At 30.3% G+C, this 72,089-nt stretch overlaps 3 long non-coding RNA genes and 1 pseudogene across 3 annotated transcripts; all 4 read right to left on the bottom strand.

Moving 5' to 3' along the window:
- Positions 1-22,847: 22,847 nt before the first annotated feature.
- LOC137828866 (uncharacterized) lies at positions 22,848-24,623 on the bottom strand. Its single transcript, XR_011083988.2, has 2 exons — positions 24,483-24,623; positions 22,848-23,266 (listed from the first exon to the last, which is right to left on the bottom strand). It is a non-coding gene; the product is annotated as an uncharacterized LOC137828866 (long non-coding RNA).
- A 2,037-nt stretch (positions 24,624-26,660) lies between these two features.
- On the bottom strand, positions 26,661-27,677 carry LOC137828865 (uncharacterized). The gene is made up of 2 exons (XR_011083987.2): positions 27,473-27,677; positions 26,661-27,377 (listed from the first exon to the last, which is right to left on the bottom strand). It is a non-coding gene; the product is annotated as an uncharacterized LOC137828865 (long non-coding RNA).
- A 2,823-nt stretch (positions 27,678-30,500) lies between these two features.
- On the bottom strand, positions 30,501-39,668 carry LOC137828576 (uncharacterized). Its single transcript, XR_011083912.2, has 3 exons — positions 38,891-39,668; positions 37,289-37,757; positions 30,501-30,960 (listed from the first exon to the last, which is right to left on the bottom strand). It is a non-coding gene; the product is annotated as an uncharacterized LOC137828576 (long non-coding RNA).
- A 9,524-nt stretch (positions 39,669-49,192) lies between these two features.
- LOC137828097 (uncharacterized) lies at positions 49,193-58,061 on the bottom strand (annotated as a pseudogene).
- Positions 58,062-72,089: the final 14,028 nt, after the last annotated feature.

The following is a 72,089-nucleotide window of genomic DNA, read 5'->3' as shown; positions in this document are numbered from 1 at the left end:
ATTTCATAATATATAAATGGTTATGAATCTTATTAAGATTGAGTTAGACTTAAAATTTATTTTTTAATATTACGCATGTCGTATGGAGGGTGTTTAATAGTAGATACATGTTTAATAGTAGATACATGTTCTACAACAATGCATATATGAAAAACACGTTTTCATCATCGTGGCTCTTTCTATATTTTTAATTGAAGCACTGAAAGGTGGAAAGGTAAAGGTTTAAAGAAGCAAAGGCGAAAGGAATAATAATTGTAAAGTGTGGTCACGATGAGCATGAGTGTGGCTTATCTTTTTGGTTTCTTCTTGGCGACTCAATTGATAAACCTTTGTTTTTGAAGGAAGTTCTGAAGCATGGGAGTATGTCATCACACAGAGCAAGTTTCCGCTGAAAGCCAAGACTGATCCAGTTGTTGGATCTCCAGAATTATAATCATTTGTAAACCCTTCATGTTCAATTTAATAATAATCTACTTTTAATTGAAGAACAAAAACCATCAAAGGGTACTGCACTAGTTACCATCTTCTTCTTATGAATCATCAATACTTAGTTATGGTCATGCACATGCACTCACTCTCAACCTATCAAGTTGCAAGTGTAGGTCAGATTATTAGGTTTAATTTTACACAATGATGAATGGCTAATTGAACAATTGGCCTCACCTAATAAAGGAAACATAAATTGTGACAATTTTAGAACAGAATCATACTCATTCTGGTACCCTCATTATGCTATTGTCCACGTGGCTAGCATCATATGGTAATCTTGTGTTCTAGGGTTGGTCCTAAGTAAGTAATCTACCTTGTTTTTCAAAAATCGAATCAAAGAACCAATTGCCTTCAAGGCTTTTGCTAAGATACATTCATACACCTGGAACTAACCTAATTCATCTCAGAGGTTTTTTTTTTGTATTGTTACTATTTATTACAGTTAACTAATTTATTCCTTTTATTTCATATTTGATTGTATAGGTTATTTTATTTCATATTTGATGGTACAGTGTAACTTTGTATTTGAGAAAATTAAAAAGAAAATATTGAGAGTAGAAAGTTAAATTGTTTGAATTAAGGGAAAGATAGTGAAAAGTGTAAAGAAATGAAGAGAAAATTTATTAAAGTTTGTGACGATGTGATTGATATATTATTATATTTGGAAAATAATTTAATATAAAAAATAACTTCTTAAAAATGTAAATTCAAGTTAAAATCAAATTTAAATTATGATAAAATTGTGATAAATAAAAATTATAGTTCATAATTAAATATATTAAAATAAAATTATCAAATTTTAAATAAATGTATTTTATTTTATTCATTGTTTTAATTTTTAATATTAATTATTTAATTTGGTTATAATGACTGAATTTTAACACTTTTTCACACGTTAACAGAGAAAGAATTACAACAAGTGAATTCCTTTATTTTAGTTCCTTCATAGGACCTTGGTGTATTATGGGTGATTTTAATGTTGTGCTCTCGACGGATGATTGTAAAGGAGGGGTGACTCCTAATCAAGTTCCTTGCAATGAATTCCTTGATTGGATTAATATTAATGACCTTTCTTGTATGCCTTTTATTGGAACTTGCTATACTTGGTGTAATGGAAGGAGAGGGCTCCATAGAATTCATAGAAGATTGGATAGGGCGTTATGTAACGGAGTGTGTTTGGATGAATGGGATTCTTGTACTTATCATGTTCTTGTTAAAAATTGTTCTGATCATTCCCCTATTCTAACTAGTCTTGCTAGTAATTCTTTGAGGAAGGTTAACAATTTTTGTTTCTTTTCTATGTGGCTTCAAGACGCTTCATGTATGAAGCTTATTCATGATTCTTGGGCTAATAAGGTTGTTGGTTGTCTTATGTTTATTTTACATCATAAGTTAAAAAGGTTGAAAGTTGAGCTACGTGACTGGAATAAAAATTCTTTTGGTAATGTTCACAATGCAGTTCTTCTTAAACAGGGTCTTCTCCTTGGTATTCAACAAACCTTAGAGACTGCTAGTATGTCTGATATTGATGGGCTTCTCTGTCAAGAAAGGATCGCTAAGGAGGAGCTTGATCAGGCTCATCACTGTCAATATTTGTTTTGGAAAGAAAGGGCTAAAATGCTTTGGTTTAAAGATGGGGATATAAATACTGCTTTTTTCCATGTTGTGGTCAAGAGGAGGAATAATTCTAGTGGGATTCATCGTCTACGAATTGATAATGTTGTTACTGAGGATCCTACACTCATTGAGGAACATATTTTGGACTTTTATAAAACTCTTTATGCTGAGTCTATTTCTCATGATCAGGATACAGACAATATGGAAGATTTTATTGGTACTTATATTCCTGAGTTGGTTTCCTCTGAGGAGAATATGATGTTGATTAAGTGTCCTGATTTTTTGGAAATCAAGAATGTTGTTTTTAACCTTAATGGTAATAGTGCTCTTGGTCCTGATGGCTTTGGTGGTGTTTTTTATCATTCTTGTTGGGATATTATTGAGACAGATGTTTGTAAGTCAGTCCAACAGTTTTTTAAACAAAATTGGGTTCTCCCTGGAATGAACAGTAATGTGGTATCTCTTATTCCTAAGATTCAGGGTGTTGAATCTATTAAAGATTATAGGCTGATTGCTGTTGTTAATTTTAAATTTAAGATTATTTCCAAGATTTTGGTAGATCGGCTTGCTCTTGTGGCTGCCAGAATTATTTCTCCTAATCAGTATGGGTTTGTGCAGGGCAGACAAATTCAAGATTGTATTAGTATTGCTTCTGAAGCTATTAACTTACTTTCTAAAAAGGTTCACAGAGGCAATGTGGCTTACAAAGTTGATATTCACAAAGCCTTTGACACTCTAAGTTGGAAGTTTTTACTATTAGTTTTGTCACGCTTTGGTTTTCACCCCTCGTTTGTCGGTTGGATTAGTACTATTCTCCGTTCAGCTATGCTTTCTATTAGAATAAATGGTAGTTTGGTGGGTTTTTTTCCTTGTAGTAGAGGTGTTAGACAAGGTGATCCTTTGTCTCCTATACTTCTTTGTCTTGCAGAGGAAGTTCTTAGTAGAGGTCTCTCAAAGCTTGTGAATGATAAGAAGATTCTACATATGGCTAGTCCACAAGGTTTTCTCACTCCCTCTCATATTTTATATGCGGATGACATTTTTATTTTCTGTAGGGCGGATAATAAGTCTCTTAGAAATTTGAGTAATTTTCTTAAAACATATGGTGATTTCTCTGGTCAATATGTTAATAATTCTAAGAGTAGTTTTTTTTACCATGGATAATTCTACAAGGTTTGTCACCAAAATTCAGCGTATTCTTTCATGTAGTCATGGTCGTTTGCCTTTCACTTATTTAGGAGTGCCTATCTTTGTTGGTGCTCCAAGGGATCGTTTTCTTCAACCTTTGGCTGATAAAGTCAAATTGAAGCTAGCTTCTTGGAAAGGTAAATCTCTTAGCATGATGGGTCGGGTTCAGTTGGTCAATACGGTGATTACAGGTCTTCTAGCTTATAGTTTTAATTTGTATAAATGGCATGTTTCTCTTCTTAAGCAAGTTGAGCAGTGGTGTCGAAATTTTATCTGGACTGGTGATATTCTGAAAAAAGGTATAGCTACTGTTAATTGGGATACGATTTGTTCTCCCCTTGAGAATGGAGGTTTGAAAATTATTAACCTTCACCATGAAAATAATGCATATCTTCTTAAGCTTGCTTGGAACTTTGCTTATAGCAACAAGCCTTGGTCTTTGCTCTTGAAAGCTAGGGTCCTTAAATCAAAATACGAGTTTCGAATGGTTTATAGATCGTCATCTCTTTGGCCTGGAATTAAGCAGTTTTATTCTACTATACTTGATTATACTTCTTGGATTGTTGGTACAGGTTCTCTTATTAATTTATGGAATGATAAATGGTGTGCTACTATTTCTTTAGCAAATATTGCAGGATTATCTTATGGTGCTAGTAGTCCGGATACAATCTCTCAATTTTGGACAGGTGGTGATTGGAATATTCCATTGTCTTTACAACATATGCCTCATCTTTTTAGTCATATCATGGTTAGGACAGTACAGGATATTCCTAATTGGATTCTAGATGAGTCTGGTCGTCTCACTCTTAAATCAACTAAGACTTTTTTCTTGGATCCGGGGGTTTCCTGTGGTTGGGGTAAATTTATTTGGTCTTCATATATTCCGCCTTCCAAAACTCTTGTCCTTTGGAAAGTTTTTCATGGGCGACTTCCTACAGATCAGCATATTCAAAATAAAGGTTTGCATATTTGTTCTATGTGTACGCGTTGTGAAAAACACGAGGAATCTATTCAACATTTATTTTTTGAATGTGCTAATGCTTTGCGTATTTGGAGTTGGGTTCAACACATTTTTCCTACTTATCATTTCTCTAATAAGGATGATCTTCTTTCTTTTATTAAGAGTGATGGTAATCCATTGGTTAAATTGATTAAGCTAGCTGTGATAACTTTTTTTATTTGGATGATATGGCGTATGAGGAATTATGCTCGTTTTCAGGATAAGATTGAGGTTTCTAGGGTTATTTTGGTTATTAAAGATTTAACTTGTCTAGTGGGTAATTCGTCTAAAGCTTCAATGAAGAATGATATGTTCGATTTCAATGTGCTCAAGTTTTTTGGTATTAACACTCGTACTGGTAAAATTCTACGTCCTCTTTCTGTTAGATGGGAGTTTCCTTCACTAGGCTGGGTTAAAATTAACGCTGATGGGGCTGCTAGGGGATATCCTGGTCTTGCTACTTGCGGAGGTATTTTTCGTGGGAGTATGAGGGAATTTATTGGAACTTTTTATGTGTTTCTTGAAGTTCAGATTGCTCTGGTTGCTGAGTTTTATGGGGTTATACATGCTATGGAGGAAGCTCAAAAGATGGGGCTTACTAATGTCTGGTTGGAATGTGATTCTGCTTTGGTTTGTGCTGCGTTTACTACTAAGACAAATGTTCCTTGGATGTTTCGTAATTGATGGAATGCTTGTCTTAATTACTATGGGAAAATTAGGTTTACGGTTACTCATATTTTTCGTGAAGGAAATGCGTGTGCTGATAAGTTGGCTAATTTATAGTTTTTTTCATAGAGAACCTTTTCTTTGGTATAATAGGCTTCCACCTTGTCTGTTCTTAGAATTCTTTATGAATAGGTATAGTCTACCTATGTATATCGTTTTTGTTAACATATGAGTTTTGATCTAGTCCTCCGTATTTTTGTATTTTCTTTCTTTTTTCTTTTGTTTAATAATACTTTTTTCATGTGATGGTGAATGATTGTTGTTACTTGAGGTGTCAGCCTAGCTGAGATCTTAAGTTACATAATGATACCTAACATGAAAACTTTTATTTAAAAAAAAAACAGAGAAAGAATTAATCAAATTTGTATCTCTTTTCATGCTTTTATACATTAATTACACTTGTGCACATTCTAAGTATCTTAAGTTTCCGTCGTTGGAAACAAACAGGACAATAAGGAATTATATAGTTTTTCATGATGAAATAATTTTATTTAGTATAAATATCTTTATTCTATAAATGATCAAACTATGATATTTATCGTTATAACTAAAGTATACATTTATTGATGTATTTATTTATTGAGAGTATTACTGAAGAAAACATGATACATTATGAGTATTTTTTTAAAATGATAAATAAGACAATACTATTTCAAAAATAAAATAAATCATAAAATTCAGGGCCCATAGATTTGAGACACCTGCCACGTACCACGTGGCTTGAATGAAAGAAGTTAAAACAGTGTTGACTGTGAGCATTATATTCTTTTTACGGCAAGAGTATTGGCATGATGATTAATTAATAGGATTAAATAATAGTAATTAGTTAAAAAGATAATGATGATAATTATGAGCATTATTTAGTCAGATATAGACACGTAACTGGCGGTGGGTCCAGTTAGAACTCCGAAGTGCAGTGATGTTATATGACATTCTTATTAACGTGCCATGTTATTTTTAAAATCTTTTACAAGTTCTGTTTTAAAGGTGAAATATTATAAATTTCACAATGTTTTAATTACTTTCACGATTCAGAAATTTATATCGTATTCAGATCTTAAATATTAATTTCAGTCTTACATGATTTTCAGTGAAAATTTGTATTTAAATTTAAACTTAAGATTTTATCTAGGTCAATTCCTCGTTACCGATTTATAAAAAAGGGATGACTCGTCCGTAACTTTTTAATTATTTTTCAATTATTTTTTATTTATTTTGTTTTATTTTTATTTATTTAATTATAGTAATTAATATCACTTAATAAAAGTATAAGAAAAATAATAAAAATTGAATTAAACTCTAATCTTCTAATCAAATAAAGTTTAATGTCTAAGTAAATAAAAAAAAAATATAAACAATATTTTAATAAATTAAATAATGTATAAATAAATTAATGTAAATAAAATTTTATATAAAATATTAACTATTATTAATTTTGATTTCATAAACATGATATTTCTCTTTAAGGTACTGTTTGGATCCGGGTGAACACTGTTCACCCGGATTGAAAAGTGAGCAAATATTGTGTTTGTATATAGTGATTTGCGAAGAATAGAGGGAGGAGAAACACAGAGAAAGTGAAAAAAGAATCTTGGCTGAGTAGTGAAGATTTGGAGAAAAAGTTTTATATTTGACCTTATTATCCTTCACCATAACAGTTGTTGCATGTAGCTCTGCAAATATTCGTTCTGCACTCATGCATGAGATTCCATTTGAAAAATTTAGTTTCGTACAAAGTTCTTCAAGAGTGGTGGGTGGTGAGTTAAAGAGTAATAAATATGAGAGGATGATAAATATGGAAGGGGAGAGGGAGGTGAGTTATGTGTTTTGAGTTGAGGAAGTATCTTAGAAGTGGTCGGAGGAGCGCAGTGGTAGGAGGTGTGCGGTCGGTGGAAGTTCGGAAGTGTTGGAGGTGCGCGGTTGTGGAAGGTTGAAGGTGTGGGTGGGGTTACAAAAAAAATTAGTTTTAGTGATATACATATTCATCATTAAATGTTATAAATATGTCACTATTAATGTCTTGTGACAATAATTAAATTGTCACTAGTACTCTTATCACTATTATACTTGTGACAATAATTTTAAATGTCACTAAAACTAAGTTCTATTGTGACAAAAATAATTATCACTAATAACTTTATGTAATAGTGACAATAATACAATATCACAAATACATAAGACAATAGTGATACATTAGTTGTCACTATTAATATCTTGTGACAATAATTAAATTGTCACTAGTACTCTTGTCACTATAATCCTATGTAATAGTACTACAACCGCTCTTTCGGAAAAACTCCTTTAATATTATTTTCAATTATTATTCACAATATATTATTCACAAATATTAACCATTACACCAGTCAAGTTTTGTTGTCATGTTAAAATTATTGTTATACTTATTAGTATGATTCCCAATATTAATATAATTAATAATATAAAAATTATTAATAATATTCATATATTTAATATCATTTATATTATTAATTTCATTAATATTATTATTATTATTATTCATATTTGACATCTCATGAAAACAACTATTTTAGTTTTAGATATTCACAAACATACAAACATGAGTTTTGAGTAATATTGAGAAGAAGTGTAATTATTTACATATGTGATGGATCATATAAGAAGTCCAAAATAACAATAGTTTATCTTCAAGTTTACTGCCTTTTTTATAATTTAATTAAAAAAAATAATTATCTCATTATAAATCATTTTACATGTTACTCAAACTTTTATATTCTTAAAAAATATTTATTTTTCATAATATTTTAATAAAATTATATATTTTTTATTTTCTAAATAAATTTATAATTTTTTATTTTAATAAATGAGGTTACATTTTTATATATTTTTAATAATGTAATACTTAATTATCTTATTTTATTTAACAATAAGCGTTGATTATATCTTAATTTAAATATAATTATATTTATATTTGATTATTTATTTAAATATATTATAAGGTCCACAATAAAATAATAATTACAATTAAATAATTGTATATTATATATTATGATGTTAATGACAAACTTCACTGCATATTTTTGTAAGACAACATTTATAAGACAACATTGACAACATTGATAACCTGATTTCAAAAAGAAGAATTTCATTTTTCTCATAATAAGCCTAAATACTAACATCTTTTATTTGTATCTAAACTTTGAGATATTTAAAGATATACCTTCTTTAAACATATGTGGAGAACAATACATGATAACTGATTTAGTTATAACTGACTAAGTTATAAGTTTCAAACTTATTTTTGAATATTTTAACCAGTTATAACTAAAAGCTTACAAATAGAGATTGATTCATTATCCTCTACATTTATGCATTTGTACATAATAACAAACTTTGAACTTAATCATTTGTATTTTATAATTATATTTATTTTTAGAAAGAGATAAAATTTAATAAATAGTACAAGTCTATATCATTTATAAAGTATGAAGAAAAAAGAAGAACATAGTCAAATTAAAATAGTCTTCAATTGAAAAGAAAAGATAAAAAAAATGTTGATCGATTAATTATGTACTTTTAATTATTTATTCTATAATTTCATGATTTTTGATTATATGTTTTCTTTTCCACTTTAACACATTAGTTGTATAATTTCTTAAATTGTTAATGTACCGGTCGGTACTAAACGAGTCAGTCACTCGGTCTCAGTGCCTAATCGATCGTGTCAAAATAAGTATTGTAATTGTAAAGTGACACAATAAAAGTAAAATTATCTCTTTAATAAAAGATTATGGGTTCAAATTTAAAATAGAAAAAATTTAATATTTTTTTTACAATTACTAGTGATATAATAATAATGAAATTAGTATTATATGATATTTTATATTAAATAATCATTATTAATTTATAAAAAATCAATAATTTTTTTGTTAATTATACTTTTATTGAAAGAGAAATAAATTTATCATATGGTATTTTACATTAATAAATAATTATTTTATAACATGTATATTTTTTATTTTTAATAAAAATTTATGACAACTTAAAAATAGTCACAAGTAATATACAAATAGTGACAACTTCAAATATAGTCACAAGTAATATACAAATAGTGACAACTTCAAATATAGTAATAACTAATATACAAATAGTGACAACTTAAAATATAGTTACAACTAATATACAAAAAGTGACAACTTAAAATATAGTCACAACTAATATACAAAGAGTAACAAATTTTATATATAACACTATTAATTGCATTATCACAAAATAAAAATAATATTGACTTATAAAAAAGAAGATCATACATTTAAATATAAAATAAGATAAATTTAATAGTTTTTTCGTAAAAATTAATTTATGAGATATTATTATTGATACAAACATCATGATAATTCTAAAGTGATATAGTGGAAATAATAAATTTTTTTCATTAAAGGGTTTTGAGTTCAAATCTAAAGTAGAACAATTATTTTTTAACTTTTTGTGACAAATTAAAAAAATATTCATAATTTTTATACTTATCACTGTTAATTATATTATCATAAAATGAAAATAATGTTAGACATATTTTAACAGACTAATAATTAATAATTTATCATTGATAAAAATAACTATTAATTTATAAATATTTAATAAATTTATATTAGTTATATTCTTATTATAAAAAAATATTATATATTTTTTAGTAATTATTTATGATATGTTCTTAACCTTTTAATATAATTATTGTGACATTTCTTAATTTTGTCACTATTATTTATGAATAACATTTGTGACAAATAAAATGAGTAGTCACAAATAATAGATAAATAGTGACAAATTTATCTTTATCACTAATTTTAATATACTTATTGTTATATTTTTTAGTTTTGTCACTATTATTGTTGGAGATCCCACATCGATTAGAGATTAGAGCCTTTCATAGTATATAAATAGGTGCAAACCTCACCTCCTTGAACCCATTTTATGGGGTTTAGTTAGGCCTAAAGTCCACTTTGTAATAATTATAAACAATATTAGTGACAATAAAAAAAATAGTCACAAATCTTTTATTTATCACTAACATTTTGTCACTAAAACTATTTTTTTTTGTAGTGGTTCGTGGTGGTGTTCTCTTGGTGGTGATCGGTTGACGGTTCCGTTGGTGGTGGTCGGTGGTGGTTCAACTGGTGGGGCAGGTGAACGGTTCGTGGTGGTGCTGGGTGGACGGTTCGTGGTGGTCGATGGAGGATTTGTGGTGGTCGTCGGCACTCTGGTTCTCTACCTTTTGTGCAGGTATCAATTTCGTAGATTAGGATTTGGAATGTGAAGAATGAAATAAATTTGTATTGTTTATTTATTTTATTTGTTTATTGATTTTAATAGATGTATACTGGTAACCTTTAGATTTCTTAAAGTTGTTTGCTCAAAATGCATTAATGAGCATTAATGTGAAATTTTGAATGAGTTCTACTATCATCTGTTAGTTAAAAAAAAGAAAAAAATATTAATATGTAATTTATTTTTCAGGTATTTGAAAATATGTAAAGTTGATTTATAATGTTTAATTGTTTTAAGGTATAAGAATTTTATAAATATTATTTTAAATTTATAAAATAATTATAATTATACAATATATTTAAATATTTTAAAATACTAATTTATAGATAGTCTATATATAATATTTGTTTAAAATCAAGTAAAACAAATTTGTAAGTATTATTTTAAATTTATAAAATAATTGTAAGTATACAAAATATAAATATTTTAAAATAATACTTTATAAACATATACATATAATATTCATTTTTTCTAAAATCAAAGTAAAAGAACTTTATAAACACTAGTGGGAACACAGACACTGAATACTAGCAGGAACACAGGCACGCTGTGTATCCGCATTTTTTATTTCTGTTTCTTTAGTATTTTTTTTTTATTTTTCAACAATTTCTCTTAATAACATTAAAATGAGAAGTTAAAGAGTATACAGTTAAAAAGTAGGTTAATAAAATAGTGGAGAGCGGTAATTAAAAGTTACATATGTATATGTATTTGGTAATAGTTAAAATTTATTTAAAAGTACAAACTCAACCGAAAAAATAATTAAATAGAATTTGAGTTTCATATTTTTTTTAATAATTTTTAATATTTGATCAATTATAGGAACTAAACCAATATTTTTCATTAGGTCTATAAACAACCAATAATATATGACAATCATTACAATACATATGACACCATTAAACAATAAACCAAAAATTCATCCTTGTTTGAAAAATATTATATACAAAAGAAGAAAATGCAATGAAATCTGCTTCTCTTTTCTTCACTTTGGACCTGTATAGAGACTCGTTTAAATTGTTCTCATCTTTCGCACCCAAATCTAATGTTCCTTCGTGTTAGAACCTTACGATTGGGGAGTGAGCGCGACAACGAAACTCAGTTTTTCCTTCTCTGATTCCTCTATTTTGCTATGAATATTAACTCTCTACAATTAACAAATAAAAAACAAACAAAATATTAGTATAACATGTAAAACATAGATTTAAGAACACGATGACATACCTTCTCTACATAATGCTCTTTGGTGAGAGAACCTATTTTGAAGGTGGTCTCTAAAATCATAACTTTATGAAAAGTTAAGATGATTTCAAAAATCAAAACCTAAAAGAAGAAAATATAGAGGAAGAGCAAAGATAAAGAAATGGTGATGACAGAAAACTTAAAAATCAAATTGGAAGTAACTTTTCTGTAAAATATGAGGAAATGATAATATAGTTTAGTTAATGCTTTGTATGATTTCATTTAAATCCATAAAATTGTTACCAAAAAGGGTCTTATGATGACTTTCATCATGTACCTCTGTCTCCTCTTGTTGAGTCCTTCTTATCCTCTAGTCACATGTTTCAATCACAATTTCAGAAGACAAATTAGTGTTTTACAAATTGAAATGCATATAAAGAGAATTACCTATTGTTGTGATGAAGCGCGCAACTTTTTTGAGTATTTTCGTTCCCTCTAGTCACAAACTTCAATTACAATTTAATGAAACAAATGTCAAATTAGGGTTTCATAAAGATTAATCAAAGAAATGAAAGTATGATTTTACATGAAAGTGAAAAGGAAAGAGAAAAGAAAGTGAGAAGTATGATAAAAAAAAGAATGTGTTATGTGTAGTGGAGAGAGAAAGTGGGAAGTAGAGAGAGAAAGTGGAAAGTAGGATACGTGGGTTATGTGTAGTGGAGAATCATAAAATCTGTTTCTTGTAGTCCACAAAATATTACAAATATCTTTAATTTTTTTTATTTAATAGAGAAGAAGATCTTTAAAACACAAAAGTAACTAATCAATCTCTCCACTCTCCAAAATAATAACAAATAAAATAAATTTTAAAATTAAAAAATTATTTTATTAATTTTTGAAATTATAAAATGTCCAAATAACCAAAATAAATTAATATAATAAATTATTAAGTAAAGATAAAATGGAAAAAAAAAATTAAGAGCAGTTAAGAGGAGAATAAGAAATGACACAATGACCATAATATAATAATAAAATTAAATATTAATATAAGGATAAAATAGAAAAAAAAATTAAGAGCAGTTAAAAGATGAATCCCCTTTATATATAGGTATAGATTATTTTTAATTTATAAAATAATTATAAGTATACATAATATTTAAATATTTTAAAATACTACTTTATATAGTCTACTTATAATATTTAATATTTTCTAAAACCAATTAAAAAACTTTATAAATATTATTCTGAATTTATAAAATAATTATACGTATTCAGAATATTTAAATATTTTAAAACACTACTTCATAGATAGTTACTTATAATATTTATTTTTTTCTAAAACGAAGTAAAAGAACTTTATAAAATTTATTTTGAATTTGTAAAATAATTATAAGTATACCAATTTAGTGAGTTTACATTTAAATAAAGAAAGTAAAAAAAATTGAGTATAAAGAATATTTTTTTATGAATTATATATATTTATTTTAATTTTACGTACTATTATTTGTCTAAAATGTGGTTGTTTAAACCTAATAGTTAAACTTATATGAATGTTAAGGATTTGTGACCATGAACAACAATAACCATTGGTCTATGTATTTCGACAATGTTGAGATGTTTAGCACGAATGACATGAATCCCGATGTAATTGGTATTGATTTCACACTAATTTCACAAATACAAGAGCAAATACAAGACGCCATGTTGTTGCAGAAGAAGAACGGAACTCCATATTTCGTGAACACACGCGCACACTCCGTCGTACATCGACTTTCCAGTACTCTGAATCTGATATCTGGGAAATGTTAGTGGAGATGAACATACAGGATGGAGATTTGTTGGATAACTGTTACGACTTATGAGAAAGTTGGTGAAGATAATGACTACAAATCCCTAAACTACGTAAGAATTTGGTTGTATTTTATTATGCATGTGTTTTTCTATTCGGATTTGTAATCTTATTTATGACACGAATCCTTAAACAAATTAAGGACTTTCATAAATCTTTTGAATGATACATATTTCAATGTATCATTCATATGATTTTCCGAAACATTATTATTATTATTATTATTCACAAACTTTATTAATGAATTTTGCTTTAATAAACTAAAATAGGGCATTAATATTTATTTCATAATTTTTTTACAAACTCTAACACATTATCATAAATAATTTGTTCTAGTACCGAAAATAATCTTTTAATTGCGTACAATTATAATTCACAATTATAACTTTGTTTGAAATAAATTTTATGACAATCCTATAAATTTGGTTCAGAATTTTATATAATTTATATTTTTTCGAAATTAGCCCGAACACAGTTTAGAAATAATGTTTTCAATTGCAGAAAAAAAATATTTTAATTAAAAAAATTATAATTCACAAATAGTCAATCAAATTAATTTTTTTTATAAATTTTTAAATACAAGGGCAAATGTGTAAAGTTACATTTTTATCAATTAAAAAAAATATCATTTCAATCACATTTATCTCATCACTCACAAACTTTTATAAATTTTTCCTACACTTTCCATTCTATTTACCTTAATCCAAACACCCTAACTTTCTTTACACTTTCTCTTCAAATCATCTCTTTTCCACTCTTTCTTTTCCACTCCCTCATCCAAACATAGCATAAAAGTACAAGAAATAAAGAAAGACAAACAATTTATATTAGTCTTTCCCGTCCCACAAATAACCTTATGAGTTGACGAGTTAGGAGGTTAGACCAATATAAACTAGTGATCCCACTTAAATGATGGTGGATTGGTGGACCGTCCCGTCAATCCGACCTATTCTATCATCTATAATTTTATCTTAGATTTTAAATATCTTACATGACTGTAAATCTAAAATTTCTATTTAAATTTCATCTTTGATTTTAAATATCTTATAACTTTATTTCTAAGGATATATTTCCTTTTAATTATTCTATTGAAACTTCTTGTATAAACATGAGGTGAAGCTTTTAGATTCATTAGTCTGACAAGGTATTTTCTTTTTAGTTCCTCAAATTTTGATAAATTTTTCCTTTTAAATTTAAAGTTTTAAATATTCGCATTAATAACAATTGTGAAAAGGGACTGCAATAATGTAATTTTTAAAATCCAGGGATTAAAAAAAATACAAATCGAGGACAAAAATAAAATTAATTCAAATTTGAAAAAATAAGAATATTTAAATATAAATTATTTAATCAACATAAGTATTTTGATTTCGCCTAGTAATATTATCTTTTCTATCTTAATAGTAGCCACTGAGAAACCTAAGTTTCTTTCACATATTACAAAAATTAAGTGACAAATCTAGATTAAGGTTTATAATGCAGTTGTTCAACATAAGTTTTTAACATTTGAATACACTTTTTTTAGTTTAAATTTTTTTAGAATCTACAAAAGTTATAAGTTTTATTAAAAAAAAATGTCACTCAGTTTTGTAGTTTCCAACAAAATTGATCAATAAAAGAATATTTTTAGGAGTATTTTAAAATTAGAAATTTGGGAATATACAATAAGAGAATTAAATCGTGTTTAATTTTTTTTTTCTCTTAAACGTTTTTTTTACTTTAATAGAAAAATAAGAACACGTAAGAAAACAACCAAAATTAATATTAATTCCTTTTAACCATTAAAATTGTGTCTAAATCTTAAAACTATTTAAGTTTAATTCGATTTCAAACTTGTAAATAAGTATATTCTTATCACTTATAGTTATACCCCAAAATATATTTGACTTGCTTCTAAAAACATTTTTTTTTAATTATTAAGTAATTTTTAAATAATAACCTCTTTAAATATTTATATTTCCTAGATAAGTAAAATATATCGCATAAGAAAATACTCAAGATAATTATATATATATATATATATATATATATATATATATATATATATATAGAGTATGAAACCAGGACCAATTGGGTTGGACTGACTAGACACCATGTTTAGTGAGTGAGCTTAATCATTGTGTCCCCTTTATAATTTTTATTTAAAAAGATCATTGTACTTGTAATTGGTGTGCAACATGATAGAATGAAAACCTAATAGTTGCCTGTGTGGATGTAGGTTGCGGTTGGCGACCGAATCACGTTAGATTCTGTGTTGTTTATTTTTCTGCAATTGATTCGTGATTATGTGTTGCTTCCACGTGTGTTTTTCCCATCAAGTGGTATCAGAACTTGGTTCGTTTACACACTAGAGATCTGATTAGCATAAATTAATCAACGAGACGTGAAAATTGTGGTTGCAGCGACATCCCAATGCTAAGGTTTCGCAGGGGCTGCAATAGCATCCCAAAGCTAGGGTTTCGCAAGGGCTGTAGTACCATCCCAAATCTAGGGTTTTGCATAGGTGACAACAACGTCCTAAATCTAGGGTTTCGCAGGGGTTGCAGTAACATCCCAAAGTTAGGATTTTGCAGAGGCGACAACAACAACCCAAAGCTATGGTTTCATATGGGCTACAACGACATCCCAAAGTTAGGGTTTCACGTTGGCCTAGGATTCACGACAACCCAAACCTGCGACCTGCGGCAGGTGCGCGCAGTAGGTGGTGCGACGTGCAGTGGTGTGGGTTGCGACAGGAGTGGTGTCGGCTCGCGACGTTGTGCAGGTGGCTTGCTCGGAGTAGGGTCGTGTCCAGGCAGTGCGGCGAAGTCAGTAAGGCAGCAGATCGTGTTTCACGACGAACAGGTGCAAGTGCTTGCGGTGAGCGAGACGACACGAAGGTGCAATGCGATGACAGTGACAGAAGACGCAGGGTGGCACGTGCATTTTTCTGCTGGTGCAACAATGACGGTAAGGTGTTAGGCGCGGGGTGTGGCTGCTTTTCGCTGCGGCACGAAGTTAAGACAATTCAGTTACTGAGCACATTAATAAAATGAATTCGATCTTAGCCAGACTTATGTCAGTGGGCATTAAGTTCGATGATGAAGTTCAAGCTTCAATACTGCTATTGTCTTTGCCTGACAGTTGGTCCGAAACAGTTACAGCAATTACCAGTTCAGCGGGATCCGATGGATTCACTTTTGAGAAGATTCGTGATCTCATTCTTGGCAAGGATGTCCGAATAAGAAGTTATGGGGAATTATCTAGTGAATTGATAAGTGCCAATGTGTAGTTTTTATGATTGAGAAAATTGAACACTTTGGAACTTAATTGTTGATTAATGTAAGAAAATTACTCTAATATGAGAATTATTGAATCTGATTATATATTTTGAACAAGAAACAAATGAAGAAATTTAATCTCAATTTTTGTGTAAATTGCAGATGAATATGAAACATTGAAAGAAAGAAAACAAAAACTTAATTGGATCACAAAAAGATTTAGCTCAAGCTAGAGGATTTAACTCAAGCTAAAATTGTCTAGAGTTGATTAAAGGTGCATTACTGATCTAGCTCGGGCAAGAATTGCTAGCTCAAGCTAAAAATGCACCGAAAGATCTAGCTTAAGGTAAATTGGCTAGCTTGAGCTAAAATTCATTATATAAATTTTGAAACACAACTCAAAAGGAAGCGGTGGAAAAAGATTGGATTTTTATAGAGAGAGATTAGTGAGAGAAGAAGAAGGAGAACTCTGTTCTTAGGAGAAGAACTTGCTCAGATCAACCCTTCTTATGCAAACCAGATCAAGAATGAAGATTAGAGGAGCTGTCATGAGCGAATAAGTGCTTTCTAACTTGGGGTTGAATGTAATCTACTTTGATCAAATGTATTCTTGGTGATATATATATATATATATATATATATATATATATAATATTCTCTTTTCTACTTGTTCTTGGTATTTTCGTTTCATGCTTATTGCTTGATTCTATCTGATCAATAGAGTCTTGATTTTGATCCTTAAATTTAACTAGAAAGTACCTTCAAGGATTTGAAATAGACGAAAATACTTGATAACTTGTAATGTTAGGAATAAATTCGAGGTTATTAATTGCATAATAATTTTGTTCATAAAGTTGGATGATTTGTTAGATATCTGAGGAATCAGTATTTGATAAATTATCTTATGAATTTCATCTGTGAGGAATCAAGGTGAATGACTTTAAATTAAGCATCAAGAATAAGTAGTTTTTTAAGTATTATATATTGTATTATTCAAAATACAGATGATTGAGATAGACACAATTCAATGCTAAAGTATCTTTACCTAAATTTGATAAGTTAGTTTTGGTTTTGGTTGAATCAAACCCTAAATCTCTGAGTTACTTGTGAAATCTTTAATTTGGTTATGAACATGTTCTCAAAATTATTTTCTATACTTAATGAGTTTTATAACAGAACATTTTAATTATAATTGTTCCTTGTGGGTTCGACATTCGTACTTTAAAGAGTACTATATTACAGTTGATTCGGTACAATTGCCAAGAAAAATCAACATGAATCACTATATGTCATCAGATGTAAGAAAAATATCAGAGATAGTGAGAGCAAGAACAAAAGAAGGAGTCAGTCAAAGACTCGGGATTGCTCAATTGTAACATGTTGGAACTACAAGGAGGTGGGGCATTTCAAGAATCAATGCCCAAATGATAAACAAGTCAACATTGCAGAAGACTTCGTGAACGAGGACCTTTTAGTCTGTTGCGTGGATAGCAATGTGGATTCCTGGGTCATGGATTCTGCAACAGTGAAGCATTGCAGAATTTAGTTATTGGAGACTTTAGAAAGGTAAGACTAGCAGACAACAAAACTCTTGATGTTACGAGCATGGGTGACATAATGTTGAAGACACCAGTTGGTTTCTGGACTTTGAAGGATGTCAGAGTTGTTCTAAGCTTGACAAAAAGTTTGATTTCTGTTACGCAGTTGGACGATCAGGGACATGAAGTGAAGTTCGGAAATCAGCAATGGAAGGTCGTCAAGGGAAATCTTGTCAGAGCCTGCGGAAGAAGGAGAGGTTCGTTGTATATGGTCGAATTACCGTTTGAGGGAGTGACCATCCCAGTTCAAAAGATAAACAAAGTCCGGTTTACAAAATCTCGTGGGCAGAAGAAGGTTGTCTTTACAAGAGAGAAACCTAGAGCCACAGGTCAGATTCAGGATGAACGAGCATGGAAAGGTTTAGGTAGACCAGTCAGAGGTACTTATGGCAGTGGGAGCACGCGTCATGCTTCAACTTAGGTTCCTAGACGACAATGGGTTAGGAGAATCAGTATTCCAGCTGTTGAAACATCTCCAGAAAATTTCTTGTTGAATATGGAGAGTGTTTGTTCTCAGGTTGTTCTAGGATCCGACAGTTCTTGCAAGTGGGAGCCGGTAGGAATAGAGAACGGGTCAATGGCATTTTCAGTCATGACTGACGTGTTGAAACTCATGAGAGTTTTAACGAAGTCTTCAAAATGATTAAGAAGGCTGGTGGCAACTAGAGGTGAAACATTGAGTTTCGTCAAAGATTACAGAAATACATGTACACAGTTGAAGCGCAGGAGAACATTGTTTCGTGGCTTCAAGTGAGAGATTGTTGGATATGAAGCCAAGACCAATTGGTTTGGGGTGACTAGACACCATGTTTAGTGAATGAGCTTAATCATTGTGTTCCCTTTATAATTTCTATTTAAAAAGATCATTGTACTTGTAATTGGTGTGCAACAGGATAGAATGAAAACCAAATAGTTGTTCGTGTGGATGTAGGTTGCAGTTGACAACCGAACCACGTTAAATCCTATGTTGTTTATTTTTCTACAGTTGATTCGTGATTATGTGTGTTGCTTCCACGTGCGTTTTTCCATATATATATGTGGAGTCATGTATAGAATTATAAAATTAAGACATAAGTCCTAGATCATATGAATAATTTTTTTTAAAAAAATTATTATTAAAATTAAAACAAAATATTAAAGACACGATTCTAGGTTTTGACGTAAAATATAAAGTATATATAATTACACACACATTTAAATATTTAAATATTAATAAGTATTTTAAAATATGGATTCTATGATACTCGTACTCATCCTTTTAAAAATTGAATAGTTAAAATACTTTATGTTTTTCAATATGAATATTCATTAAAGTACATATTTTATATTTATTATGGATTTTATCTAGGTGTGAATTCTTTTTTTCATTGCAAGATATGAAATTTGGTATTTATTTGTGTATCTTGCCTCGCTCAATGATGATAAAAAAGACCTATTCTATTTGCACCTCCTTGGCATCCCCTTTTATCTTTGTGTAAATTTTTTATAAAAAAATAGTGTAAAACCTAATTTTTACACATTGGATATATTGTCTGGAAAAAAATATAATTGATATTAACTCTCATTCTTATTAGAATTTACTTGAAATTCAAGCTGAAAATTTAAGTTTCTTTGAACAGATTAAACGAGTTATATTACATAAATTATTCTTGTAATTTATAACATAAGTACCGTAGGAATATATTTGCGGAAACACAATGGTGTAAATCTCGAGGGTAAGATTAAAAAAGAAGTGAAAAGGGGAAGGGGGTGAATGAAGAGCAAACCGGGGGTTTGAATAGTATTAACCATATAAAAATATAGGAAGAGGTTTCCTTGTTCCAGAGTCCAGCCCATGAATCACTAAAGTCAATGAGTACTTTTAATTATAGAAGTCAACAAATGACTGTTTCTTCCTGCACCTCCATATGTCATTCTCTCACTTTCATAAATTTTCGTATTTCTAAAAATATCTCTTTGTAATATTTTGGATTATATAATCTAGAAGTGTTTTTTCAAATTCATAATTAGCTTCCGGATTACATAATCTGGAAGCCTTTTTTCATATGCATGATTAGTTTTTGGATTACATAATCTGGCAGTCTATTTTAGCTTCTGGATTATGTAATCCAGAAGTCTTTTTTTAAATGCGTGTTCAGATTACATAATTTAGAAGTTAATCTACAAGGTGGTACAAGAAGAATAAAAATGTATTTTCATATTTTGTATGTGGGTGACAGAAGAACATATGGAAGTGCAGGGAAAGAAACAATCTAACAAATAATGATTCCACAGTTTTGTATCCGAGGCAAGAAAAATAAAAATGAAGCTAAACCATGCTGAGATAAATTAGTTAGAAATGAGTTTAGCTTAGTTAATTGGAACGTGACATGAAGTGATAAGTTAATTTGAGGAACTTGGGCTACCCTAATCATGCTCTAACAAGACAATTGCTTACTTCATCCAATCAATTATAATCTGCACCCTGTCAATTTCTGGAATTTCAGAATTGTCCTTGCACTGTATTCCAAAATTAGAAATTCAGATTTTAGAAATATGTTATGAAAAAGGAAATTCATAATAGGTTGTTTTGCATTTCGAAAATATTTTTTTGAATAAAATTGAAACAATAAAATCTTATTTTAGAAAAACAAATCCAAAATACAAATAAAGCATTATGGAAAATGAATTTTGGGAAATATAGAAATATATTCTAAAAAAAAAATTTGAAAAGAAGATGTGAAAAACATATTCTACAAAAGTTTTTCCGTAAAACTGTTCTGGAAGCTGGAAAGCTTAATTGGTGTTCGAAAAACCCAAATGCGAAATTTTATTCTGAAACACTAAATCCAATATATATATATATATATATATATATATATATGTTTACTGTTATTTAAAAATTAAAGAGGATATTTTTGTTATTTCATGAGTGTCAGAGTGAGTTAGAATTGATTGGATGGAGGAAGCAAAATCCATTCAACTAATGACAAGGTTGAATTGAAATTTGAATTTTACGTCATGTTCATTACTCTGTGGCTAAAATCTGTTTCAGATATTGATAAAATCAAACACATTTTGATTAAAATTAAAATTCTAATTATATGTATGAAAGGCTATTTCAAAAGAACAAACCTCACGTTAATAATTAATAATCTCCACGCCCTGCTAAATTAATTTCATTGTGGACAGGGATAAGGGATATGATAACGGAACAATTTGATTTAGCGGTTAAAATGGTAATATTATATTTAATACATTATAAGAAAATTATGAAATAAAAATTAGTTTTAAAAATAAAAAATAATTAATTATTATAGTCATTAAATGATTTTTTTTAATTTTTAAATTAATTTATAGTGTTATTAAATAATTTTTTAAATTGGTATCTAATTAGCTACTAAATTTTTTCTATCAAATTTAAAATTTAAAAAAAAATTTCTATCAAATTTAAAATTTAAAAAATTGGTAGTTAAAATCTTGTTAAATCGATACAAATTTAAAATTAATAAAAATTAATTTTAAAAAAACTTTTTAATCTATAAAATAATCTTTAATTTAAATACTAATTATTTTTATTTTTAAAATTAATTTTTATTTCATGATTTTTTTAGTAATAGTTTTAATAATATATAATATGTTATAACAATTAAAAATAATAATATATATTTTTAATGATAAATAGTATTTTTAACAATATTAATAGTTACCCGTCACCTTTTCGTCGGTAATACGGTTTTACATTAAATATATAAGAAGTATTAAATATTTTTTAGTTAAATAAAAATAACTAGCACAACCCATAATGCCTCTGAAATAGTAATTAATTAACTTTTAAAAGGAAAGGTGAAATAATTTACTATTTCAACTTTTTCTCTTATTTATATATATTTATAACCATCATGCGAGTTTTCATAGTTATTAAGTGTGACTAGTTCTTTATTTTTAATTATTTATATTGCCATTGTGATAAAATAAAAATATTACAAGTAACAAAATAGTATGATAAATAAACCGAGAATAAATATGTAAGAAAATTTCCAGGTTTTCTGGTATGTCACCTTAGTCTTCTTTTTCTTTTACTAATATACTGAGCAAGTTGCGGCTATTCTTGCAAGAGTTACCAAATCTCCAAATAAACCTAAAAAAATATTTCAGATGTTGAAATAAAAAAAATAAAAAATTTAATGATTGTCCATATAATTAATGAAGTATATTTTAACCACAGTATAACATTTTAGTTTTTTATAATTAGTTTGTAATAAATAATTTGTTTCTTCACTAATTGTTTTATTAATATATTATTTTTCTCCTAATTTTCTAAATAAAATATTCTAAAATTAAATTAGTTTTTTAAATAATACAAATTCAAGTAGCGGATTTGTTTCTTTTAAAAAATATTATATATTTAATAATTTTAAGAAAATTAAACACGAGTAACAATATATAAAGAGTTATTTGTAACCAAATAGTGCTTAAGAAACCTAACTTGAAGTGTAGAAGAATAGAATAGTGTTATACTTCATTATGGTTTTCACTCCAACAGACTACAAAATTGCGGCAGAAAAGAATCACACTGACCCTTAATTAATGGAACCAGAAGTGCCCTACGCCGAGACAAAAAAAGTGGTGGAATCAACTCTGGGAGACAACTGTGTGAAAGAAGATTGTTGTGCATTTAAATAATCAAAATACAAATTGGTCCTGCTTCTGGGGGACTACTCAATTATCAAGTTCATCTGAAGTGCCAAAATACAATCAACAATCAACATGAATGAAATATTTCCAAACATTGAGCTTGCTTCAACCCTATTGGCTAATGGCTACTTTGTTTTCCAAAGGGTTATTCAGTCAATAATTGTTTGATAACATTATAGCCTCATCTCAAAGGTTTAACATGCCTCTATCAAATTTCAATGTTTTTGTTTAATCAAGCCTCTTTGATGAGTCTTCAGTTCCACACAAGTTGATGTACAACTACAACTTCCAACTATGATTGTTGAATTGCTGAAGTCCTGTAACCCATTGCCTTCGTTGTTGAACGAGTTTACGACACCGCTTTCAATACTTCGGCTTCCTGTAAGACATCAAATATAAAACCATTAGTTACTCAGGACAATGCCTTCAACATGTACACCAACTTCAATACTTTCACTAAATTTTCTTAATAATATTTTAGCATGTATTATATAAAATGTCATGTTATTAGAATAACCTGTTCTTAAATTACAAGGAGTTAAAGTTAATCACAACACAAATCCCAAATAGACCAAACAAAATGTTCAAAACCATGTATGAAGGATTTGGGCACAATTTAATGGATTAAGCCCATTTGTTGACTCAATTACCGAAACCCAACATCAGGTCTCAAAAGACATGTATTAAGAACCTTCCAGAGGTGGATAAACTACATTACATATACCTTGGCATTGCATTTAGGTCAAGAGTTAGTTAAGGATAGCAATTTGGTAGAGAAAGCATTTTCCATATTACCTCACTTATGATATACTAATCATTAATATACAAATATAATAAAACTAACAAAGTCTTAAGAAGAAGAAAGAGAGTATGGAATAACTCCGTATTTGAAATTTATTAAGGATAATGCAAACTTAACCTTAAAGAATATATGGTATTGTTTAGGATCTGAGAGTAAAAAAGAAAAATATCCATAACCCATAAAATACACTTTTCATCATAAAGCAAAACTACTAAACTCTTCTGAATATTCCTAGTTAGATATTTTAGAAAGTATCTTCTAGATATCAATAATCAAACCAGAACCCACATATATAATGAAACTTTTTACTCCAACTTCGGTCATTCATTTATATCATGCATAAATTGACATAAAGTTGGAATCCTCACAAATGTTGGGAATTTTGTCCTTCATTTTATATCATGTATAAATTGACATAAAGTTGGAATTCTCACAAAGGTTGAGAATCATACAATAAGATAAAAGCACACTTTTAGTTTAGTTACCTCCGGTCATTGACAATAATTAAGAGAAATATTTTGTTACTCTAAAGTAATATTTATCAGGATAAAACTGTTGCAAACTTTCTAATGTAATTTATATAAGAATAAATTTTCATCAATTCTTCATTCTTAGTTTAATACTTTTCTTCCTTTTTATATTCCTCAATGTAGATCTTTAATGTAGATCTTTAATACGTGAAGATTCTGTTGGAATATTTGTTGAGCACAAAAACAAGAACATGCATGTTCATATATATTTTAAATAGAAAAATTTAATAAAAATGAACAGAGTGAGTGAAAGAGGAACATACAAAGCTGTGGCGAAATTGGATCTGGTGGTAGAAGACATAGACATGGTAGGTGAGAAGATTATAGAGAATCATAAATGAATGTTATTGGCGAGTGGAGTGCCCCCTTGAAGGAGAATTGACCTCGACCTTGATCGAGTTGAATCCAGTATTCTTAGATGGAGATGTTGATCTCTAGTTGGGATAAGCAGTAGTGCAACAAGAACTCTAAGGAAGAAGCAGTAAAATATGATACCATGCAAACCAAGTGAGCCACAACAGTTGCCGATGATTATGATTGTGGCATTGCTAAAGTTCTGGATGCCATTGCCCTTGTTGTTGAATGAGCCTGCTATCACACCGACTCTGACTCTACTAGTTGAGGCACAACTACACCTTTCAATTTTGATTGTTGCATTGGAGAAGTCTTGTTTACCTTCACTCTCGTTGTTGAATGAGTATGTTATGGCACTTGGTCCAATACTTTGGCTTCCTGAAACATCAAATTTAAAATATAAAACAATTAGTAAGGGAGTACTTGATGCAGAAAATACATGAACATATAGAGGGAATTCAAAAATGCTCAAAATGATATTTTTTTATATTATTGTATTAAAGTTCTGATCAATCCTAATAATCTTATGGTTTAAGACTAGAAGACTTTGTACTGATAAGTAGGAATCCAATCTATCATGACAGTGTATTACAGAATGAAAATATTTGGTGGATTAAGTTCTATCATAATCAAGTTGTGATAAATATGTTAAATAATAATATGGAAACAAATTTAAAAGTAAATCAATAAACCCTAATTCAAGAAATCATCATCCTATATCATTAAATTAAGATAAAATTAATAAAATCAACAAAATAATAGAAAAAATAAATCGATAGACGTGGAAAATAATATAGAAAAAAATATCAGGATCTTAAACCTTTAGCAAAGGAATTACAAAGTAAAAAAAAGTCATATGTACGAGTTTCAAAACCAAAAGAAAAAATAAAAATGAATGAAGGCCCTCACATTTATTTGTTGGAACAATCACTAAAAACATTTTTAAAATATGTTACCAATTTATCAAATTTTAACCATTTAGAGTAACAATATCAGGTGAGATAAAGTATCAAATTAGGAAAAAATAGATCTCAAAGCTATCTGTGAATATTTTGATGTTAAAAGTGAACACATCTAGAAACTAAGTCCATTCATTTTTTGCATCACGAAGTATTTAAGAATAAATTTTATTTAAAGCAAAATTCAATTTTTAGATTCAGCTGCCACGAGACAGTTTTGTTTTCCCTTGTCGAAATTCACAATACTTAAAAATACAGGGGAAAACAGCAAATACAGGGGAAAACAGAACTATCTTGACCATTACCACGGGAATGGGAGAAAAAATCATAAGGAAACAACCATATCACTTCCCAAACCACTCAAGCATAATGCCGAAATACATAACTGGTTTTCAAGTATATATTAAAACAGACAATAAATAAGTGACATACATAACTAGTTTAAGAACAAGGGTCTAGCCCATACATAAGGACTGTAGGCCCTCTAGCTACTTGGTTACGATTCTGGTGCACTAAAATAGTCTCACAAGAAAGATAACTTTATTGAGTTCACAAGGCCAAGGTTCCAATCAGTTATGTCTGAGATAAGAGATTAAAGATTCTAAAGTGAAAGAAAGCACTTACAGGTAAAATTACTTGATGTAATTAGCATTAAGAACTGAATTCATAGTTACTTGTGGATCAAACTTTAATTGGCACATAAAAGCTCCACAGAGTCTGAGGAGAGTGCAATCCAATTCATAATTAGAAATCCTGTCGAGAACGAGAACCTAGAACTTAAGAGGCCAAATCCTAAAGAACCTGCAACACCATGTCAAACACATTAAATTACTATTCTTTGTCAACAACGGAATGAGTTCTGTTGCATTAAATTTCCTATTAAACCATATTGCATGATGAACATGTGATATTTTGCCATTACTTTGGCTATTAACTCATGCTATATGATGCATGGATACTGTGTATTGAATATGGTACGCTTATTATGAAAATAAGCGGATACCATAAGTGATATATTATTACTTCATAGATTAGATACTTCAATGATAGGTATTGTATTCGAAACAGATTGAAGTATCAGTGTATCATATCTCATGGTTGGTTACTGAAACCCCAATCCCAAGATAATTTAGAAACCAAAAAAGCTAATTCATATTGCCCTGTAACACGCATTTTGTCCTGAGAATTCAAGATCTCATTTATCTATTCTCTTGTTACTCTGAAGGTCCTATGCCTAAGAAAACAACATATAGATATGCATACTCAAGGAAGATAAATCAAATGCAAAGGAGACAGAACAAAGTTCCCAAAAACTTCAAATATATTGTTTTGGACCCTATGAAGAACTTGGGCAACCTCAGTATACATGTGAAGCATTGAATCATAGTCAATAGTTTATTAGAGGTAACAATTCTAGTAAAATTTGGGTGAGAAGTTATCTTTCACGCTTCCTCCTGTATTCAGACCTAAGAAAACTTGGTTTATTTCTCTTTAACTTTTATCCTTAAATTGTTTATATCCTGCGCATAGCTTCAACATAAGAATCCTTGTGAATTACAGCACCAGCTCATGAGAACATACGAAGATTCTGTTTCATCATACATACTTGAGACCTGGTGCTGAACACAAAATAAGGCACAAATCTGCTTGGAAAAATAGTTGATACCCAAAAGGAGAAGATACAAAGGCGTCACCGGAATTGGATCCGGTGGTGGAAGAAGCTTCCATTAATGTCTGTGTCGTCAACAGTGGAAAGTGGCTATGGAGAATCTAAAAATGTTGTTGGCGAATGGTGATTTAGAAATGAAGGGGAATTCGTCGACGTCTGATTGGGAGAACCAGTACCTGAGAAAGACCAAAAACAGAAAAGAAATTAAAAAAAATAAACAAACTAACAAAGAAATAGAAAACAATAGAGTATTTGTTTAGTTTAATGATACCATGCAAATCAAACGAGGTACAGCAACAGCAGCAGCCTCCAGTAAGTATGATTTTGGCATTAGTGAAGTCCTGAGTGCCATTGCCCTGATTGTTGAATGAATTCATCACTTTACATCCGCTGGTTTGACATATGTCAAAAACTGAAAAGTTCACAGAAGAAGAGAGCTTTTTTGATAGAAAAAGGAACGCCATTCTCAGATTCATACTTTCTAAGTCTTCTTTCATGTACTTAAATAGGAGAGACAAATACAGAATATTCTAATGCTAAAAACCAATATACTATAAAGAGAAAAGTATTGTTGACACTATCAGTAAAAAAAACATACATTTGACACTATTTATAATAATATAATAATACTTTTAGATTAAAAATAAAATAAATAAAATATTAATTTATTATGATGTAAAGTGTGTGTTTTTACTATTGAGGGTGTTAATATATTAAAATGGACTAGGTCAATGCCTAAGTGAAAGAAGACAATGCAAAATAGGATACTGATATATGGAGAACCACATTCTAGATGGGCCGGGACACATTGGTCGGTACACAATTGGTGGAAAAATATATTAATATTTAAGACCTAACTTGTTTTTGAATTTCTTTCTAATTCTTTGCTTGCACTTTTTATTTTTATTAGTTTTTATTTTTTAATATTTTTTTAATAATTACAAAATTTATTCTTGTAGAGTAGAAGGTTTGTTTTTCTTCTAAGTTTGTGTTTTGTTTTGGTTTCTTATTATTATTCATATTATTATTAAAATTATTATTATTAATGTTAAGATTATTAATAATTATAATAATATTATTTCAATTTAGCAAGTGTTATTTATCTATCTTCATCTTCTTACAATCTTAAATTAGCCTAGTTAAATATATTATTAAATAAAATAAATATTTATCGTAAGCATACTTTTGAATTGGACTTTCTTGACAATATTACTATAATTTGATTCAATATGTTTTTTTATATGCTTAAATGCAGATTGTGATTAGTTTTAGTATGAATGATTTTATTTATTGAAGTAGTGACCAATTGAACTAAAGTATGGTAGAGGTTAATGTGTTGGTCATTCACAAAAATGGTTTAGGATGTCGTGACCTGGTGTATGTTTTTGCACAATAGTCAGAGAGAATGATGAATAAGGTGAATTTAGTTTGTTTATCACATGTGAAATTTATTTATCACATGAAAAATGAAATTGATTACTTTAAACATTTTAAACAATGTAACACAGACCCATTAACTAATAAAATTGTCCAACCTAAAACATAAATTATAAATATTGTACACAACTACAAGTTCAACTAGTCTATTGTGATAATTGTACACCGATAACAATGACATTAGAGAAATTCACCTTGGTGTCCTCCACTGGGGTCACTTCACATAGAGATCTCATGCACCACCCCACCAAACAACAATAATAAACTCAAAATGTTGGAAAATTGTTCACTGTGCAGAAAGTTGATAACAATTATAAAGTTTTTTCCTTGGCTTTTATAAAAAAGTTTGCCATGTTCACAAAAATGAAACTTTAAATTCTTACAGGAATTATGATTGTCGTGTTGTGAAAATATTGGTCGTCGTTACCCTCATTATTGAACGAATTTCTAATGGCTTCCCTTCCTGCAAGATATAAAATGTGGTAATGATTAGTAAGTGGACTTTGAATATAGTGTTACACTTCATTCTGGTTCTCACTCCAACAGACTAAGAAAACAAAATTGTAGCAGAACAAAACCACACTAACCCTTAATTAATGGAACCAGAAGTGCCCTAAGCCGAGACCAAAGAAGTGGTGGAATCAACGCTTGGAGTCAACTATCACTACAAGAAATTTGCTAGTTACATACAGATATTTACATACGGATCCAGATCCGTATGTAAAATGAACATTACATACGAATCTTGATCCGTATGCAAAGTGAGCATTACATACAGATTTTTACATACGGATCCATATCCGTTTGTAAAGTAAACGTTACATACAGATATTTACATACGGATTTTTCTGTATGTAAACCAAAGATGATTACATACCGATAAAATCCATATGTAAAATTCGCATAGTTACATACGAATATAATCCGTATATAATGTATTTCTAATTTAATTTAAAAAATAGAAATTTTTACATAAGAATATAATCCGTATGTAACATATTTTTCTTAAAAATTAAAAATAATTCGTATGTACATTATTTAAAATTTAATTAAAAAATTAGAAATTCTTATGTATGTAAGCTATTACAAATTTATTTAATTAAAAAAATAGAAATAAGGAGTTAACGCATTTTATTTTATTTCACTAAAATTAAAAAACAATAAAATTGAAAAAGAAAAAATAAAAAATAAGAATATATTGAAAATAGAAAAAAAATATAAGTGATCTTAACGTGTGTTACATCATAAATTCATTTAATTTTTTTATTTTATTTTGATTATTTAAAAGTTAATCAATTAATTATTTAAAGTAATTAAATATTTATCTAAATTTTAATAATAAATTATATAAATTATATAAATTATATTCAATTACAAATAACCAAATAAAGAATTTTAATAATAAATAAAATAAAAAATTAAATGTGATTCATGTTATTTCATTAAAATTAAAAAATAAAATAATTGAAAAACAAAAAACAATAAAAAATCAAAAATATCTTGAATTTGAATTAGAATCCAGTCACTTCACTTCAGTTCTTCACTCAGTCTACCTTCACTTCAATAAAATAAAATTAAAAAAAAACTAAATTGGAACCAGTATTATTAATTTTTTTTAAAAAAAAAAATACATACGGATATCCGTATGTACTGTATTACAAATTTAATTAAAAAATAAATTTTTTTATATTCGATCATAATCTGTATATAAAGTAATTTAAATTTAATTAAAAATAAAAATATTTACATACGGATCCCTATGTAAGTTATTACACATTTATTTAATTAAAAAAAATAGAAACAAGGAGTGTTGATTTGAAGGAAGCCAAACATGTGCCTACCTATGTAAGAAAGAACCATTGTGCCTGGTAAACATGTGGTACATCATAAATTAATTTGAATATATGTGAAAGAAGATTGGTGTGCATTTAAATAATCAAAATACAAATTGGATCTGCTTATGGGAACCACTCAACTATCAAATTCATCTAAAAGTGCCTAAACACAATCAACAATCAGCATGAATGAAAGATTTTCAAAAATTGAGCTTTCTTCAACCCTATTGGCTAATGGCTACTTTGTTTTCCAAAGGGTTCTTCAGTCTATAACTGTTTGAAAACATTATGGCCTCATCTCAAAGGTTTAACATGCCTCTATCAAGTTTCAATGTTTTGTTTAATCAAACTAGTTTGATGAGTCTTCAGTTCCACACAAGTTGAGGTACAACTATAGCTTCCAACGATGATTGTTGAATTGCTGAAGTCCTGTAACCCATTTCGTTGTTGAATGAGTTTACGACACCGCGTTCAATAATTCGGCTTCCTGTAAGACATCAAATATAAAACCATTAGTTAGTCAGGACAATGCCTTCAACGTGTACACAAACTTCAAAAATTTCACTGAATCTTTATAATAATATTTTAGCATGTATTATATAAAATGTCATGTTACTAGAATAACCTGTTCTTAAATCATAAGGAGTTAAAGTTAATCCCAAATATACCAAACAAAATGTTCAAAACCATGTATGAAGGATTTGGGCACAATTTAATGGATTAAGCCCATTTGCTGACTCAATTACCGAAACCCAACATCAGGTCTCAAAAGACATGTATTAAGAACCTTTCAGAGGTGGATAAACTACAATACATATACCTTGAAATTGCATTTAGGTCAAAAGTTAGTTGAAGATAACAATTTGGTAGAGAAAGCATTTTCCATATTACCTCACTTATGATATACTAATCATTAATATACAAATATAATAAAACTAACAGAGTCTTAAGAAGAAGAAAGAGAGTATGGAATAACTCCGTATTTGAAATTTATTAAGGATAATACAAACTTAACCTTAAAGAATAGATGGTATTGTTTAGGATCTGAGAGTAAAAAAGAAAAACATCCACAACCTATAAAATACACCTTTCATCATAAAAAAAAAACTACGAAACTCTTCAGAATATTCTAGTTAGATATTTTAGAAAGTATCTCCTAGATATCAATAATCAAACCAGGACCCACATATATAAAACACATATATAAAGAAACTTTTTACTCAAACTTTTGTCATTCATTTATATCATGCATAAATGAGAGGTTACTTACCGTTGACAATTAATTGTTATTAAAGGGAGGTTAATTGTCGCAATCAATTGCAATTAATGGGAGGTTAATTGCCACAATCAATTGCAATCAATGAGAGGTTAATTACCATTAATTGTATTTATTATTGTTGTCTCCTAGAACCACTATATATAGTGGTTTCCTTCAAGCATGTAACACACAGCAAACAACAACACACACTTGTTTCCTCACTCTTTTCCTTATACTCTCTATTTCTGCTCTTGGGTGTAAGTGTTAGTGTTTAACCCATATAGTGAGAATTTTGTTTTGGGGCTATTTATCATTAGCTTGAAAGGAATTCATTGTACTCCCAGTACCATTATAGTGGAAGTTTTGGCTTTTTCGCCGGTGGTGTTTTACCTCTATTTAAAGGGATTTTCCACCTAAAAATTATGGTATCATTCTCACTTTACTTGTTACTTTAATTTCTTATAATCTTTGGTTGAAATTATTACGCTTCCGCACACGATATCCCTACAAATTGGCATCAGAGCTTTTCGACAACTCAACCATGATCTATTGTTCAATAATGTCGAAATTGGATATTGAGAAATTTGATGGTAAAATCACCCAGAATGGTTTAAAGAAAGTTCTGGCAGGTAAAATGATGAGACCAACCACTATGACGGAGGAGTAGTGGGATGAGATGGATGAAAAGGCATTGTCTGTAATCCAGTTATGTTTGTCCCGTGAGGTGTTGCGTGAGGTCATCAACGAGAAAACTACAGCAGACATATGGAGTAAATTGGAGTCTCTATACATGACCAAAAGTCTTGCAAACAAACTCCGGTTAAAGGAGCGATTTTTTACACTTCGAATGTCCGTAGGTACTCCCATCCAATCTCACCTTGATGAATTTAATTCCATCATAATTGATTTGGAAAATTTGGATGTTAAAATTGATGATGAGGATAAAGTCGTTCTGCTTATTGTTTCTCTACCACCCTCGCATTGACAATTCAAAGAAATTATGTTATACGGTAATTATATTACCTTAAGCTTTGATGATGTCAAGACTAATTTACTAGCCAAAGAAAAATTTGATACTCACTTTCATTCTGAAAGTTCTGGTGAAGGTTTAGTAGTTAGAAGGAGAAACCAAAAGAACGGTAGGAACAATAAGTATAAATCTAGGTCAAAATCTAGAGGCAAGAACTCCAAATATTGTTGTTATTGCAAGAAAAAGGGACACGAGATCTCTGAATGCTATAAATTGAAAAATAAGCAAGATAGAGAAGATAAGGGAAATGGTAAACAACCAGAAAAATCTGCTGAAGCTAGTATTGTTGAAACCGAATCTGATGGCGATTGTTTTGTAGCTTCCAACACTGAACAAAGGTCTAAAAAATGAATGGATTCTTGATTCTGGTTGTACTTTTCACATGTCTCATAATAGAGATTGGTTTACCACATATGCACCAGTTTATAATGGTCTTGTTTTGATGGGAAACGATGCTCAATGCAAAGTTGTTGGTGAAGGAACAATCAAAATCAAGACACATGATGGAATTGTTAGAACTTTAACAGGTGTCAGATATGTCCCTGAGTTGAAACGGAATCTCATTTCCTTAGGCACCCTTGAATCTCATGGGTGTAGATACTCAGCTGAAGGTGGAGTTCTAAAAGTGTCTAAAGGAGCTCTTGTGTTACTAAAGGCAATTCGATGTGATAGTTTGTATGTGCTGCAGGGTTCAACTGTTACAGGTTCTGCAGCTGTTGCCTCACCCAACAAAGATAACACCAAGTTGTGGCATATGAGATTAGGCCACATGAGTGAGAAGGGAATTCTAATCCTCAAGAAGAAGGGTCACCTTGATAACCACTGTACTGGAAAGGTTGATTTTTGTGAACATTGCATTTTTGGTAAGCAGAAAAATGTTAGTTTTTCTAAAGCCATACACAGAACCAAAGGTACTTTGGATTATATTCATTCGGATCTTTGGGGTCTGTCAAAAGTTCCCTCCAGAGGTAAATGTCGTTATATGATGACAATTATTGATGACTTCTCACGAAAACTGTGGGTGTATTTTCTCAAACATAAGAATGAAGCATTTTCCACTTTTAAAGAGTGGAAATTATTGATTGAGAATCAGACTGGCAAGAAGATAAAGAGGTTAAGGACAGACAATGGCCTTGAGTTCTGTTCGAATGAATTCAATGATTTCTGCAAGAAGGAAGGCATTTCCAGACTCTTCACCATCCCAAGTACTCCACATCAGAACAGGGTTGCAGAAAGAATGAATAGAACTATCCTGGAGAGAGTTCGTTGCATGTTCTCCCATTCTGGTTTGAGCAAATCTTTTTGGGCTGAAGCGGCTTCAACGACATGTTATCTGATAAACCGCTCTCCTAACAGATCAATTGATTGCAACATTCCAGAAGAAGTTTGGTCAGGTAACCCTGTTGATTATTCTAAGCTTAAAATATTTGGTTGCCCTGCTTATTCTCATGTAAACGATGGAAAATTAGAACCTCGTGCTAAGAAGTGCATTTTCTTGGGTTATGGCTTAGGGGTTAAAGGCTATCGTTTATATGACCCAGAATCTCACAAAATAATTCACAGTCGGAATGTGACCTTTAATGAAAATGCTATGCTCTCTTCTGTAAAAGATACTGTCATTTCCTCAATTGATATAGGTGACCAGGAAGATGCTCGAGAGAAGGTGGAGTTTGAGATTAAAACACCCGCTCATGAGGAAGACGTTTCCAATTCCTCCAGTACTCAAGATGGTCAAGTCACTACTATTGATGGTACAAGTGAACATTTGAGTCCAAATGAGCAATGTCCACCTAAACGACGAGGATTACCACAATCGTGGTTTATGGCTCAAGAACTTCCACAACAGAGACCAAGAAAACCGACTCAAAGATTAATTGCAGAATCTGCCAACATTGCTTATGCTTTAACTATTGCACAAGAGATGGGTGAAGAAGGTGAACCCAAGAATTACTCTGAAGTTATCTCTGGTGATGACTCAACAAAGTGGATTGCTGCTATGCAAGAAGAAGTTGAGAGTCTTCTAAAAAAACGAAACATGGGAATTGGTGAAGTTACCAGAAGGAAAACGAGTCATTAGTTGCAAGTGGATCTTTAAGAGAAAAGAAGGGATCCCTGGTGTTGAGAGTATAAGGAATAAAGCAAGATTTGTTGTAAGAGGTTTTAATCAAGAGAAAGGTATTGACTTTAATGAAGTATTTTCTCCTGTTGTTCGTCATACTTCAATACGTATATTACTTGCTTTAGTTGCCTTGTATGATTTGGAACTGGAACAGTTAGATGTGAAAACTGCTTTTCTTCATGGTAATCTTGAGGAAGAGATTTACATCCAGCAGCCTGAGGGCTTCGTTGTTCCTGGAAAGGAGGACCATGTATGTCGTCTGAAGAAATCTCTCTACGGCTTGAAGCAATCACCAAGACAATGGTATAAGAGGTTTGATTCTTTCATGGTTGGACATGGCTACTCCAGAAGTAGCTATGATAATTGTGTCTATTTTCAAAAGACATATGATGGGTCATTTATATACTTGTTGTTATATGTTGATGACATGTTGATTGCTGCAAGAGATAAATTTTTAGTTAACAAGTTAAAGGCCCAACTTAGCAGTGAATTTGATATGAAGGACTTAGGTCCTGCCAAGAAAATTTTGGGAATGGAGATCAACAGAGATCGTCAAGTTGGAAAACTTTTTCTATCACAAAAGAAGTATGTTCTTAAGATGCTTGACAAATTTGGAATGCGAGATTGCAAAGTTGTTAATACTCCAATTGCCGCCCACTTCAAGTTGTCATCAGATCAATGTCCAAAATCAGACGAGGACAAAAGACGCATGTCACATGTCCCGTATTCAAATCCAATTGGAAGTCTCATGTATGCAATGGTATGTACTAGACCTGATTTAGCTTATGCTGTTAGCATTGTTACCAGGTTCATGCATAATCCAGGCAAGGCACACTGGGAAGCCGTTAAATGGATACTTCGTTATCTGAAAGGTTCTCCAGATCTTGGTTTGGTATTTGATCAACATAGAGCCGATCCCGGGGGAGCAGTTGGCTATGTTGATGCTGACTATGGTGGTGATTTAGATCGGAGAAGGTCACTTTCAGCTTACATCTTTACCCTATGTGGGTCTGCTATCAGCTGGTATTCTTCACTTCAAGCCATTGCGGTTTTGTCCACCACTGAAGCAGAATATATTGCTGCTACAGAAGGTATGAAAAAGGCTATATGGCTTCGAGGCTTGGTAAGTGAACTTGGTCTTCAACAAGATGTTCTTGTTATATTTTGTGATAGTCAGAGTGTTGTCCACTTGACCAGGAAAAGTAAGTATCACTCAAGGACCAAGCACATTGTAATTAAACACCATTTTATCCGAGACATTGTTGATACAGGAGATATAATTGTTGAAAAAATTCATACGACAGAAAATCTTGCAGACATGTTGACCAAGCCACTTCCATCGGCTAAGTTCGATCATTGCCTGAACTTAGCTAGTATTATCCATACTTAATCAAGACTTCATGGCGAAAGAGTGTTCCAGTCAAAGGCAAGTCAAGGTGGAGATTTGTGGGTTATGACTCACCTTTACCGTTATCTTGGCATAAATGAGAGGTTACTTACCGTTGACAATTAATTGTTATTAAAGGGAGGTTAATTGCCGCAATCAATTGCAATTAATGGGAGGTTAATTGTCACAATCAAGTGCAATCAATGGGAAGTTAATTACCATTAATTGTATTTATTATTGTTGTCTCCTAGAACCACTATATATAGTGGCTTCCTTTAAGCAATGTAACACACAGCAAACAACAACACACACTTGCTTCCTCTCTCTTTTCCTTATGCTCTCTATTTCTGCTCTTGGGTGTAAGTGTTTAACCCATATAGTGAGAATTTTGTTTTGGGACTATTTATCATTAGCTTGAGAGGAATTCATTGTACTTCCAGTACCATTATAGTGGAAATTTTGGCTCTCTCGTCGGTGGTTTTTTACCTCTATTTAAAGGGGTTTTCCACCTAAAAATTCTGGTATCATTATCACTTACTTGTTACTTTAATTTCTCATAATCTTTGGTTGAAATTATTACGCTTCCGCACACGATATCCCTACGGTTGGAATCCTCACAAATGTTGGGAATTTTGTCCTTCATTCATGCATAAATTGACATAAAGTTGGAATTCTCACAAATGTTGAGAATCATACAATAAGATAAAAGCACACTTTTAGTTTAGTTACCTCAGGTCTTATATATTGACAATAAGTAAGAGAAATATTTTGTTAGGATAAAACTGTCGCAAACTTTCTAATGTAATTTATATACGAATAAAATTGCATCAACTCTTCATTCTTAGTTTAATACTTTTCTTCCTTTTTATATTCCTCAATGTAGATCTTTAGTACTTGGAGATTCTCTTGGAATATTTTTAACTCTAGTGTTGAGCACAAGAACAAGAGCATGCATGTTCATATATATTTTAAATAGAAAATTTTAATACAAATGAACAGGTTGAGTGAAAGAGGAACATACAAAGCTGTGACGAAAATTGGATCTGGTGGTAGAAGACATAGACATGGTAGGTGAGAAGATTATGGAGAATCATAAATGAATGTTATTGGCGAGTGGAGTGCCCCCTTGAAGGAGAATTGACAGACCTTGGATCGAGTTGAATCCAATATTCTTAGATGGAGATGTTGATCCCTAGTTGGGATAAGCAGTACTGCAACAAGAACTCTAAGGAAGACGCAGTAAAATATGATACCCTGCAAACCAAGTGAGCCACAACAGTTGGCCATGATTATGATTGTGGCATTGCTAAAGTTCTGAATGCCATTGCCCTTGTTGTTGAATTAGTTTGCTATCAGTCTGACTCTGACTCTACTAGCTGAGGCACAGCTACACCTTTCAATTTTGATTCTTGCATTGAAGAAATCTCGTGTGCCTTCACTCTCGTTGTTGAATGAGTTTGTTATGGCACTTGGTCCAATACTTTGGCTTCCTGAAACATCAAATTTAAAATATAAAACAATTAGTAAGTGAGTACTTGATGCAGACAATACATGAACATATAGAGGGAATTCAAAAATGCTAAAAATAATATTTTTTTTTATATTATTGTATTAAAGTTCTGATCAATCCTAATAATCTTCTGGTTTAAGACTAGAAGACTCTGTACTTATAAGTAGGAATCCAATCTATCATGACAATGTATTACAGAATGAAAATATTTGGTGGATCAAGTTCTATCCTAATCAAGTAGTGATAAATATGTTAAATAATAATATGGAAACAAATTTAAAAGTAAATCAATAAACCCTAATTCAAGAATCATGATCCTATATCATTAAATTAAGATAAAATTAATAAAACCAACAAAATAATAGAAAAAATAAATCAATAGACATGGAAAATAATATAGAAAAAAAATCAGGATCTTAAACCTTTAGCAAAGGAATTACAAAGTAAAAAAAGTCATAAATACGACTTTCAAAACCAAAATAAATAAATAAATGAATGAAGGCCCTCACATTTCTTAGTTGGAACAATCACTAAAAACATTTTTAAAATATATTACCAATTTATCATATTTTAACCATTTAGAGTAACAAAATCAGGTGAGATAAAGTATTAAATTAGGAAAAAATAGATCTCAAAGCTATCTGTGAATATTTTGATGTTAAACGTGAACACATCTAGAAACTAAGTCCATTCATTTTCTGCATCACGAGGTATTTAAGAATAAATTTTATTTAAAGCAAAATTAAATTTTTAGATTCATCTTGTGCTGCCACGAGACAGTTTTGTTTTCCCTTGTCGAAATTCACAATACTTAAAAATACAGGGGAAAACAGCAAATACAGGGGAAAACAGAACTATCTTGACCATTACCACGGGAATGGGGAAAAAAATCATAAGGAAACAACCATATCACATCCCAAACCACTCAAGCATAATGCCGAAATACATAACTGGTTTTCAAGTATATATTAAAACAGAGAATAGCCCATAAACAAGAACTGTAGGCCCTCTAGCTACTTGGTTACGATTCTGGTACACTAAAATAGTCTCACAAGAAAGATAACTTTATCAAGATAAGAGATTAAAGAGTCTAAGGTGAAAGAAAGTACTTACAGGTAAATAACTTGATGTAGTTAGCATTAACAACTGAATTCCTGGTTACTTGTGGATCAAACTTCAATTGGCACATAAAAGCTCCACATAGTCTGAGGAGAGTGCAATCAAAACTTTAATTGGAAAAATAGTTGACACCCAAAAGGAGAAGATACAAAGACGTCATCAGAATTGGATCCGGTGGTGGAAGAAGCTTCCATTAATGTCTTTGTCGTCAACAATGGTAAATGATTATGGAGAATCTAAAACCCTTGTTGGCGTCTGGTGATTTAGAAGTGAAGAGGAATTCGTCGACGTCTGATTGGGAGAACCAGTACCCGAGAAAGACCAAAAACAGAAAAAAAAGAAACAAACTAAGAAAGAAAGAAAAAACAAACGAGGTACAGCAACAGCAACAGCCTCCAATAAGTATGATTTTGGCATCAGTGAAGTCCTGAGTGCCTTTGCCCTGATTGTTGAATGAATTCACCACTTTACATCCGCTGGTTTGACATATATCAAAAACTGAAAAATTAACAGAAGAAGAGAGCTTTTTGATAGAAAAGGGAACGCGATTTTGAGATTTATACTTTCTAAATCTTCTTTCACGCATTTATACTCTGTTTGGACTGAGGTGAGAATTTGTGGTGAGAGAAGGAAGTAGATTAGAAAAGATAAGAAAGTAGATATGGGGATTGAGGAATGATTAAACAGGGACAAGTGAACCAATGGATATAATATACTATGAAAACCTGAAACCGGTCAAAGCCTACCTAAATGGAAGAAAGAGAATGTAAATATGATAAGAATATATGGACAATCATATTATATATGCACCGCCGGTATACAACTCGTAATGATCTGGCAAAATATATTATTATTTTAAGATTTACGTCTTTTTTTTATAATTCTTTGTTTGCAATTTTTATTTTAGATTTTTTTTTCTTTTGTCAGATTTTTTTTTTCAATAGTTGTAAAATTTATTTTTATGAAGTGGTTTGTTTTTTCTTCTAGCTTAAGTTTGTGTTTTATTTTGATTTCTTCTTATTATTAATAGTAATAATAATAATAATAATAATAATAATAATAATAATCATAATTAGTAATAATTATAATACTAATAATAATGTGAATATTAATAATAATATTCTTTCAGTTTAACAAGTGTTATTTATTTATCTATCTTCATATTCTTACAATCTCAAATTAGTCTAATTAAATATGTCATTAAATAAAATAAATATTTATCGTAAGTATACTTTTGAATTGAACTCTTTTGATAATATTGTTATAATTTTATTCAAAATATTTTTTTGTATGCTTAAATGCAGATTGTGATTAATTTTAGTATGAATGATTTTATTTATTGAACTAGTGACCAATTGGACTTGAGTATGACTGATGTTAATGTGTTGGTCATTCACAAAAATGATTTAGGATGTTGTGACCTGTGTAAGTTTTTGCACAGTGTTCAGAGAGGATGATAAATAAGGTGAACAAAGTTTGTTTATCACATGTGAAATTTATTTATCACATGAAAAATGAAAAATTGATTACTTTAAACATTTTGAACAATGTAACATAGACCCACTAACAAATAAAATTATCAAACCTAGAACATAAATTATAAATATTGTACACAACTACATGTTCGACTGGTCCACCGTGATAATTGTACACCGATAACAATGACATTAGAGAAATTCACCTTGGTGTCCTCCACTGGGGTCACTTCACACATACCTCATGCACCACCCCACCAAACAACAACAATAAGCTCAAAATGTTGGGAATTTGTTCATTGTGCAGAGAGTTGATAACAAGTCACCACTTACTGTGACTACCTACATTGATACTGAGATTAGAGAATTTTTCCTCGGTTTCCTCCACTGATGTCACTTTACATACACCTCATGCATCACCCTACCGAAGAACAACAATAACCTCATATTTTCAAAAATTTGATCAGTATGCAGAATCTATAGGTCACCTCTTATTTCTATAGGTCAATTTACACACACCTCATGCAACATCTTTCCTAAAAACAACACAAAACTCACATGTTTACATAAGTGGTAGCCCTTGTATAGGGTTTTACCTTCTTGATAAGACCGTTTAAACAAGGAACACCCTAAAATATGGTTGGTTAAATTTGCTTGGAGTAGAATTGACTATATATAACTTATATTTAACTAAGATGGGTTTGTGGTGGTGTTCAAAATGACAACCCTGCAAAAGGAAATCCTAAACCCTAAAAATGAGTGCACACAAACCCTTTTGAATAAATGATTTTGAATTTCGTAATCCATATCATCATTTTTTTTAAATACTTCTTTTAATTTTGTAAGTTTTGTAATTCTTTTGATGATAGTATTTTGTCACATTACATGCAATCAATGTATATTATTATGAGTATGTTACAAGGTAAAACTTTGTGGATCTGGACCACTATGTTCACTTCATAGTAAAAATGTTATATTACCTTCAGAAAACTTTGATTTAAAAATAAAATAAAGTAATATAGTATTAACGTGATTTTAGTATTAAACTAATCTTAAAATAACTTTAATTAATGTTAATTAATATTTTTAAATAAAATTATATCAATTTGACATAATCTATACAACTTTAATTACTACTACAAATTTTTTTTAATGTAATTTAATTTTAACTTTATTTAAAATAAAATAATTAATGTTATACTAAAATAGTCTAATATACCACGACTTTACTTTCATAATTTTAAAATTATATCAAAATAATAAAAACAATTTACGATAAAATTGTATCAAATAATAAACTTCTTTTAAGATAAAATTGTATCAACATCAGACAACTTATTTATCTGAGTAATCTTAAAAATAGTTGTTCGGTTCGATAATAATCTATTCAATCTGAAAAAAGAAAAGAAAATGTAAGACCGGTTCTAGAAAAATCATACTTAAGAAAACAAATGTTTTAATTTAAATTTCAAGTTGGTAGGTACTATTTGTGATGTAAGCCACGTGGTCAAATTAAAAACTATTCCATTCTAAAGAAGATTCCATTCCAAGTATGATTATGTTCTCTGACCCACTGTGACTATTACACATTTTGACGCCGCAAACGTGATCAGGCTGACGTCGCAAGAGCAGTTTTCGTAACTGTCCAGTACGGTGACGTGAGGAGGCAGTTTTGTAACTCACGTAACATTTGAAAATTTTGGAGAAAGTTGGACTCTAAGGTTTTGTTTGAATTATAGGGGGGTGGGGGAGTGGAAAGTTGAGGGTGTGGAGAGTGAAAGTTTGAAGAAAGTGTGAAGAAAGTTGAGAATGTTTAGATTGAGGTATATTAGAGTGAATGTATGAGAAAAGTTTGTTGAAGTTTATGGATGGATGAGATGGTTGTGATAAAATGTTATTTTTTTTAATGTGTAAAAATGTAAATTTACAAATTTATCCTTATTTTTAAAATATTTAAATAATAAAATATGAAATATAAAAAATACAAGTTCTTTATATTTTTTTCATAAAAAATTTATAAATAACATGATGAGTGTGATTGAAAAAATAAAAAAATTATAAATTCATTTAATATATAAAAAATTAATTAAGTATTTTAGATGATTAATATTATTTATTATTATATAAATTTATTTTTTTATAAATAATTATATATATATATATATTTTATTATTAATAAAATTTTTAATATTTAATATAAATAAAATAAAATAAAATAAAAATAATTAATAATATTATTATTATTCTTTATTAAAATTATTTGATTTTCATTTATTATTATTATTATTTTATAAATTAATTTTAAATATTATTATTATTTTAATATTTATATTATTAGTATTAATAAGACTTTACATTATTATTATTATTATTTATTTGGCTATGTACAGTTTATTTAAAAATATTAAAAAAATTAAATAATTTTAATTATTTTTTATTATATATATTAAGGGTAAAAATGTAATTTAGAGAAATCTACTTGACTTTCTCTTCTTCCCTTTAACTTTCTCTTGGGAAGCACTAAAATCCATCTAACTTTCCCTTTCTACTTCCTCTCTCCCTCATGCATCACTGAAAGCAAATAAGAAGCATCACCAGGAGAAATTTATGCTTTGTTTGGATTAGGGGTTGTGGGTGAGTGGAAAGTTAAGGGTGTGAGTAAGTGGAAGTGTGAAGAAAGTGTGGAGAAAGTTGATGGTGTTTGGATTGAGAGATGTGTGTGAAGAAAGTTTATTGGAAAATGCGAATGATGTGATAGTTGTGAGAGTATTTTAATCTATTTTGAATAGTATAAATGGTAAGATTACAAAATTACCCTTATATAAATAAATAAAAAATGAAATATTAATTAATTTAAAGAAAATTTAAGTTAATTAAAATAATTAGTATTATATTATTTAATTTCTATTATATTATGTTATATATAATAATAAAGTACACTTTTGTCATGTGTGTAAAAAAATAAAAATAAAATGATTACTAATTTAATTTTGATAATTAAAATAATTGTAAGTTTCAATTATAACTTAAAAAATAATATAAAATTGAAATTAATTAAAAAATAGAATATAGAAATGAAATATGATTTTTTAATTTTTAATTTTATTAATTAAATAAATTTGTATTAGTTAAATTTTTGTTTGTTGATAATTTTAATATTATTAAATTCATTACATTTGATGAGAGAGATAATTTTAATATTATTAAATTTATTACATTTGACATAGCATTCAAAATTTCTATTTCTGTAAAAATAATTATTTCAAATAAATAAATATATTTTTTTATAAAGAATTAAATGTTCAAAAAATAGTAACTATGTACACATATTATTACAAATTCTAATTTATTATGTAATCTTTTTCTGTTTTTTTAATTAATACAATATTTGTTTTAAAAAATAAAATTAAAAAATTATATTTACATTCTGTAAAAATAATAATTTTAAATAAATAAATGTTTTTTTATAAAGCATTAAATGTTAAAAAAATATTAAATATCTACATATATTATTAAAAAATTGAATTTATTATGTAATTTTTTTCTGTTCTTTTTAATTACTATAATATTTGTTTTAATTGTTTCATAATAACATTAAAAATTTATGTAAACTATGACAAATAAATTATATGTATTTTATGGTATGTGTATGTAAAATGTCCAAAATTATAAAATATAGCATTCAAAGTTTCTATTTCCATTAAGTAAAAATAATCATTTCAAATAAATAAATATATTTTTTTATAAAGAATTAAATGTTCAAAAAATAATAACTATGTACACATATTATTACAAATTCTAATTTATTATGTAATCTTTTTCTGTTTTTTTTATTAATACAATATTTGTTTTAAAAAATCATTAAAAAGTTATATTTACATTCTCTAAAAATAATAATTTCTAAAAAATAATCTATTATGTAAATTTAAATAAAAAATTTATTTATTAACAGCTTCAAAGTTAAAAAAATAAAATTACTATGTATACATTCATAAGTTTATTTATTAACATTGTTAAATGTTAAAAAAATCTTCTGTATATTTAGTTTTTCCGTTTTTAAATTACTCCAACAATTTTTATAATCTTTTTAATAAAGGCATTTTAAAATAATAGATCTCTAATTTCAATCTATAATAAATTCAATTTATATCACAAAAATAACATATTCAAATTTTATGAAAATTTTACATTAATAATATACAATTTTAGATAATCAATTTTCCTAAACATTCACATCTAAAATTATAAACTAATTAACAAGTACTTTAAAATAATTAAAACAAATTAAATTCAAAATAAAACTAAACATCCAAACACAATTTAAAAAAAAACACACATACCTCAAGAAAGCAGAACAAAACCACAACACAATGCAACTGAGATTTATCAAAGTGTGCCTGAAAAAAAAAATCATTAAAAAATTAGTTCAAAAAATAGAAATCCAAAAATCTGGAAAATTAAGAAACATAATCGATTATCACCTCAGTGTAAATTACCACATAATCGATTATTCACAGATTTATACCACATAAACGATTATGCTTCAAGTTCAAAAAACATCATAACCGATTATCCCACCAATTTTTTTTTTACAGATAATCGATTATGTCGTGAGCATAATCCATTATCAACTATTTTTTTCCACATAATCGATTATAGCAGACGTTCATTTTCACTCATAATCGGTTAAGAACGAAACTAAATTCACAGAAACCCACCTCAGGTCACAAACCGAGAACCAACCGCACTCTCCTACCACTATCCTTACTCACGACCCTCCAAGCTCTCTAGGTTTGTGCTTTGTGAACAAGTGAATTGTCTCTACTTTGTGAGGTTGGTTAGGACATATATATTGCTGCTGAAGCTTTTATTACGCTCATCCACTCTCTCACCAACTTACCATGCATTCATTGAGCTTTGAACTTGGTCAAAGAGATTCCTGAACAATGGTGAGGAATCTCATGTGCTTGTTGCTGATGTGCATGCATGCTTTTGCTGAAAAGCTTCAAACAAAATACTTCCTCATGCATGGCCAGATACATTCAAGTGAAGGGCACACATGACTTTTCTCTTATCCTATGTGGCACTCACTCCCTCACCCTCTCCTTTCTCTTCACTTCTGAAAGCTCTCTCATTTGGCCCAACTTTCAACTCACCCTCACCCACACCCTCCACAATGACTGGATCCAAACGGGGGTGGCACCCCACATCCGTCTGCGGCTACAGTGCCAACCCCCAATCCAAGCAGGGGCTTAGGGATTGTACACGGTGTGAGAAGTTGAAAATTTTGAATGCGGAGGAACAATCCAACGGTTGGTGGTGAGAATATTTGTTGTATTCGACGTTATTTGTAAAAAATATTTATTTTTTTAATATTTTACTCCATTTTAAACCTTGTTGATATGTATTTTTTGTTTTGTTTTGTGGTCTTTAAAAATTTTTAAAAAAAATTAAGTAAACGAAAACATCGTCTCTATAAGTAAAAACATCACAAAACTTACCTTCACCATCAATCACCTCAAATAACCATCATCACTAGAAAATGAAAAAGAATGCACAACACTTTCTACCATACTTAAAAGAATATTCTTAGAATTAAAAAAAAGTTTAAAAGAATATTCTTAGAATTAAAAAAAAGTATAAAGATGCAGGTAAAAATTATGGAGGTGCAAAGAGAGTTTGTCAGTTTTCCTTTATTTTTAAGCAAGACAGCTCATAGCGTTGTGGCTGTGGAATTGGGTATTAGGATGGATTTCATTATCTACACATAAAAAAGGCCTATACTATTTACGTTGATTTTGTTAACTTCTTTCTTTCTGTTTTTTTTTTTTGCGTTGCCCGTTTACTTTTAAAATGTATTTTTTAGAAAAACCACTTTGAAGAATATATTTTTCACAATCTATTAAAAGAATTATATCACAGAAGTTAGTTTGCATCAAATTTGAGAAAAATTGACAGTGAAAGGAAGGGGGTATAAAAGTGCAAAACGAGGATTTAGACTAATTGGGCCGAAAACAATACTGCTTGTTCTAGAGTCCAGCCCAATTAGTCTTGTAATTCAGCACTGTTATTAATTATAAAAGTCACAAATGATGACTCCATCCAGAGTTTTGTAACTCGGAAAAAGAAAGTACCTAACCATAGAATTTTAACGCTGAAGAAAACTTACAGAAAATTTAATTTTCATTTTCAAAACATTCCATTTCTTGCTATCAATAGTGTGTTTCGGCGAGAAATTTTTAAAACACAATTATTTTTTTTAGAAAATTTCAAATGTTTTGTGATAAAATATGTTGTTTGGGTAAGACTTTTAACAAGAAATTAAATTTTAAAATTTCTTTAGAATAATTTGATTGTTTAAAATTATAGAATTTCAGATTTTAATTTAGAAAAAGTTAATTTAAATTTTTCATATACTCAAATTCATGTTTTGATCTTCATTTAATTTTTTTTTATTTTGATTTTAATTGGGTGTTATTAGCTCGACTAAGATTGAAATATTATTAAGATCATTACTTTTTGGTTAATGTAGAATATAAATTATTTGTATTGATGTGATTAGAGTTGTTTAATAGAAGTTGTTAGAATTTTTTCTAGAGCAATATAATTCATTGTTTAGTTAAAATTATATTAGTCGGAAAGATTATTTTTTTTATGGATGTGAATTATATTTTTTAATTGAAAAATACTTATGGACTTCTCAATTTTAAAAGTTTTTTATTTTATGAAAATTAACCTAGGACTATCTTGAAAAAATTTTGTTTAATAAAAAAAATACTTTATGAATTACCTAATTTGAAAAGTTTTTTATTTTATATAAAATTATGTTTTGTTATACACATGATTTATCGGATAAGTCTATAGTATCTGTTGAGAGTATTTTAAAAAAAAAATTTGCTGACTAGCTAGTTTTACATTATATATATATATATATATATATATATAAAGAAGTATTAAATTTTTTTAGTTAAATAAAAATAACTAGCACAACACGTAATGCCACTGAAATAGTAATTAATTGATTTTTGTGAAGTAATTTACTATTTCAACCTTTTCTCTCATATATATATATATATATATATATATATATATATATATATATAAAACTATCATAATTATTAAGTGTGACTAGTTTTTTTATTTTTAAGTCTTTATATTCCATTATGATAGAATAGAAAATATTACAAGTAACAAAATAGTATGATAAATGTTTACTGCTAGGACTACTGTTCCGTGGATGCTTCGTAATCGATGGAATACTTGTCTTAATTTCTGTAGGACAATCAGGTTTAGGGTTACTCATATTTTTCGTGAGGGAAATGCATGTGCTGATAAGTTGGCTAATTTAGGGTTCGTTCATAGACAATCATTTCATTGGTATAATAGACTTCCATCTAGTCTGTTCTTAGAATTCTTTATGAATAGGTATAGTCTGCCTATGTATCGTTTTTGTTAACATGTGGGTTTTGGTCTAGTCCCCCATATTTTTGTATTTTCTTTCTTTTTCCTTTTTTTAATAATACTTTTTTCATGTGATGGCAGATGATTGTTGTTACTTGAGATGTCAGCCTAGTTGAGATGTCAAGTTGCATAGTGATGCCTAACATGAAAATTTTCATTAAAAAAAAATAGTATGATAAATAAATCGAAAAATAAATATTTATGAAAATTTTCAGGTAGGTCAAGTTAGTCTACTTTTTCTTTTATAGTATATTTAAACCACCACTATAAGAAAAAGTTGTTATAGAAACTAAATTTTTGGTTTCTAAAATATAAAATTAGTCACTAACTTGATTAGAAACTAATTTAAAAACTAATGGTCGCTAATTTTTGATACCAATTTAGATTCTAATTTAAAAACCAATTTAGTGACATTAAATAAAAACTAATTTAGTAACCAAATATATAGAAACTAATTTAGTGACCAAATGTTTAGAAACTAATTTAGTAACCAAATATGTAGAAACTAATTTAGTGACCAAATATATAGAAACTAATTTAGTGACCAATTATATAAAAACCAAATTAACAACCAATTTTATTTAAACCAATTTAGTGACCAAAATATATAGAAACTCATTTAGTGACCAAATATATAAATACCAAAAATTGGTCACTATATTGGTCTCTAAATAATATAATTTATTATAAAATATAATTTTATTATAAAATATAAAATATAAAATATAATTTTATTATTTATTTATTTTATTATTATTATTTATTCATTTTATTATTATTTATTTATTTATCAAGTATAAAAATGAATACATTTAACATATTTTAAGATTGTATGTACATCATATAGATAACAAGGTTTGGTGAAAATAGCTTTTCAAATAGCTATTCAATCTCCACTTCATATGCTTCCTTCCATCCTCCTCAACACCACCGAACCTGCAGCTAAGATAAAAAAATTACACAACTGCACCTACTATCATACCCACTCTTACTTTATCTACCATCTACCAACTATGGTTTTAGTTCCTCTCAATGAGGCAAAAAAGATTGGCATAGCTGGGATAAAACTGCATAAAAAACAGAACAAAAGGACTTCAAAGCACATGAGAGTGGCACATATTATAATTCTGCAGCACCAACTATGCTGTCATTAACAACTTATAACAACTATTTCTATTGTTAGAAGTAATTCTATGCAATGTAGAAGCTAATAGCTGCTGCCAATTATTACAAATGATTCAAACAAGGCGTTTGAAAAGTAAAAAGCTTAATCTATCATTTTTTGTGTGAAATTTATTCCATGAAGAGCTAATGCTCAGTGGTGTACCATGTGAGCTTTTGATGCTAGCTATAACAATAATCATCTACCTGTCAAAAAATATAAAATAAAATTTATTAGCAAGATTGAAATTTAAAAATATATATAGAATAGTGTAACAAAACTACCTTGATAAGGACTGAGTGGTTGACTGGGTGGTTGTGTTTCATCCTTATCTTGAGTTTCCTCAAAACTTGGTGGCATTGATTGATGATTAATGCTATCCATTCATTATCGAATCATTGCATTGTTTTTCTCAAAAAGTTGCTCAATATTTAAAATTTTGATTCGAAGCTCATCTCTTTCTTTCTTAACTACTTCCATATCTCTTTTAAGTTCATCAAGCTATTGACTTTGTATCCACCCATTTGAGGAAGAAGATGAGCCAAGGTAGTAAGGCCTACCTCCAATAACAGTAGATTCCATTCCAAGACCATATATCCTCCCATTCTTGGTTCCAGCTACATCACACCAAACATCTAACTCATTTGGAGGGGGAATTCCTTGTGCAGATGCACTTTGTGTTAAGTCTTCAAATTTACGTGTAAATTCTGCTTGTTAACATCAATAGAATATTCATACCAATATAATATTGATCAAGAAAACAAACAGATATTATTTCATGAATGATTGCTTCTCAGTCTATTAGAAGTAATTAAAAAGAAATTAGTTGGAAAATTTTCATTAATGTGTAGGTAAACAATAACAATGACCTGTAACTATCCTATAATGTGTGTGTATTATATATAATAGGGATACTTATTAGGTAAAATTGTCTGAAAAAGTTGTTGTAATATAGGATACTCAAAGCTTGAAGCCATGTACTTCACATTTAATATATAAGAATATAATATGCTGAAAGGACATGTGAAATCAGTAACATAAATTTACTTGAAACCTATTCAGACATGGACTGATAGTGAAATCAGATTTCTAATAGAACCTTATTCAATTTTATTTTCACAAGTGAATTCTATTTTCAGGAGTTTTGCTGCTGTTGGAGTAGATCCTGCAGTCACTGAACTATCTTTCTTTTATTCTCTCTCTCACACACAAACACATTCTCCTTCTAAGAAAATCAGATTAGATTTTTAATAAGTTGTCATTGCTTTCAGGTTATTAAACTCTATAAAAATAAAATAAAAATGTTTGTAATTTAGGTACTTGAATGTTTTTCTTGTGTTATGCATTATTGAATATCTAAGACATTCTAAAGTTGATACTAAAATTGATTTTAAGTTACTCTTACAATACAGAACTTTTGTATGGAACAAATGAGCTTCAATGCAATCCCTACCATAACAATGTACTCTAAGGTTGATTTGGTAAGGATCTATGTGTGTGCCAGCAATTTCCCTCTTTCTCTTTGGCACCAAAGAAGCAATTGCCAGTGTTGCCTAGTTTTCACTTTCAAATAAAGTGGATGCCATACAAATGCAATTTCAAACTCCAACGTACTTAACTATTAAAATAAAAGGTTGAAATGTGCAGTAATTGTTTCCTACTTCACTAATTGGTGCATGAAAGAGATGTTTGTGGAAAAAAAACACAACTTTTTTCCCAACTTGCAGCAATATTAGAAAACTACTTGTAGTGGGTTTAGATTTTGATTTTATGGTACTATCATGCAATTACCTTTCTATTGATTGTTAGATAATGCACTCAGAGCAAGAAAACTCACTCTCAAGCAGTGTTTCAAAAAATAACTTTGTTTATGCTCTCACATAGTTTAATTTTAAGCTTGTAAAAAGTCACTGGTATATTGAATTGATTTTGCTACTTCAACTTAAAAGAATTGGAGATTCCATCTACTTATTTGAATGTTAACATGAGGTTCAAATGCTCATAGTGCATATATCTGAGAAAAGGAAGCTGAAATTTGCAAAACAAAAGTTTACTTCAGACTTTCTAAAGACTTTTTTGGCATCTTGGATGACAATATTTTTGCTTTCTCTCCAATTTTTATTTACAGTGCTATATTTTTCCTCAAAATTCAATTGGTGATTTTAGAATACAATCATCAAATTTTCATGTGTCTATCTAGAGTCTTATCTGTTCTCAAAGTCACATCAGATCTTGTAGCTGCATACTAATTGATTTCACAGTCTTATTGGTTTTAAAGTTGGAAATTCCTTGAGTAAGGGACAACATGGCAGGTGGATGTTATTCGTTGATCATCTTTCTCTCTCTTTCTATCTTTCTTTCTATTACACACACACTCTCACAGTGACTCAACCAACAATATTCATGTTCTCTTTCTGCTTTGTTTTTGTACTTAAATTTGTATATGCTATGATGGGAACTTCTAGAGAGATAACAATTGGTCTCGTGGCAGTGGCAGTGGTTTCTAGACAGATATGTATTTAAACACACAACAACAATAAACTAACAATAACTTTAACATTGAAAATGATAAAACCAAAAATATAACAAAACAACTAAAATAAAAGGTAATAGTTCATTACATTTACTTGTTCTAGTTTTTGATCCACCCAAGAGTTGTCCTTACGTCGTTGGTGCGTGCGACAAAACAATTCTAATATAGTGGGAGGAATTCCATTCATCTTTGTCTGAAAAAATAAAATTCACACATTTCCCATATTATATATATATATATATATATATTGAGATGTTATAAAAATAAAATAGTTAGAAAACAAATTACCATATTATATTTATGCTGAGATGTGCTAATAGAGCCACATGTGTGACGAGACCCTCCAAAACCTCCACATCCAGAGACTTTATTTATTTTCCCGATCGTGCTTTTCTTTTGGAATTCTTCAGATGCCCATTACTGACATAATATATCCCATGTACTATCTCCAATCCAGTTTGGCTTAATCTTTCTCTGTCGAGCCTTATTTAGATTATTTTTCATGATTATAGCACCTCACATTTCAAAATTCTTTCTTGCCCACCTATGATCCGGTGGACAAATCGAAAACTTCTTCTGCATTAATAAAGAAACAAAGTTAGTTATATGTAAGACTAAGATAGATAATAAAATTAAACTAGATAATTAAACAAATTTAATTATATGAAATCAACCAAAAACTCTCCAAACCACAAGTCTCTTGTTCTAATTGGTATCTTCTTCCAAGATGGCCATTGATAGACCTTTGCTACTGCTATACTAAAATTAGGGTTATCACAAAAAACTTCTGCCTTCATTCATAATGGTAAGTCCCTATATAAGGGTTTAAGGGCCATGAGCCTTACAAAACTCTTAAAATAAAACAACAGATGAAAAAGGAGCACATACTAAAATAAAATGGCAGAATAATAAAAGCATGGGTCTTAACCCAATATAAAATCCTGCATCCAATTAGGCTGTTTCTTGGGCCTTCTACTGGTGTAATTTCTCGTACTAACATTACTGTCTGCCTCAGGAGGCACTTTGTTCTCAAAGTGCAGTCTTGGGGTCTGTTGGGCCGTGTCTTGGGCGTTGGGGGGTGAGATAGGGAATTTAGCAGGAGGTGTGAACTGATGTTGGGCCTTGAGCTGTGATGTAGGTTCGGAAGAGTATGGTGATGTGTTGGATCGGGTCAGACGAAGATGGGCTTGGGTATAAGATTGGCTAGGAGGCGTTGTGACCACGCTAGGGTTTGTTGTAGGCGTCGCGGGTGCGTTTGTCCCTTTGGGATGGGCGTGAGGTAATTGGGCTTGGATAGCGGGTTGATGGGGAGGCGTTGCGGTTAAGCTAGGGTTTGCAGAGTGTGCCGCAACTGCATTAGGGTTTGGGTGGGTAGGTTCTAGAAAGACTTTATTGGCGTTGGGCTCAAGGTCTGAAAAAGTTGGAGCTGCTGAACGGTCACTTACACGTGTAGTGCCCCTACTGGTTGAGCCAAGAGGCGTGTAAAGCTTGTGAGTGAGTGTGGCCGTAAACGGTGGAGTGGGCACGTGCGTGAGGGGCTTGTGGCCATGGGGCTCCACAACCTTCGTGAGTGGGACACGTGTCTTGTTGCTAGTGGGCTCTTTGGGCGGTGTGTTCAGGAGTTTCTGACTGGATTTTGAGATTGAGTTAAGTGTAGTTTGGCAGTTGCTTGTGGAAGTGGTGGAAACTGAAGGAGTTTCTCCAGTAGTTCCTTTGAAAGGCCTTAGCAGCGACACATGAAAAACAGGGTGAACGCGGGTGGTTGGTGGCAGTTGTAACTCATACGCTACTGCTCCAATGCGGCGTAGTACCTTGTATGGACCTGAGAAACGCGGTCCTAGCTTCTGGTGTGTGCGGCGTTCCATCGTTCGTTGCCGATAGGGTTGGAGGTGAACCCACACCCAATTGCCTGGTTCGAAGCTCCAATCTGTGCGGTGTTGGTTCGCTTGATCACACATTCGCTGCCTTGTATGACGTAAGTGCTCTTTTATCTCCTGTAGTACCGCGAAGTGATCTGCTAACGCACTAGGGATGGTGGTGCCTTCTTGTGGAGTGCGCACAAAATCTATTGCGGTGGGTGGTTGTCTACCATAGAGGGCACGAAAAGGTGATGTCCCTATAGCCGAATGGTAAGTGGTGTTGTGCCACAACTCTGCTAAGTGAAGGAACTGATACCATTTGTTCGGTTGATTTCCTACAAAACTCCTGAGGTATGCTTCTAACCCTCTGTTCAATACTTCCGTTTGGCCGTCAGTTTGTGGGTGATATGACGAACTAAATTTCAACGTGGTTCCTTGTGCCTTGAACATGTGTTGCCAGAAGGTGTTGACAAACAAAGGGTCACGGTCGGAGATGATAGTTTTGGGTAGTCCATGGAGTCGACAGATTTCTACCGAAAAACGTGAAGCTAGCTGTTGGGCGGTGAAGTGTGTGGGCAGAGTTAGGAAGTGGGCATACTTTGTCAATCTGTCGTAGATGACCCAAATAACGGAGTGGCCAGCAGACGTTGGAAGGTGAGTAATAAAATTCATTGATATATCTTCCCAAACTTGTTCTGGAATTGGCAATGGTTGAAGGAGACCTTGAATTTTTGTTGGCATGTATTTGCTTTTCTGGCACACCGAGCATTGTTGGACGAAGCTATGGACGTCCCTGGTCCATTTCGGTCAGTAGAAGGAGGCAGCTATACGCTTGAGGGTCGGTTTAAAACTGGAATGGCTACCAAAAGGAGAAGCATGAAACTCAGTCATGATACGCTTGCGGAATTCTTTTACTGCTGGGACAAAAATCTGGTGGCGGAAGAAAAGCAACCCGTGGCCGGTAGAGAAAAGACTTGGGTGCTGTTGAGTTCCTGTGCAAGCTTGGATCACCTCTTTGCCTTTTGCAGTGTCATAAAAAAATTGAAGTTCTTGGATCAGCTGAGGTATCGGGGACGAGACGGCCAATAAGATGTGCGTGGTCTCCTGATCCATTCTTGAAAGAGTGTCTGCCACCGTATTGTCCTTTCCAGGTCGGTAAACTATTTGGAAATCATATCTCTGTAATTTAGCTGTCCATTTTTGTTGTTCTGGAGTTTGTATGGTTTGGGCCATGAGGGTGTTGAGGCTTTTTTGATTCGTGATGATTGTGAAATGTTGTCCTATGAGATACTGACCCCATTTTTTTACTGACTCTGTGATGGCATACATCTCCCGGACGTATACAGAGGAAGCTTGTAACTTGGGGTTCATCTTTTTGTTGAAGAAGGCGAGAGGGTGGCCAGTTTGACTAAGGACAACTCCTACAGCCACTGCGGATGCATCAGTTTCTACCACAAATGGGAGTTTGAAATTGGGAAGGTGTAGGATAGACATTAATGTCATTTGTAATTTCAATTTTTCAAATGCTTGTTGCGCTGGCACTGTCCATGTAAATTTGTGGTTTTGTAATAAGTCGGTGTGAGGAGCAGCGAGTGTGGCGTAATGCTTTATAAATTTTCTGTAAAATCCAATGAGGCCGAGGAAACCCCTTAATGTCGTGAGTGATCGTGGCTGAGGCCAATTGTGTATGACACTGATCTTTTGTGGGTCTGGTTGGACCCCTTGAGCTGAAATTATGTGGCCTAGATAACTGACTTCCGCGGTTGCGAAATTGCATTTGGAAAGCTTGGCAAAATTTGAGTGTGTAACACTTCCAATATAATTTTCAGATGAACCATGTGGTCCTGCAAGCTAGGACTATAAATTAAAATGTCATAAAAAAAAACTAAGACAAACCGGCGGAGGTATGGTTTGAGAAGATCATTCATTGCTGCCTGAAAAGTAGAAGGGGTGTTAGTTAATCCAAATGGTATAACCAGGAATTTGTAATGACCATCAATAGTGCGAAAAGCTGTTTTGTGAGTGTCCTTTGGAACAAGAAGTATTTGGTGATACCCATAGTGGAGATCTATTTTAGTAAAAATAGTAGCTGAGCCTAACTCATCTAGCAATTCATCAATGGTGGGAATAGGAAAGTGGTCACGAATGGTGGCTACATTTAGGGCTCTATAGTCAACACAGAATCGCCATGTTCCATCCTTTTTTTTTATTAACAGCACCGGAGAAGAGAAAGGGCTAGTACTGGGTTGGATAATACCCTCTTGCAACATTTCAGAAATGAGTGTAGTGATGACTTCCTTGTGGTGGCGTGAGTAGCGGTAGAGTTTGACCTTGATGGGTGAGGTGTGAGGTAACAATGGTATATGGTGGTCATGTGGCCTTTGGGGGCTAGCCCGTGAGGTTTGTGAAAGATACTGTGATATTTCTGAAGGAGTGATTGAATGGGCGTGGGCAGATTGTCTAAAGGGAAAAAAGGTTGATCAATGGTCCTGATTGTGAGTGTGCTGGGCTAGTTTTCCACCGAGAGGAGGTGGAAGGATGCAATTGAATTATTAGATAAATAGTGACAAAATTGGTGGTAAGTGGTAGCTGCTGGGGTGGGTGAGGGGGAAGCTTGGAGGGTAATTTGTTGGTTGTTATGTGTGAAAGCAATGTTGGGGATTGAGAAATCTGCTTAGATGGATCCCAGTGTGCTTAACCAATCTACGCATAGGACAACATATGCTCCTTCAATGGGAAGAAGGTAAAATGGGATAGTAAAGGTGGAGTTCTGTAGTGAGATATCCACTGATGGGCACAATCCTTGACACTGGATGAAAGCCCCATTTCCCACCATAACCGATAGCGGTGGGCTAGGAGATATGGCTAGATGTATATGGTGGGAAATACGTGGTTGAAGTATGTTATGAGAACTTCCTGAGTCAATAAGAACTGTCACCGGTAGGTTGTGGATTAAACCGGTGAATTTGAGAGTTTTTGGGGAAATGGTACCAGAGATGGCTTGAGGGGAAATGTGAAAATGGAGGGGAGTGGTGTATTCGGAGGATGGAATAGGGTGCTCGGTGGGTTCAATTACTGTATCAGGATCATCCAAAAGAAGCAAAAAACGAGATGTAGCACACTTATGGCCCCGAAAGAACTTGTCATCACAATTGTAGCAAAGACCTAGGGCACGTCGTTCCTGCATTTGGGAAGATGAGAGACGTTTAATCTGTATTGGAGCTGATGGTGGGGTAAGGGTATTAGGTCTACTTTTTGTGAACGAAGAATTAGTGGTGGTGGGGTGAGGTGTTGGGGTATAACGGTGTTGTTTAGGTTTGGAATCTCTCAGTTTGTCTTCAATAAGCTTGGCTAGTCCTATGGCTTGGGCTATAGAATAAGGATTTAATATAGTGAACTCCCTGCGAATATCAATACTCAAACCAGAAATGAAACAATTAAGTATAGTCTTGGGAGTGAGACCCACCACACAGTTGCATAAACATTCAAACCTGCCTTGGTATTTTGTGACTGTGGAGGTTTGCTGGAGTTTAAATAACTCAACTTGGTGATTGACATATGTTGATGGGCCAAAACAGAGCTCCAAGGCCCTTGTGAAAGAATGCCAATCTGTGAGGAGGTTATTGTTGTGCAGCCATTTAAACCAGGAGAGAGCATCTCCCTGCATGTGGAATCCCACCATGGCCAAATGCTGGTCCATAGGAATTTGATAGAATGAAAAATATTGCTCTGCTTGAAAGAGCCAGTCCAAGGGTTGGGTTCCTTCAAAAAAGGGTAGTTGCTGATGAGGGTGAGAATGAGATGATCGAGGACTGGTTTGAGGGGGAGGTGAAGGGTTTTGATTGTCAGGGTGCGTGAGGAGGGTGATTTGAGCTTGAATGGCGTGGATGACCTCTTCCATGTCCTTGGATGAGAGTTTAGGAGCCATAACAATGAAAGCACCAATGATAGACCTTTGCTACTGCTATACTAAAATTAGGGTTATCACAAAAAACTTATGCCTTCATTCATAATGGTAAGTCCCTACATAAGGGTTTAAGGGCCATGGGCCTTACAAAACTCTTAAAATAAAACAACAGATGAAAAAGGAACACATACTAAAATAAAATGGCAGAATAATAAAAGCATGGGTCTTAACCCAATATAAAATCCTGCATCCAATTGGGTTGTTTCTTGGGCCTTCTGCTGGTGTAATTTCTCGTACTAACAGCCATGGATCGGTATAATGACTTTTGAAGATATTTCCAATCCCATTAGCTATAGGGCGTGAAGGTAAGAATCTGCAAAATGACATGTAAATTATCATAATTCCACAATTTATTATTAATTTGGTTGTTTTAAGAGTAATGATTACATTGATATACATACCCTTGCCCATCAAGGTTTAAAACTGACTTGACATAATTGCCATGTGACTCTGATGCAGCAAAAGTTTCATTTGATGTAGAATTAGTTTCATCTGGTGTTGAATTAATTTCATTTGATGTTGAATTAGCTGCAAACTGAGATGTTTTGAATGATTGATCAACATTAGGTTTTGAATTTGAATTAGAAGCTCCTGGTGCCAAAAGTTGAGCTGCAAACTTAGGTGTTTTGAATGATTGATTAACATTTGGTTTTGAATTTGAACTAAAAGCTCCTAGTGCCAAAGGTTGAGCTACAAACTTGAACACATCTTATTAATGTGTTCAAGATGCATAAATTTAAGAGTGATGGAGACTTTTGTGAATAAGTTAATGGATTGATTTGCATTTTATACCACACAGCAGGGAATACTCTATTCCAAAAAAAAAAAAACTAACACTATTATCTTATAATGATTCTATACATAGATTAAAAAAACTATCAAGTGATATAAAACTAACACTATTATCTTATAAGGAATCTATACATAGATTAAAAAAAACTATCAACTGTGTTATCAGTTGATAGTTGAGAAGTTATAAATCAAGTATTTACGCAATCTGAGAAGATTAAAAAGAATTTCCAAGTTTTGGATTTCTGAAATGGTAATAAAAATGTGTAGGAGGACCATTCAAAGAGTCTATAGATTGAAAATCAAATGTTGAAACTCCACATTGGAATATAATTGTTAAATTTGAGACAAGGAAAAACATCCTACTCTACTGCAATGACCTAAAATCTATAAGGAAGAGCAAGCACAAAAAATAAAAATCAGAGTAAGAATAGAGCACGAAATGAGACAAGGAGAAGCATACTACTCAGTTGTCGTCGTGCGTTGTTGTCGTGGAATGTGCTGCCGTCGTGCGCTGCCGTTGCGCGTTGCTGTCACGGGATGCGCTGCCGTCACACGCTGCCTTCGTGCATTGCTGTCGCGGGATGCGTTACAGTCGCGGGTGCTTTGTTGTGGCGGGTGAGTCGCAGTCGGAGAGCGTCGCCATCGTGGATGCGTCGTTGCTGCCGGTTGGAGAGTGTGTTGTGGAGATTGAGAGATGAGAAGAAAAGGCTACAGAGAAAGATAGATTAATTTTACCTCCCTGCAACCAATTTGCTCAAATTAAAAAAATTAAAAAAATAATTAATTTTATAAAATTTAATTACTCTAAAATTAGTATCTAAATTTAAATAGTAGTGACTAAAAATATGATTAGAAACTAAAAAATTAGTTTTTAATTTTATTATTTTTATAAAAAAAAATTAGTCTCTAAAATAGATTAAAAGTGACTTAAAAATTGGTTTCTAATTACATATTAACAAAGAGACTAAAAAAGGGTCTCTAATTTTATTTTACTTTTTTATTTATTATTAGCTACAAAAATGTAGTATCAAATTTTATTATAATTTTTATTAATAATAGATACCATTTTAGTAACTAATAATTTTTAGTTTATGAAATGGTATCTAAATTAGTTACTATAGAAACTATTTTTTATTTGTTTCTAAATTAGTTGTCATTTAATCATTTAATCATTTTCTTGTAGTGCACTGTCTAATATTTTAGATTTTTATAATTAGTTTGTAATAAATAATTTGTTTCTTCTCTAATTATTTTATTATTAATATATTATGTTTTTGCTATAATGTTATAAATCAACATATTCTTAAGAGTAAAACTAAATTCCATTTTAAAATAATACAAATTCAAGTAGCAGATTTGTTTCATTTAAAAAATATTATATATTTAATATTTTTAAGAAAATTAAACACCAGTTACAATGTATATATAATTTTTTTTTAAAAATACGATTTCACTCTCACAATGAAAAAAAAATATCATTCTAAATTCTTATTTGATAATTTTAAAAATATATATAACTATATATAACTGCTGATTTGAAGCAGGAGTTCTTTGTAACAAAGTAGTGCTTAATAAACCTAACTTTGAAGCGTAGACAAATAGAATAGAGTTATACATCATTCTGGTTCTCATTACAACAGACTGAGAAGATAGAATTGTGGCAGAACAGAACCACACTGAACCTTAATTAATGAAACCAGAAGTACTCTAAGCCAAGACAAAAAAAAGTGGTGGAATCAACTCTTGGAGCCAACTATGTGAAAGAAAATTGTTGTGCATTTAAATAATCAAAATACAAAATGGTCCTGCTTATGGGGGACCACTCAATTATCAAGTTCATCTAAAGTGCCAAAACACAATCAACAATCAGCATAATTGAAAGATTTCCAAAAATTGAGCTTTCTTCAACCCTATTGGCTAATGGCTACTTTGTTTTCCAAAGGGTTCTTCAGTCAATAACTGTTTGAAAACATTATGGCCTCATCTCAAAGGTTTAACATGCCTCATCCAGTTTCAATGTTTTTCTTAATCAAACCCGTTTGATAAGTCTTCAGTTCCACACAAGTTGAGGTACAGCTACAACTTCCAACTATGATTGTTGAATTGCTGAAGTCCTGTAACCCATTGCCTTCGTTGTTGAATGAGTTTACAACACCGTGTTCAATACTTCGACTTCCTGTAAGACATCAAATATAAAACCATTAGTTAGTCAGGACAATGCCTTCATACATGTACACGAAATTTCAATACTTTCAGTGAATTTTTTAATAATATTTTAGCACGTATTATATAAAATGTCATATTACTAGAATCACTTTTTCTTGAATCATAAGGAATTAAAGTTAATCACAGCACAAATCCCAAATATATCAAACAAAATGTTTAAGACCATCTATGAAGGATTTGGGCACAATTTGATGGATTAAGCACATTTGCAGACTCAATTACCGAAACCCAACATCAGGTCTCAAAAGATATGTATTAAGAACCTTCCAGAGGTGGATAAACTACAATACATGTACCTCGCGACATTGCATTAAAGTCAAGAGTTATAGTTGAAGATAGCAATTTGGTAGAGAAAGCATTTTCCATATTACCTCACTTATGATATACTAATCATTAATATACAAATCTAATAAAACTAACAGAATATTCCTAAAGAGAAGAAAAAGAGTATGGAATAACTCCTTATTTGAAATTTATTAAAGATAGTACAGACTTAATAACTTTAAAGAATAGATGGTATTGTATAGCATCCCAGAGTAAAAAAGAAAAACATCCATAACCTATAAAATACACCTTTCATCATAAAGCAAAACTACTAAAATCTTCTGAATATTCCTAGTTAGATATTTTAGAAAGTATCTTCTAGATATCAATAATCAAACCAGGACCCACATATATAATGAAACTATTTACTCCAACTTTTGTCATTCATTTATATCATGCATAAATTGGCATAAAGTTGGAATCCTCACAAATGTTGGGAATTTTCTGTCCTTCATTTATATCATGCATAAATTGACATAAAGTTGGAATTCTCACAAATGTTGAGAATCATACAATAAGATAAAAACACACTTTCGCAGGTCTTATATTGACCATAATTAAGAGAAATATTTTGTTAGGATAAAACTGTTGCAAACTTTCTAATGTAATTTATATAAGAATAAAATTGCATCAACTCTTCATTCCTATAGTTTTCTACTTTTTTTGTTTTCTATTTCACTCAATGTAGATCTTTAGTACGTGGAGATTCTGGTGTTGAGCACAAAAACAAGAGCATGCATGTTCATATATATTTTAAATAGAAAAATTGAATATAAACCAGCATGGTGAGTGAAAGAGGAACATACAAAGATGTGGCGAAAATTGAATCTGGTGGTAGAAGACATAGACATGGTAGGTGAGAAGATTATGGAGGATCATAAATGAATGTTATTGGCGAGTGCAGTGCCCCTTGAAGGAGAATTGACCTCAACCTTGGATCAAGTTGAATCCAGTATTGTTAGATGGAGATGTTGATCTCTAGTTGGGATAAGCAGTAGTGTAACAAGAACTCTAAGGAATAAGCAGTAAAATATGATACCATGCAAACCAAGTGAGCCACAACAGTTGCCGATGATTATGATTGTGGCATTGCTAAAGTTTTGGATGCCATTGCCCTTGTTGTTGAATGAGCTTGCTATCACACCGACACTGACACTACTAGTTGAGGCATAACTACACCTTTCAATTTTGATTGTTGCATTGGAGAAGTCTTGTCTGCCTTCACTCTCGTTGTTAAATGAGTTTGTTATGGCACTTGGTCCAATACTTTGCCTTCCTGAAACATCAAATATAAAATTATTAGTAAGTGAGTACTTGATCCAGAAAATACACGAACATATAGAGGGAATTCAAAAGTACTCAAAGTAATATTATTTTTAATATATTATTGTAGTAAAGTTCTGATGAATCCTAATAATTTTAGGGTTTAAGACTAGAAGACTATGTACTGATAAGTAGGAATCAATCTATCATTACAGTGTATTACGGAATGAAAATATTATGTGGATCGAGTTCTATCATAATCAAGTAATGACAAATAGGTAAAATAATAATATGGAAACAAATTTAGAAGTAAATTAATAAACCCTAATTCAAGAAATCATGATCCTATATCATTAAATTAAGATAAAATTAATAAAATCAACAAAATAATAGAAAAAATAAATCAATAGACATGGAAAATAAAATAGAAAAAAAATCAAAATCTTAACCTTTAGTAAAGAAATTAACAAAGTAAAAAAAAAAGTCTTAAATATGACTTTCAAAACCAAAATCAATAAAAAAAAATGAATGAAGACCCTAAGATTTATTTGTTAGAACAATCACTAAAAACATTTTTAAAGTATATTACCAATTTATCATATTTTAACCATTTAGAATAACAATATCAGGTGAGATAAAGTATCAAATTAGGAAAAAAAACAGATCTCAAAGCTATCTGTGAATATTTTGATGTTAAACATGAACACATCTGGAAACTAAGTCCATTCATTTTCTGCATCACGAAGTATTTAGAATAAATTTTATTTAAAGAAAAATTCAACTTTTAGATTCATCTTGTCCTGCCACGAAACAATTTTGTTTTCCCTTGTCCAAATTCACAATACTTAAATATACCGGGGAAAACAGAACTATCTTGATCATTACCACGGGAATGGAGAACAAAAATCATAAGGGAAACAACCATATCACATCCCAAACCAACGAATCAACTTCAGAAAATAAACAATATAAAATTTAACGTACTCAATTAATTTGGATTCACACTCAGCACAATGCCGAAATACATAACTGGTTTTCAAGTATATATTAAAACAGAAAATAGCCCATAAACAAGGACTGTAGGCCCTCTAGCTACTTGGTTACGATTTTGGTACACTAAAATAGTCTCACAAGAAAGAGAACTTTATTGGGTTCACAAGGCCAAGGTCCCAATCAGTTATGGCTGAGATAAGGGATTAAAGAGTCCAAGGTGAAAGAAAGTACTTACAGGTAAATTACTTGATGTATTAACAACTGAATTCTTAGTTACTTGTGGATCAAACTTTGATTGGCACGTAAAAGCTCCACAGATTCTGAAGAGAGTGCAATCCAATTCAAAATTATAAATCCTGTCGCAAACCTGGAACTTTAAGAGGCCAAATCCTAAAGAACCTGCAACACCATGTCAAACAATTAAATTACTGTTTTTTTCAACTAGTTAAGCAATTAGTTCTGTTGCATTAAATTTAATATTAAACCATATTGCATGATTTACATATTGCATGGATACTGTGTATTGAATACGGTACGCTTATTTTGAAAATAAGCGGATACTATAAGTGATATATTATTACTTTATAGATACTTCAATGATAAGTATTGTATTTGACACAGATTGAAGTATAAGTGTATCATATTTCATGTTGGTTACTGAAACCCCAATCCCAAGATAATTTAGAAACCAAAAAAGCTAATTCATATTGCCCTGTAACACGCATTTTGTCCAGAGAATTCAAGATCTCATTTATGTATTCTCTTGTTACTCTGACGGTCTTATGCCTAAGAAAACAACATATAGATATGCATACTCAAGGAAGATAAATCAAATCCAAAGGAGTCAGAACAAAGTTCCCAAATACATCAAACAAATTGTTTTGGACCCTAAGAAGAATTTGGGAAACCTCAATATACATGTAAAGTTAACAATTCTAGAGAAATTTGGGTGAGAAGTTATCTTTCACGCTTCCTCCTTAATACAGACATAAGAGAACTTGGTTTATATCTCTTTAACTTTTATCCTTAATTTGTTTATATCCTGCGCATAGCTTCAACATAAGAATCCTTGTGAATTACAGCACCAGCTCATGAGAACATATGAAGATTCTATTCATCCACTACTGCAAAAATAGTTAAAAACGGCAGCTATTTTAACCTTAAAACGACGATTTCCTAGCCGTTGTTGATCAGCACACAGTCTTATGTTCCAGAGTAAAGAATATGACTATAGTAAAAGCTGTCGTTTTAGATTCTCCTGAAAGGTTTAAAACAACGATTATTTTACCATAACCACCATTTTAGATGAATATTTTTTATTTTTTTAGTTCATTCTTTTTAATACTAATCCCATCTAAAGTAACTCGTACAATTAAAACTCAGTTAGCCTAGATACATATATTCAAAGAATCAAATTATATACATTGATAAAATGTATTACAAACACTATAATAACATATTCCTATTTATTTATGTAACTCATACACTATTGATAAATCACTAATTTATACTGGAAAAAATAAATAAAAAAATTCAGAATTTTTTTATTAGTATAAGTATGAGAACTAAAACCTCCTAAACTTTAAAAAAGACCTAAATAATACAAAAAAAAAAATAAAATAAATAATAGTAAATGATGGATTTTTGGAATTTTTAGTGAACTCAATTCCCTTTGGGTATTGGCCAAGGGCCTTGTCTTCTCATCTCGAGCAACTTTCATTTTCACACTACTTCTTGACGATTCCAAATCTATCACTTTTCTCTTCAATGTGAGGACTCCTCCATCAAATATATTCTAAATGAAATTTCCAAAAAAATTGAATAAAAATCACTTTCTACCTATTTTAAATAAATTTTACAATGATTAAAAATATAAAAAAATACCACCAACCTTGTACGTGAAGGTGGTGGTGGTGAAGAGCAGAGACGACTAGCAACGATGAAGATCAATGGAGGCACAAGGAAACCCTAAACAATGAAACAAAATAAGATGCAGAAACAAATAAATAATAAGAGGAAAAAAAAAAGCAATGGAGGATGCAGAAGAATAAGTGAGTGAATGAGAGAAACTTACAAAAACCTCAAAAGATAAAAAAGAAAGGAAAACGCGCGCGAAGAAGAAGATACGAGCGTAAGTAACGTGTTTTGAATTAATGTAAAAAATGAGTGTAGGATAGCGGCTATGAGTATAGTCACTGTGTTAGACCAAAAATATCACGGTATATTTTGCAGCGCTTCTTGACAGTATAAACACTGTAAATTACTTGACGTTTAAGGGACTTTTTGCATAAATACTTGAGACCTGGTGCTGAACACAAAATAAGGCACAGACGTTCAGATCTAATCTGCTTGGAAAAATAGTTGACACCCAAAAGGAGAAGATACAAAGACGTCACTGGAATTGGATCCGGTGGAAGAAGCTTCCATTACTGTCTTTGTAGTAAACAGTGGAAAGTGGCTATGGAGAATCTAAAAATGTTGTTAGGGAATAGTGACTTAGAAGTGAAGGGGAATTCGTCGAAGTCTTGATTGAGAGACCAGTACCTGAGAAAGACCTAATACAGACAAAAAAAAAAACAGAGTATTTGTTTAGTTTAATGATACCATGCAAATCAAACGAAGTACAGCAACAGCAATAACCTCCAGTAATTATGATTTTGGCATTAGTGAAGTTCTGAGTGCCATTGTCCTGATTGTTGTTGTTGAATGAATTCATCACTTTACATCCGCTGGTTTGACATATATCAAAAACTGAAAAATTAACAGAAGAAGAGAGCTTTTTTGATAGAAGAAGGAATCTATTTTTAGATTCACACTTTCTAAATCTTCTTTCATGTATTTAAAGAGGAGAGACAAGTACAGAATATTCTAATACTAAAACCAACAACAGTAGGGCACAGGTGGACCAATGGCGTAAAATATACTCTAAGAACGTGCAAGCGGTCAAAGCCAAGTTATTGAAGCATATACTATTTCTGTAAAATTCATACAAAAATTTATATGAGTATCACCATCTTTTCACAATTTTTTTCTCATAAAGGTCAGTGCTTTTCCGAAGATGGAGGAGAATAGACAAGGCATGTTAACCTGTAGGTATCAGTAGCTCTGTTAAAGAGGAAATAGTAGAGTACCACTATGTTCAGTTCCTACAAATGTGTCGGTGAATTGGGAATTATGTGTCCCAGTGCACAATTTTTTTTAAAATTTACTTTATATTTTTTAAAATGTCTTTTTGATTTATTTCAACACATATTAAATATATTCAGAAAATTGATTGTCTAATAGTCTTTTTAAGGTTTTAATTAATACGGACTAAAATAGAAATTTTCAAAATAATCACAAAATATTATATTGAAGTTAACGTCTTAGTTAAAAGAATTAAAATTATTTTTTTAAATATAAATATCATATTAAAAATTTAATATATGAAACTTCAAAAACACAAAAAGAAATGAGTAACATTTTGTCCATTAATAATTAAACCTGTAAACTTCCTTCTTTTCGGACAGTAGTAGTGATAATTAAATTATTTTAATATATATAATTATATAAAATAATTAACATAATCACAATTGTATTATATTTTATTTTATTTGATAAAAAAACCATTATAAGATAATTAACTTTAATATAATAAAATAAAAGATAACACGAAACCATTATAATAAACAGGACAGACCCTTGTCATTTAGACTAAATTTTTAAATAAAGAAATAAAAGTCAAACATAAGATCATCATAGAATGAGAATATCATCAAAATTACTAAACCAGTTTATATCAGTATTATTATTATTATAAGTTATTTTGTTTTATTATAATTATAATTGTTTTATTTTATTATAATTATAATAAAATAATTATTATTACTTTATTTTATTATAATCCTTTATTTTATAATAAAATAGTTATAATTATAATAAAAAAATAAAGTAATAATAATTATAAAATAATAGTATTAATAATAATAAAACCAAGCATGATAAAGAAGTATATCTGACTTAATAGTTTGGTGATGCTCTTACTCTACCATAATCTTAAAAAATGGGCATAATTTTGGAAATTGTTTAGAGGAAAAAGCTGTTAACAATATTAAGTTTCAAATTTTAAAACAAAAAAAAGAAGCAGAAAACTATTTCCTTTAGCTATTCTTCAAGACACTGTTTTTTCTTCTTTCTATAAAAACAAATGAAAAATTGTAAATTATAATAAGAGTGCTCGGTAAGTTATTATAAGAATTTGAAACTGGTTGAGTTAATTTACTTTAGCAATTTTTAATTTAAAGATATAGTTAAAATGGATGATTGAAGAAGGACAAAAACTCATCAATACAAAATTCTAGCTTTATAATCTTTCTTTTTCTTTTGTGTATTTATTAAGGTAAATATATTTGTTGTAAGTACTGAGAAAATTAATTTTAGAGAAGAAATGATAATTAAAATGACACCGAAATATTTATTATTAAAGTAAAAAGTCTATATAAATATAAAAATTCAGTTATTCGGGTGTTATTTTAAAAGGATCATTATTTAAAAAAAATTATTTTTTCTTTTCTCTCTTTTTTCTCTTAGATTTTAACATCCTTGCTCATCATATCAATAATCGGAGTCTATCATTGAACTCTTGGTAGTAAACTGTATAAGATTTACCTTGTCAAATTTTTAAATAAATTAAGTTCATTTTGACTCATTTTTCTTTGAGTTCTTTTTTATCTCGTTAGGTTTGCCTTTAGTTTAAGCTTGCATGTAATACTTTTATCTTCATAATTAATCTCTGTCAAGGTCATAATGATGTAGTTAGATTTTTATCAAGACTCTATGGTGAGGTTAAGTTACCCTAGAAGAATTATAGGATTTGGAGCTCTTAGTGAACATTTGCTCAAGTTCAGGTAAGGGAAGCTAGTTTCAAATTTCAAATAGAACCCTACGCTAGAATATCTGGATGTAGAGGTAACGTGGTCACCAGTCTCAAAATTTCTTGCATGATTGGTTATTTTGAGTATGTTAGAATTTGATTGAGATTAGAATGCGAAATTTTAGACATGGTAGATGTTATAAAATTATATTGTTTTGATGTGAATAAGTAAATGAATGAATGTAAATAGTTTGATGAATTACTTAAAGGATAATGTTGCTAAGTATTGGTGGTGTGATTTTGATTTAGAGTAACTATCTAACTCTAGCAGGGAAATTATTACTTTGGTCTAGTATATTTAATAAAATAACAATTCTAAAGTACTTTTTAGTCCATTTTCGCTCAAACAAAATGAAATTTTGTTCAAGCGAAAATGGGAAAATTCTGGAATGTCGATCGAACCAAGTTGGTCAACGACATTTCTACGGACGAACCAACTTGACAGAATCCTAAGAGCGAACCAAGTGGGTTATCGACATTTCTATAGGCGGACCAACTTGGTCGAATCCTAAGATCGGATCAAGTGGGTCAACGACATTTCTATGGACGAACCAACTTGGTTGAATCCTAAGATCAAACCAAGTGGATCAAAGACATTTCTCGGGCAAACCAATTTGGCCAAATCCTAAGATTGAATTAAGTTGGTCAACGACATTTGTACGGGTGGACTAACTTGGTCGACGACTACGATCGGACTGCATTAATAACTAACAAATCCACGTCTTGTGATATAATGCCTTGAGTCACGTGCAAAACCACTTTTAATGCAAAGGTTTTTAATGTGAATATTTACTATAACCTCATCACCTCGCTCGCTCGGCTTGAGGCTAGACTATTGTGTACTGTCCGGGTTATATCGATAAAAGAAAATATATGATTGTTATTATTTAATTTGTTGTGATATTATTCTGAACATAAAAGATATGCTTGTTATTATTTAAATATGTTGTGATATTATTCTGATGAAAAATTCTATAAATAGAGGATGACCCCAAAAAATAAGAGGAATATTATTCTATGCAATACATACTACATTGATATTTTTATGTTTTCACTAACTTGATTGTTAGAGTATTGTCAACAAGTAGAACTCCCCTCATCTCGGTGCGACCTCCAAACACTCAAACCTTGTAGTTGTAAAGGAATTGTCTTGGATGCAACATCTAAGCATTCGAGCTCGAGTTTTCACTAACTTGATCGTCAAAATATTGTCAACAAATAGAACTCCCCTCATCTCAGTGCGACCTCCAAACACTCAAACCTTACAGTTGTAAAGGAATTGTCTCGGATACAACATCTAAGCATTCGAGCTCGAGTTTTGACGAGAATATATATTAACTATATTCAATAAAGGAGAGAATATATATTATCAACACCCGTACAGGTAGGTTAATATGTTCCTATCTCCTACAAAATGTAATTTAATGTTGTTTCATACAAACTAAAAATTAATAATAAATGTTAGTTAAACTAAAAAAAGAGAACAATAATAATAATTCTAATAATTCAAGAATAATTAAGAAAAAAAAATTTATTAATTTCCGTACATCTCACACCTCCATATTAATTGTGAAAAATATTTTTAAATTTTTCTAAAAAAAATTTAAAAAAATTATAAATAAAGCATAACCTTACATTTTTAAATAATCTCATTTGCATTCTTGCACCCTTGTATCCTTTTGGTCGCAACACTTTCATTATTTTCCAGTCATAGCGTTTGAGAGAATAATTTCATTATTTGAGTGTAAGAGTCTTGGCGAGAAGATTCATTGTATTTAACATTCTCCAATGCAAAGATAAACTCTTTTTTGAATATTTCACTTCATTTTTGCACCTTGTTGTTCTTTTTTTGGTTTTGTGGCTTCAAAAAAAGTTGAAAAATTAAATAATGGAACAAAAACACCATCACCACTAGTAAAAACAACATAAAACTTAGCTCAATCACTAATATTCATCACCAATCACCTTAAGTAACCACCACCACTAGAAAATAAAGAAGAATACCCAACACTTTCTACCATACTTAGAAAGGTATTCTTAAATTAAAAAAAAAATATAAAGATGCAGTATGGAGGTGCAAAGAGAATTTGTCTTTTTTCCTTTATTTTAAGCAAGACAGCTCATAGCGTTGTGGCTATGGAATTGGGTATTAAGATGGATTTCATTATCTACGCATAAAAAAGGCCTATACTATTTACGTTGATTTTGTTAACTTCTTTCTTTCTGTTTTTTTTTTTTTTTTTGCGTTGCCCGTTTACTTTTAAAATGTATTTTTTGAAAACACCACTTTGAAGAATGTATTTTTCACAATCTATTAAAAGAATTATATCACAGAAGTTAGTTTCCATCAAAATTGACAAAAAAGTGAAAGGAAGGGAGGTATAAAAATGCAAAACGAGGATTTAGACTAATTGGGCTGAAAACAATACCGCTTGTTCTAGAGTCCAGCCCAATTAGTAATTCAGCACTTTTATTAATTATAAAAGTCACAAATGATGACTCCAGAGTTTTGTCAGGAAAAAAATAACGCCTAACCATGGAATTTTAATGCAGAAGAAAACTTACAGAAAATTTTATTTTCAAAACATTCCATTTCTTGCTATACATTAATAGTGTGTTTCGGCGAGAAATTTTAAAAACACAATTATTTTTTCAGAAAATTTTAAATGTTTTGTGATAAAATATGTTGTTTGGATAAAAAATTTAACAAGAAATTAATTTTAATTTTTTTAAAGTAATTTGATTGTTTAAAATTATAGAATTTCATATTTTAATTTAGGAAAAAATATTAAATTTTTCATATACTCAAATTCATGTTTTGATCTTCATTGTTTTTTCTTATTTTGATTTTAATTAGGGTGTTATTAGCTTGACTAAGATTGAAATATTATTAATTAAGATTATTATTTTTTGGTTAATGTCAAATATAAATTCTTTTTATTGATGTGATTGGAGTTGTTTTATAGAAGTTTGTTAGAATTTTTTCTAGAACAATATAATTCATTGTTTAGTTAAAATTTTATTTGTCGGAAATATTTTTTTTAGGGAGGTGAATTATATTTTTTCAATAAATCTCTATCATGATTATTTCTTTTTATCAATATTTGCAGTGATTTTTCATCATCAATAGAGATTTTTTCCAATAGTTTGCTAAGAATTTTTTTTTTAATATTAACTAAACTTTAACCTAAATATTAATTAAGATTGTTTTGTTTTACCAATGTCAAAATAGTGAAATTTTTTCAGCTCACATTGATATAAAAAAGATAGGGAAAAATCCCCAACCGTAAACATGGTAAAAAAACTTTCATCAAAAGTCATCCTAAATAATTGTACTCCAAGTGAAACAATGTCATAACATCAATTGATAATTTTTTTACAAATATCAAATGAAAAATCTTGACGAACTTTAATTAAAAAAAAACAACATCAATTAAAATTCACTACAAAATATTATTAATATTAATATTTTTTTAATTGTAATATTTAAATTTTTTTTTTTAATTTAATATAATTGAAATATTTTATTCAAACAATAAGAATAAAATTTACTAAATTTAAATTTAGTTATCTAACAAAATATTTAAAATTAAATAATTTAAAACAAAGACCTATAAAATTGAATGATGTCATGGTGTAAGATTTACAAAACGGGGTGACTTGTATGTTTTGGTCTGATTCATAAAAAATGAGATAAATCGATTAATCTATCTAAGTTATATGGATTAAAATTGGTGATCCATGAAGGGTTGGTGAACTCTCCAGCTACTTTTTTATTTTTATTTTAGACCTATTTACTTAGTTGTAGTCCCCTAAATTACTTTTTGAACCATAAAAAAAATTAATTAAACTTTAATACTCTAATAAAAGGGTAAATTCCCTATCTAGCACCATTTACACTTTTATTTTTCTAACTAGCACCCTTTTGCTTTTATTTCCCTATCTAGCACCCTTTTGTTTTTATTTTCCTATCTAGCACCCTTTTGTTTTTTATTTCCCTATCTAGCACCATTCCAAAATAAATAAATAAATAATAAATTTTTTTTTTTATAATTTTAATTTTGAATGCATTAAAAAATAAGTATTTTTAATGTTTAAAATAGTTAGAAATATAATTAATGAATAAAGAAATGAGTTTTTTACAAAATAAAAAAAAAAGTAATAAATTAAAAATGTTTAGTTTAAAATTATTTTTTTAAGAATGAAGAAAATAAGAAATTAAACCC

This window comes from Phaseolus vulgaris, chromosome 7 (assembly GCF_051622355.1).
Source record: "Phaseolus vulgaris cultivar YP4 chromosome 7, ASM5162235v1, whole genome shotgun sequence".
Lineage (NCBI taxonomy): Eukaryota > Viridiplantae > Streptophyta > Magnoliopsida > Fabales > Fabaceae > Phaseolus > Phaseolus vulgaris.
The sequence above is the reverse complement of the archived record's forward strand: the minus strand, read 5'-3'. Positions and strand labels throughout refer to the sequence as shown.